We start from the raw sequence: 72089 nt of genomic DNA, 5'->3' as shown, positions 1-72089 counted from the left end.
AGTGCCACACAACAGACTTGTGAGAAAAATTCTAGCTCATGGAGTAAAAGGGAAAGTAGGCACCTGGATAAGAAATTGGCTGAGTGACAGGACACAGAGAGTGGTGGTAAATTGTTGTTTCTCAGGTTGGAAGAAGGTGTGTAGTGGAGTTCTCCAGGGATCAGTTTTGGGACCCTTGCTCTTCATGATATATATTAATGACCTAGACTGTGGTGTACAGGTATGATTTCAAAATTTGTTGATGCGAAGATTGGGAGCATTGTCAACCGTGATGATGATAGTCTTGAACTTCATAAAGACACAGGCATATTGGCAAATTGGGCAGACAAATGGCAGATGAAGTTCAATGCAGAAAAGTGTGAGGTGATTCATTTTGGCAGGAGGAATGTGGGGAGATGTATAAAATAAAGAGAGAAACTCTAAAGGAGGTACAGGAACAAAGGGACCGGGACCTCGGTGTATATGTAAATAAGTCATTGAAGGTGGCAGGACACGTTGAGAGAGCAGTTAATAAAGCATATGGTATCCAAGGTTTTATTAATAGGGGCACTGAGTACAAGAGTAAGGAGGTCATGTTGAACTTGTATAAGACATTAGTTAGGCCTCATCTGGGGCACTGAGTCCAGTTCTGAGTGCCATGTGAAGGCATTGGAGAGAGTACAGAGGAGATTCACAAGAATGATTCCAGGGATAAACTGTAGCTATGAGGATAGATTGGAGATGTTGGGTCTGTTTTCCTTGGAGAAAAGAAAGCTGAGGGGAGACTTGATAGAGGTATTCAAGATCATGAGGGGCATGGACAGGGTCAATAGTAAGAAACTGTTCCCTCTCAAGAGTACATCAAGAACTAGAGGGCACAGATTCAAAATAATGGGCAAAAGGATATTTATAATAGAAGCGATGTGAGGAAAAAAAATGTTCAGGGGTCTGGAAGGGAACTTCTGAAAGGGTGGTGGAGGCAGGTTCAACCGAGGTATTCAAAAGGGAATAGGATTGCTATCTGAAAAGAAAGAATGTTCAAGGTTACACGGATAAGGCAGGGGAGTGGGATTAGGTAGATTGCTCCTTTAGCGAGCCAGCGCACTCTCAATGGGCCAAATGGCCTCCTTGTGCACTGTAAAGATTTTGTGATTCTGTGAATTTTGCTCAGCTGAGTGTGGCTGGGTTGCTATTGCATTGACCTTGGCATGCAATGAGCTATGGAAGGTGAAAATCAACTGTAGTTTCTATTCTGATCATTTTTCGGTGACCCCCGTGCTGAAAAGTACCTTTCTGGGGATGATGGATGAGGACAATGTCGTGCTGCTTTGTAGTGGCCATTATTGCCAAGGCTCAATCATGAAGAATGCCCCCTTGAGCAAGGCACTGGAGAGCTGCCAGTGCTTGAGGAATTCTACACCAGTATAAGACAGCACACTCAGGAAAGGAAGGGAGAATAATGAAAAAAATAAAAGGACCATTCACTAAAAGTATCTAAAGGCTATTATCAATTGGTTAGTTATGCCTCAGGATGCAGGATGAATCTGTTATTTTAGCTGTTTCTATTTGGTAAAATATTTAACATATTGTTTGTGCCTTACCTTCATTTTAGAATGACATTGGAACACCTGAAAGACATTGTAATTCTGTTCCAAGAAACATGGCAATAATACGATCAGGCCTAACAGGGTTGTTATGTGATGAGAGATCAATATAGTGATTACAAGTTGGATCAGGCACAAAATCAATGTTTCCATAATGCACAAGGCAATGGATAAATGGATGTTATGAAGAAGTGATACACAACTTAATTAATCATTCACTCCTTAGTTATTAAACTGATTTTGAACATTCTAGAACTGCATTCTGAAACCTAGGCCTGGATTTTCATCAAGTTGGAATGACTGGAGGTGGGCGGATCCTGAGTCCAGGATTCCGGAACCCATTCCAGGGCTGTCTAATTTTTGGAAGTCCTTTAAAGGGTGAAGGCTGTTTCCTGCCAAAAGCCCCTATCTTGCACTCTCAACCTGTCCGGCTCCATTGCGGAGATAGGCATGTCCTACTCTTCCGCAATTTTCATGGAGTTGGACAGGGTTTTAAAGAGTCATGAGGGGCCGTGAAACCTAGTCTGCATGAGTGGACCCTTTAAAAGGTGAGTTTAAATGTCCTCCTCATGTGCCCTATGCCAAGCTCTGCTCTTCCACCAAACCCCGATGGCTCCTCATGCCCCCTATGCTAAGCTCTGCCCTTCCACCTACACCTTATGGCCCGTCATGCCCCCGATGTCAAGTTATGGCATTTCCACCCACACAAACCCACTATGCACTGTATAGAGCCAATGAACCTTATAGAAGGATGTGTTAAAAAAAAAGCTTTAAAGGGAGTAATTCATTCATAACTTTCTAATACCTGAAAAATAGACATTTCACTTAGAAGGCAATAAAAGTGTCAATCATCCAGACCCTTTAAAGTATCAATAACAAAAACCACAAACCTGTGAAACCACTTAACGTCAAATAAACAAACATTGTGAAATTGACAGCAGAGATCAGAGAGCCTGAGCTGTCAATCAAGTGATGTTTTCTCTAGGGTGCAGGTGTTTCAACAAGCACAATGGATGCCTGGGCTCTCAGCATGTCCTAGGGGGCTTGATGGACCTTGGGGGTGGTTGGAAGGGCAGAGCTTGGCATAGCGAGCATGAGGGGCCATGGGGGTAGGTGGGGGGACATGAGGTGGCATGGATGGGGCATGGGGAGTGTTTGGAGGATGAGGGGGTGTGAGACGTGAGGGCTGAAGGGCCTTTGTGTTTTTATTCTAACAGGGACTAAGTCCCACTACACCGAGACGGACCTTTTAAACAGCCTCCACCGCACCTGGCAGCCTCTGTAGCTGCCTCCAAACTTTTTTCCCAGTGGCCCATTCTAGCCTGTACCCACCTGCTGGCAATGAATATCCCGCATTTGCCATCCCAAGGATGGCAGGCCGAGCCAGGAATTTTCCCAACTCCAGTTACCTGCCTTGAGGATGAAAAGCCAGACCTTAGTCTTTACTTTGATGGAGAACAGATTAGAGCTGAAAGTCTTGGAGATGATTGGTCTTTCCAGCTATTACTGCTAGTTCAAATACCTAAATTACTTGGGGTTTAATAAGCATTAATAGTGGGAGCCCAGAGCAGTACATAGTTTCCCAACGTTTATTACGTTATTCTACATTGCTGGCTTAGGGTCTGTGACTTCCATTGTGTTGGAATGGCTGTCCAGTTAAGCTACCAGTCAATGGCAATACCAAAGAAGTTGATGGCTTGCATCTCAGCAATATTTGTGCCCTTGAAGATCAGGGAGAGGCAATTAATCTTTGTGTTGAAAATGTACATCATCTGGTGTTTATATGGTGTGGATATTATCTGCTACTTGACAACCCAAGGCTGGATGTTGTCCAACTCCTGTTATAGGTTGGCATCAGCTGTCTGTTGATAGATAAGTTGTGAACGGAGTTGAACACAGAGGAATCATTTGTGCAACAGCTCATCAAAAAAAGAAAGGGGGTGGGGTGGGGGAGGTGGTTGTGGGGCACAGCAGGAGGAGGCAGGATTGGGGGATAGAGGGACGGTGGCCAATCCTTGCCGGCAGAGGTGCAGTGGGGCCTGGAAGAGATCTTGTGCTCCTCCTGGCTCTGCAGAAAGGTTTTATAACAAACACTATTGTTGGTGACCACATTGTAAGCAACAGGCTGATAGTCCTTACAATTGGGCCACTTTGAATTTGTTTTACAATGCAGCATGGTTCAATTTCTACACCTATGGCTCACATAGAAATGAATGGCAGACATTTTATCTTGTAAGTAATTATAGCTTAGAAAGTACCATTTGTGACATTATTGATCAAAAGATTAAAACCTGTGTATGACCTTCCTCTATTATTTCTTAACAAATCTTAACCCTGTTTATTTTAACTGGGTTATAAAGCCAGCCTGAAAGATAACAAGACGGGTTCTATAAAGGACGAATGGCACCAGCTTACCACCCAGGTGATGAAGACAATATCCTACACTGATCTCGGTTAGCTGAAAAAGCTGTCCAAGGCCTGGAAACAAAGTGCCATCCCGTTCTGTCACCAACTCCACTGAATGCCCAAGTTAAAAGATGTTGCATAATGGGGGCACTGTTTAAATTCTTACAAATATCATGGCCTTCATTCAAATGTTTTTATTTTATCTTTATTCTCTACACTCACAGTGAATTACTTCAGGTGTAATGTCATGACCCAAACACTATATCTTTTTAACAAAATAAAATATTCAGTAGAACAGGTAATTTAAAAAGAGAGGAGCAGCGACATGTGTCAGTCAAAGTAACATTTTTTCTCATCTATATTATTTAAAACTACACTTAGTTTATCAAAGTAGTAAATACACTTTTGCTGAGCAAAAACAATTTTAGGCCCAGGTTTTCACCAAGTCAGGACAACTCGGAGGACCTTTAAAAATTATAGGTGGGAACTGATTCCGGGATTCCCACCCCATTCCTGTTAACAGCAATATTCTCTGGCACACGAGGGAGCCTTGATGTCCAAATGGGTACAGTCAATGACCCCCTGCACCAATCCAGCCATAGCTCTGAAGCCAATTGCCTTCGCAGCCTGGTTGGCCTGTTCGGTTGTGAACTTCATATAATGGCCAGCCCAACTATACATGGCATCCATGATTTCCTTTATATAGCAATTGGGCCACTGACTGAGATATACCACACAAATCTCCACATGATTCCCAGAACGAGCCATGGACAAAAACATTGACTGTCAGCATCACCTATGAGGCTACAGATATTGTGTGTCTGCCACTTCCTATTGGCATCAAGTCCCACTCCAGCATACCTCATCCACCATCACCTCCCTAGAGGGATGCAGTCTTCATAGACGTGTTGTTCAGACATCTCCATGAAACTGGGCCTCTGATGTTACTCCCATTGAGCTGAGTAGTGCCTTCTGCGGCCACGAGGCTGGCCTTTTGCCCCCATGTGCCTTCCTCATCCACCTCCAATGGCTTTCTCAGACCACTGGAGCTTCCCTGGTCATTGCACTTCATGTAGCTGCCTCACCATCTCTGTGCCACTCTCCTCCGGGGAGTCAAAGAGTGAAAACATTGACTCCAAGCCAGATGAAGCCTCCACAGTGATGTGCCTCTCAAGAACCTTATCCTGTCTCTAGTGGTTGCTGTGGACCTGCGAGACACCTGTCCACTAGCAGCATTAACATGGGCATGCCTCCAAACTTGATAACTTCACTGCTTTGACACAGTCTGCAGCCAGCTTCACAGTATAGTTGCCAGTTTCCTTCACAGCTCAGATATCTCATCTCCTTTGAATAGGCGAGACTCTGAACCTCCATGCGTCCCATACGCCCTTGGTGAAATCAGAAAAATATAAGATAATACCTAACAATTGGCTGTTTAACAACCTTAATTATCTGACATCTAGTGAAATTGGTCAAAGGCGAGAAGATGTCGTGGAGATGACCCAATGTAGCCCCGAGCTGTTTTACTGGCTAGCCCAGTCTCCATTTCCATCTCCAAGGGCTGAATTTTAAGTCCTGCAGGTGCACCCGACTCGATCAGGCGTAAAATAGTGAGTGATGATGTTGGGCGAGCGTCCCAAAGTCATCGCGCGCGTGAGCGATATTGTGGTCGGCGGGCGCACCCAAAAGTCGGCAGCACGCCCGCCGACAATTAAGAGGCCTATTAAGGCCATTAAAGTATTAATTAACAGCAATTTTTCACTGCCGTCCAACCTTACAGCTGACAGGTGGGCGAATGGGCCAGGTGGCCTTTGCGTTTTTCAGGAAACCTCATCCAAGGGCGGGATGAGATCTCCATTATTAAATTTTAAAAATTGAAAATGTTTGGGCAGAATGTCCATAATATGTATGTTTAGGTGAGTGAGTCCGATGTGTGGACATTTTTTTCTACATTTTGTAACCTTTATTTTTGGTTTTGAGCTTCTTCAGCTGCCCTCATGGAGCTTTCATGTCGCATTCCCCCGCGCCTGCGCTGACTTCAGCACTTGCCCTCCCCCCGTTCCCGCCCCGGGCGGCGCTGGCCCATTAATTGGCCAGCCAGCATGAAATCGCAGCCGGGGGCCAATCACAAGCGGCAGCCCGTTTCCCAGCCGCTCCCAGGCCCGCCTACCCAAAAATCCTGCCCAATGTTTCAGGGGACAATCTGTCAATATATTGGTCCCTATCTTCCTATTCTGTTTTGAGTAAATCCAATTTTCTACCTGTTTATACTTCAGCCATGAAGTTTTAAGAACTGAATGTACTTTATAGCAGTGGAGTGCAAAAAAAATTGTATCACCGGACTTTTGCAAAACATATATTTTTCACAATCAAGTGGGAAAGGGAATGTGTTGCAAAAACAAAAATACCTGGAAAAACTCAGCAGGTCTGGCAGCATCTGCGGAGAAGAGCACAGTTAACGGTTCGAGTCCGTATGACTCTTCAACAGAACTAAGGAAAAATGGAAAAGAGGTGAAATATAAGCTGCTTTAAGTCGGGGGTGGGGGGACAGGTAGAGCTAGATAGAGGGCTCCACCTATCACTGGCCCTCTATCCAGCTCTACCTGTCCCACCCCCCCCCCACTTAAACCAGCTTATATTTCACATCTTATCCATTTTTCCTTAGTTCTGTTGAAGAGTCATACGGACTCGAAACATTAACTGTGTTCCTCTCCGCAGATGCTGTCAGACCTGCTGAGTTTTTCCAGGTATTTTTATTTTTGTTTCGGATTTCCAGCATCCGCAGTTTTTTTGGGAAGCCAGCAAGAGGGAGAAACCTACTTGACCCCGTCCTCAACAACCTACCTAGGGTCACAGATGCATCTGTCCATGACAGTATTGATAGGAATGACCACCACACAGCCCTTGTGGAGATGCCTTCACATTAAGGATACTCTCCAGCGTATTGTGTGGCACCAGCATCGTGCTAAATGGGATTGATTTCGAACAGATCAAGCAACTCAAAACTGGGCATCCATGAGATGCTGTGACCAATCAGTAGCAGCAGAATTGCATGCAACCACAATCTACAAACTAATGGCCCGGCATAACCCCCACTCTACCACTACCATCAAGCCAGGAGATCAACTCTGCTTCAATGAAGAGTGTAGGAGGGCATGCCAGGAGCAGCACCAGGCATACCTAGAGATGGGGTGCCAACCTGGTGAAGCTACAACACAGGACTACTTGTGCCAAACAGCATAAGCGGCAAGTGATAGACAGAACTAAGCAATCCCACAACCAACGAATCAGATCTAAGCTCTGCAATTCTGTCACATCCAGATAAATGGTGGTGGACAATTAAGCAACTCACTGGAGGAGGAGGCTCCACAAATACGCTCATCATCAATGATGGGGGATCCCAGAACATCAGTGCAAAAGAGAAGTCTGAAGCATTTGCAACCATCCTCAGTCAAAAGTGCCAAGTGATTGATCCATCTCGACCTCCTCTGGAGGTCCCCAGCATCACAGATGCCAGTCTTCGGCCAATTTGATTCACTCCAAGTGATATCAAGAAACGGCTGAAGGAACTGGACACTGCAAAGGCTATGGGCCCTGACAATATTCCGGCAATAGCACTGAAGACTTGTGCTCCAGAACTTGCAGTGCCCCTAGTCAAGCTGTTCCAGTACAGCTACAACACTGGCATCCACCTGGCAATGTGGAAAATTTCCCAGGTATGTTCTGTACACATAAAGCAGAACAAATTCAACCTGCCCAATTACCACTCCATCAGTCTACTCTAGATCATCAGCAGAGTGATGGAAGGGGTCATCGACAGTGCTATCAAGCAGACCTTATGCAGAAATAACCTGCTCACTGACGCTCTGTTTGGGTCCCACCAGACCTATTCAGTCCCTGACCACATTACAGCCTTGGACCAAACTGGACAAAAGAGCTGAACTCAATAGGTGAGGTGAGACTAACTGCCCTTGACATCAAGGCAGCATTTGATTCAGTGTAGCATCAAGGAGCCCTAGCAAAACTGGAGTCAATGGGAATCATGGCGAAACTCTCCAATGGTTGGAGTCATACCTAGCACAAAGGAAGATGATTGTGGTTGTTGGAGGTCAATCATCTGCTCCAGGACATCACTGCAGGAGTCCTTCAGGGCTGTGTCCTAGGCCCAACCATCTTCAGCTGCTTCATAAATGACTTCCCACTATCATAAGCTCAGGATTGGTGATGTTCGCTGATGTTTGCACCATGTTCAGCACCATTCATAACTTCTCAGATACTGAAATAGTCCATGTCCATATGCAGCAAGACCTGGACAACATTCAAGCTTGGGCTAATAAGTGGAAAGTTACATTCATGCCATACAAGTGCCAGGCAATGACCATCTCCAAAAAGAGAGAACCTAACCATCTCTCCTTGACATTCAACAGTATTACCATCACTGAATCCCCCACTATCAACATCCAGAGGGTTACCATTGACCAGAAAACAAACCAGACCAGCCATGTAAATACTGTGACTACAAGAGCAGGTCAGAGGCTAAGAATCCTGCGGCAAGTAACTCCCCTCGTGACTCCCCAAAGCCTGTCCACCATCTACAAGGCACAAGTCAGGAGTGCGATGGAATAACCTCCATTTGTCTGGATGAGAGCAGCTCCAACAACACTCAAGGACAAAGCTGCCTGCTTGATTGGCCTCCCATCCGCCAGCTTCAACATTCACTCCTCCCACCACCGAGGCACAGTGGCAGCAGTGTGTACCATCTACAAGATGCACTGCAGCAATTCACCAAGGCTCCCTCAGCAGCACCTTCCAAACCCACGACTGCTACCATCTAGAAGGACAAGGGCAGCAGGTACTTGGGAACAGCACCACCTAGAAGTTCCCCTCCAAGCCAATCACCATCCTGACTTGGAAATATATTGTTGTTCCTTCACTGTCGCTGGGTCAAAATCCTGGAACCCTCACTCTAACAGCACTGTGAATGCACCTACACCACATGGACTGCAGCAGTACAAGAAGGCAGCTCACCACCACCTTCTCGAGGGCACTTAGGGGTGGGAAATAAATGCTGGCCTAGCCAGAAATGCCCATATTCCGTGAAACAAATGATAATAAGAGTAGGTCTTAAGTTCATTTTTGTTAAGTTGATTAATGGTTTAATAAATTGAAGCATAGCAGAGCATCTCAGTCCCATCAAATACACAATCTATGCCATGTGGGGACTCCAGGGGTCTTCTAGTGCCATCGCTTCATCATGCAGGAAGTGTTGTCAGCTGGTGGAACTTGAGCTCCACATTTCGGATCTTGAGCAGCAGCTGGTGTCAGTGCAATGCATCTATGCTTTCTTTAATCAAGCAGTGATACTCTGTCAGGGCAGGGTTGTAGAGATGAAAATAGCAGCAATAAAATCACCGTTCTTCATGATTTTCTGCCATGAACAAAAGAGTGTCACAAATAAAGTCTAGCTTCCCTGGCTCCATCTACCCCAGCCACACCAGCTCCACCATTCCTCTTCCCCAGCTCCTCTACCCACACCCACCCCCCATCAGTTCCACCCACCTTCTTTCCCCCCTTCCAAATCAGCTCACCAGGCTCCACTTCACACCTCCCCTCCCCTCCTCCATCTCAGCAGTATTGGAAACAGACTGTGTTATCACACCTCATCAAGTGCTGTTTCTGATATTGGCGGGACTGAGAATGGGAAGGTTGGGGGTGGGGGGGGCGGAGTGGTGAGGGTGGGGGCAGCAGATAGAGGAGCCGGGTGACCTTGATACCTGAGCAACAGATGCTGGCCATTGGGATGTTTAGGGAAAGTCAAAGGCCAGAGAGAATTGTCAAAAAACTTTCCCATGCCTGTCCCTCTCTCTCTCTCTTCCTCTCTCTCAGGATCTGTCTCCCTCTCTCCCTCTCCCTGAGTCCCTTTCCCCTTCTCACTTAGCCACGGTATTTAAAACTTTTTAAAACTGTTATTACAGCTTTCGATATATTAAAGGTTTATAACAGTTTTTAAAAGTGTCATAACTGTTTTAAAATATTTAAAATTATAGTTCAAAGAAGGCTAACCTTAGGGGATATTTCTTTAGCCGTGATGTCACTAGTGGGGAGGGCATGATTTCACCAGCAATGTGCAGCACTGGAAACCCTCACGCTTTGTCCCAATGCTAGGCCCTGCTGCAGTAAGAAGAGAAAGATCCCAGTGCGGGTTACAAACCAGCGATGTATAGTGCAATTCCTTCTGATTGATTACAATGGTTTTGGCGTTATTCTAGTTGTTTTATTCATGCATGACAGGTTACACATAACTAGTGGACCATTACCATTGGACCATTACTCTTTTATTTCTCTCCTGCTCTCACTTTATTTCTTTTATTAATTGCTGATTGGCTAATATCTTAACTACCACCATAAGCCATGTTAATAATCCCTGTGTTATCAATTTCTTCATGAGGTCTTTATATCTCTTAATTTCTGGCTTCCTATATAAATTATAAAATCATTTTCTCTGTTTTGATTACTGAAGTCAAATATCATTGCTATGTTCGTATGATATACATGGAATGCTCTTAGCAACTATATTTCCCATTCAATTATCTAACGCCTTTCTAAATTACTTTTTCATTTTAATTACCTATTTGCACATTATTTCAAAACAAAATAAAACCAAAATCAAAAATAAATTGCCCCTTAATGGTTTGTGGCCCTGAGCTGGGCTCCTCCCAACTTGACCTCCTGTCTCTTGATAATGTGATGGAAGAATGAGTGTGAGTGAGTGAGTGAACCTGGAGACTGAGAGTAAACCAGACAGACACACACACACACACACACACACCCTCTTCATCCTCCTACCTCCCCCCAAAAACTTATCCACACACCGAGCCAGGGGAGGAGGGAAAACCAGGCTGAAAGGCAACCCACTTCTGACCTCCATTTTTGCATGAATTCCACTAAGGCCAGCTCAGAGGGTGCACCATCAGAGGCAAACACAAGATCGATGTTAGATAAACCCAACTTGGTAGCTCAGCCCCAGCAGCTTCCTCTTCCCTGTTGGCCTGGACTTGGGGCCTGGTCTGTCTCTCTCTGTCTAGCTCTGCTTTTTAAGCAAAAATGTAAAAGAGGTTTTATTAGTTAGCCCTGTTGACTGGCATTTAAAATGGTCATTCTTATTGATTGCTTATTTTTTTAAAATTATCAATTTACTGCTTTGATATTGATTATTTTTGATCAGCAAGTTGTTTATGGTTTCTTCATAATTTAACTTTTTTTTTAAAATACATGTTTGATGTTTTGCCAAGCCAGATCTCAGGCAGTTGCTTCTTGCTGAAGGGGATTGAGAGGCTCACAGGAAGTCTGATTACTTTTTGGAGGGCTGGCAGTAGAAGAAACAGGAAGTGTTGGAAATGCCCAGAACATCTGGTGGCATCCGTGCAAGGAGAAACTGGGGTCAGTGACCCTTCATAAGAGCCAATGCAGGTTGTGGACCTGAAGCCACAGATGCTGCCTGGCCTGGTGATTATTTCCAGCAATTTCTGTTTACGAGCAGAATATTGCCATTGGCGAGCAGGGGTGGGCCCGACATGCTGAAGCATAAAATGACATGCGATCAAGTCGAGAGTGCGTCCCGACGTCATTGCGCATCATTTCGATCTTTCGTTCGGCGGACACGCGCCGGAGGCAGCTGCACACCCATCGAACCAGCAACAGCCTATTAAGGGCATTAAAAAAGTACTTAAAGTTGTTACGAATGCTACCCGTCCAACCTTAATGTTGACGGGCAGGCGAAGAGCCCAAGCAGCCTTCACGTTTTTCAGGAAACCTCATCCACGGGCAGGATGAGGTTTCCTGAAGGTTTTATAAAATAATTAAATAAATTTTCCAAACTTCACAAACATGTCCCAGCTCACGTGACACTATCACATGAGGGGACATGTTGAAATAAATTTTTACTTAATTTGTTGAAAACTTTCATAATCCATTCAATCTCCCTGAGGCAGCTCCGTGCCTCAGGGAGATTGCTGCACCCTTCCGCCCGCATGTGCGAAAGAGCACAGGCTCTGACTCTCCCTCCTCCCCCAGCCCGCACAGGCAGCACTGAGTGCTACCGGCCGCGTGTTACACTTGGCGCGCCTTAATTGGCCCGCCCGCGTAAAATGGCGGGACGCAGCTGATCAAGGGCAATGATCAGCTCTGCTCCCGCTCCCGCCCAGCCCACCTGCCATAGGAAAGATTCTCCCCTATATTTCAGATATCAAGCAGCTGCCGTACTTTGCTCTCTTATTTACGCTCCATGCTCGGCATTTGTAAGTGTGGTTAGTTTCAATTTAAAATGAGAAAATATTTATCATTCAATGCAAAGTGCAATTTTTCTGTTAACAAAACCCACTCGTGGATAGAAATGGCACATTATTGCAGGTGAATTAGTTGGTGATAATTTGCTGGAAGGTTTTGCCATTTTTAAACTTGGAAGTTAAACTAGGAGTCAAGCACAAATAGAATTAGTTCAAGATATTCTCATTTGAGCATGAGGTTGATGTTTGTAGTGATTGTGAGGTTCAAGTCTTTTGGATGTTGCCGTCTGGATATTGCATAGGGCCAGGTTCAAAGAAGCAGAGCTGCTTGAATAATATTAACAACTAACTTGTGTGTAATTGTCTGACAAAGCCATGGTTGTAAAGTGTATCATACTGAAACCTGAGCTTTTGATGGGCTCCATATATAGAGGATAATAGAGTATAAAGACCAAGAAGTTTTGCTAAATCAATATGAAGCAGTTCAACCCCATTGTGATTATGGTTCCCAATTCTGGGCACCCGAAGGATATGAGGGGCAGGGTCAAATGGGGTTGGGGAGGGCATAAGGGACCCTGGAACAGGAGAATCCCTCTCCCTGGTCCTGCTCACCATCATTTTCCAATCCTCTCAAGATACAGGGCACATGCCAAATGACAAGAGCACTATTAATGTTGTACCATTGTTTAAAAAGCGAGGACGGTACTGCCTGAGTAATTATAAGCCAGTCAGCCTACATTCAGTGGTTGGTAAGTTATTGGAAACATTCTGAAGTGCTGTATAAATTGTCATTTAGAAAGGCATGGATTAACCACAGTCAGTCAGCATAGATTTGTTAAGGTAAGATTGTGTCGAACTAACTTAACTGAATTCTTGAGGAGGAAACAGGAAGCGCCGATGAGGATAATGTATTTTATGTAATCTACATTTTCACAAGGCTTTTGACCAGGTCCCACATGGCAGGCTGGTCAGAAACTGCAAAGCTCATAGGACCCAAGCAACAATGTCTCTAATTTTTTGTTTGGAATGTGGGTGAATTGTTTAAATGCGAAGCCCATTTAAATCTTATTATGCAGACACACACTGCTGTAACATAAAGGGGCCAACTTGTGCGGGGACTTTTGAGTTCCTCATTAAATTCCACGAACACAAGCCTTGGACATGTGGTTAATGTGCATTACTCTACATCAGTGTTTAAGGGTGCTGGATATTAATTTTTCTCAACAGTAAATGAAATGAATTACCGGACGCATCACTGTCTCTAGCTTTGTGGATCTTTTAATACATAAAGGACAATCTAATAGTTACCTACCAAACATAAAGTTATTGAGCAATTCAAGTTATTGAGACTTTCTCCATAAAAAATAGGAGCTAACACCAGTTGGTTACTGCCTTCATGTATGTGGAGGCTGCAGTACTATTCTGACATGGGATCATCTACTTTCATCAATAGAAGTTCCAACTAATCCCTTACAGTAGACCATTCCTGTAGTTGGCCAGTGGTGAGGGCCTGTGACAGCAGCAATAATTACAAATCCGGGATTTTCCAGCCCCACCATGGCGGGTCCCGCCACGGGGATGCGGTGGCCCAGCGACAAGTCCATTGACTTTTGGCGGGGCCGGACGATGTCGGTGGCAGATGGGGCCAGAAAATCCTGCGCTAAGTCTCAAGTATGATCTGACAACTGATGGAATATGTAGTCCATGTAAAATTCATGACCTATTTAACCAAGTTATTACAGTTCCTGGTAACCAAATCTAAAACTGGCATTTCAGAGCCATCACCCTAATGTAAACACCGATCACGTGTGGTAGTGGTGATGAAAACAAAGAATGAGCAGAAAAAACTAAGATGGTAGCCACTGTTCCAATCAGCATCTTTGCATGCAAGAATACTTGTGTGAATATGATAGCAAGATCCAGGAATCAAGTTCCCCAGCTGGGAGAATGAGCAGAATGACAAAGTAGGGACAGCAAGATCAGTCTGATATGATTGTTTGTTTGTCTCATACCTTCACACACGAATATTTATGCTGAGTCTATTAGAAGGGAAGAGCACAAAACATTCTTTCAATGTTAGGCAACAGCTAATTTGCAAATTTTATTCATAGCTAGTCAACACTGCATTCTTTAACTGTAAGCATGAATTACCGAAACACTGAGCTACTTCCTTGCTCTCAGTTCATAATGATCTACAGCTGACTGATACAGTTACCCATATTGTGGCAGAATATTGTTAAAATGTTTTAAAGCTGGTTTTGATTTCTTACACCTAAATTCGATGGTATTAAACAACCTAACAAATGACTCAGAAAGTAGCGCTTGCCATTTTTCACATATACCCTGCATGCTCATACAGTTGAGGATACAAGTCAATGATCCCATGTCAAAATAGTACTGCAGGCTCCATATATGTGAAGGCAATAATGTAATTGGCGTCAGCTTCTATTTTTTTCCCTTAGGAGAACAGTGAATAAGTTTTGGAAGGATTATCAGGCTGATTATCAATCTGTTGAACTATGTCACAAATGTCTATTCCGGGGAGCTGTACTTGAATCCTGAGTTTCTGGCTCAGAGACAGGGGTGCTACCTGTTGAGACACGAGACCTCCCTATCCCAGAGTGATATCTGACTCACTACTTATACTGCTTCTGATTCATTTCTCATGTTGTTAATTGCAATAGAGGTTAAGTGTAAGAAAGCAAAAGGCAGCAGCTTTAAAATATTTTAATAAGGTTGTATAAATATCCTATAACAATATAAATAAAAAGCAACAGAGAGTAGTTAATTCCTGAAAGGTTGGGCAGTATCTTCTGCTCCCACCAGCAGTGGGAATTGTGGTGGGCGGGGGCACTGAAATTGGTGTGAACCAAAAAATCAGGCCCGACCCGCTCGAGCATAAAATGACACATGTTGATGTCGGGTGAGCGTCCCGACGTCAATGCGCCATCACACAATATTTCGGTCGGCGGGTGCGCGCTGGAGTTGGCAGCACGCCCGCTGACAACTGAAAGGCCTGTTAAGGCCATTAAAGTATCAATTGACTGACATTTTTCGCTGCCCATCCAACCTTATGGTTGGCGGGCAGGCGAAAAGACCAAGCGGCCGGCCTTTGCACTTTTAGGAAACCTCACCCATGGGCGGAATGAAGTTCCCTCAAAGCAAATAAAAATAAACTAAAAATTTTAAAATTGAATTAATAAAATGTCCCTGCTCATGTGACAGAGTCACATGAGGGGACATGTTTTATAAAATTTTTAATTAATTTATTTTTTATTCTTCATATGCCTGAGGCAGCTCTGTGCCTCAGGGAGATTATCAAGCGCGCACTGACGCGCATGCGCGAAGTTCACGCTCACCCCGCTCGCCCTCCTCCCCTTGCCCGCACAGGCAGCGCTGAGCGCTGCCACTCATGTTTCACACTGGGCGGGCCTTAATTGCCCCAACAAGGGCAAGATTCTACCCTCAGTTTCCCGATGGCAAGAAAACATGTTGGAATTTTGTTCTCCCAGCTTTCAAGGCAGGTTAAAGGCAGGTCAAGCTTCGAGGCTGCAGGGAACCCTGCCTTGGTTATTGCTCTAATATGAATGAGAAAAAGAAGTGCTTGTCGTCAGTTGGCACACGTCCAGGAGGAGCAGAGGCATGAGCTGCAAGAGGGAGTGGGGCTCCAGGATGTCCAAGATGGTCCCAAAGAGGGGCAAATGTAACGAAGACCAGTGGCCCAACCACAATATATTGAAGGCACTGCTCATATATGAAAATGAGTGAAAGGCATCTTCACTTCTCTAGGGATGTGGCAGCTCTTATTTGCTAGTTTCTGCATGAAGAACTGAGGCTGCAAGGACTTGGAGGGAATGCCATGCCAGTGGCATTGAATGTCACCACCGCACTGAACTTCTTTGCCATTGGGCTCTTCCAGGTGTCCACTGGGGCCTTTGTGGCAGCTCCCAATCGGCAACACAAAAATGCATACAGCAGGTCATGGATGCCCCATGAGCTGGAGCTCATCATTATGTCCAGTTCCACATGGATGCTGACAGCCAGGCTACCAGAGCAGTGGGATTCGCAACAATATCTGGTTTCCCACAAGTGCCGATGCCATCGCCTGCACACATGTAGCTTTAAGAGCTACCTGGCAGATTCCACCTGCTGGTCATGTGTGACATCCCTGTGCATTTTAACCCTTACTCCTCCTGTTGCCCTTATGAGAGTGTGAGTTTGCAGTGAGTAGTTGGTACATTTATCCTGGTGGAGTGCAGCAGATCATTCTTTCTTTTCCTGCACTGCAGGCCAGTCGTTTTTTTTGGATCCCAAGGGCGCGAACCACCCCAGCGACCTCCTCGCAGGCTGCTATGGTAAGGTGGGAGGGCCTCCTGCTCCCATCCCTTGGAAACAGCACCTCCCACCTTTCCTGGATGTCCTGGAGGGGGCTTTCCAGGGAGGTATCGCTGAACCGTGGGGATGAAGGCTGCTTTCTTCTCTTTGACATCTTTGCTCACTCAGGTCTGGAGCTCCTGCACTGCATTGAGTGCATGGCTGTCCAGGAGCCATTTATATATGGTGCCTGGATCCTCAACACCATGAGGTAACGGCGGGTGGGCAACTTCCTGCCTGCCCCACCACAAGATCTACTGTGCTACTTGCAGATGCATAACTAATAAGCTGAACGACGGAAGATCATGCGTACTCAGCCTTGCCACCCAGCAGGAATCACTCCGACTTCCCTGCCTACCACCGGACTTAGACTTCAGAGTGAAAGATTCCACCCATGAATTCTGTTTCCCTTTCCACATATGTTGGCAGAACTGCTGAGTATTTCTTTTTTCTGCTTAATTTCAGATTTCCATTGTCCACAGCATTGTGTTTTTGTAGTAGGAAATTCTTGTTGGTCTGGTTTTACAATAAGTACTGCTGTTCTCGTAAGTGGGTGTGAACTGAAGAAACTGGGACAACAATAACAAAGGAACTGAAATGATTGTGCATTTCACTGATGAATACATTTGATGCGTTGATTTGAAGCTACCTTCACTGAGCAAGAGACATTTCTATCCTATGAATGAATTGCTAAGAAAACAACACAATTGTCATTTTTCTCCATGACACAGCATTGGACAATCAAGTCCAAAAGATAAGAGGGGTTGGAAGCCTGCAGCTGCAGGTCACTGGACCTCCATGGTAATTTCATCAGGGAGCCACCCAGCTAAGATTCGGTAGAGGCATGTTTGGTCTCTCTATGCATACTTCCCTGATGCAGAGTGGAAGTGTAGTCCACCTGGGGGTCCAGGACAAGGTCAGGGCTGGGCCCTCACAACACTAGAGGCACATAAACCTTGCATCTTCGCTATCAAGGATGCTTGTGGATATGATAGCAAGATCCGGAAATTATGGTTCCCAGCCTAGGAAGATCAGCAAAATAATGCTGTAAGGCTTGCAAGATTAGCCCAGGACAATACCTGACTCGCTGCATCACCATGCAGAGCCCTTAAGAGAAATAACAGGCATCACTTTCTGAGTCATTTGTCATGTTGTCTATTAGCATCGAGTTTAGGTAATAAATCAAAATGTAACAGCTTTAAAACATTTTTAACAATATTCTAAGAATATCCTGTTACAATATGGATAATTATATTCGTCAATTGTAGACTGCTATTAACTGAGAACAAAGAAGTAGCTCAATGTTCGGGTAATTCACGCTGACAGTTAATGTATGCACTATTGGCTACCTAAAAATAAAACATGCAAACTAGCTGTCGCCTAACATTGAAAGAAGAACGTTTTTGTGCACTTTCCTTTCAGTAGTTTCACCCTAAATGTTCTTGTCAACATGGTCACCCTGAGAAGGGATTTCTCTCTCTGCTTGCCTGTTCTAGCAGCATCAGTTATAGGATGCATCACAGGGCAGTCCAATAATAGACAGGAGATGCTATGACCAGGATTGGCCTGGGAGCATGATCAATCCACAGCATCCAAGGAAGCTTTACCTTTGTCATTAGAGGATTAATAGTCAGTCTTCTGCCTACAATGAATTCAAATACAATGATAATATTATGTTAGAACAAGTTGATCGTTGTATCAGAGCAACCAGTGATATTAAATTCAAATCCTTCAAACCAAAACATGTTTGTATGTAAATTTTAAAATGAGCAAAGACATGCCTGTGCCTGGCAGGCAACAACCTCGCCCTTCCATAGTCTTAATTTAAGAAAGTATTTATTTCCTTATATCGGTATATTCTAAACCAGTGCTTCCCAAAATATTTTCCAGTATGATCTCATTTGAACAATTGAAAATTAACATGATCCCAGATGCCAACAAAAACAAAACAACAAAAAAGCAGCATATTCAGTATATAAAGAAAGTTCAAGCATTATAGATCATCATAAAATGATTATCTGTGTTTTCAAAGTACTTCGGAAAAATGTTAATATTTGATGTACTCATGTTGATTTCAACCAAGCTCTCAATATTCCCTGGTGACTCAGTGAAACTCAGTGAATCCACCCACCCCACCCCATCCCACCATACATACACCCACTCACATTGTAATCAGCACCTCTGTGCCTCACCCAACACATGTACACACACAGACGCGCACACACACAGACTCGCACACACACTTTGTAATCAGCACCTCCCCACCCCACCCAACACACAGACACACACACACACACACAAACATGCACACACACACACACTGTAATCAGCACCTCTCCACCCTGTCCCAACACACACATGCACACACACTAATCAGCGCCTCTCCATCTCACCTCAACACATACACACACACGCGCGTGCGCACGCATACACACACACACACACACTGTAATCAACCCCTCTCTCCCATCCCCACACACACTCTAACTAATCCATCACCAGCTTCCCCACCACCCCACACACAGATTTTAATAAACCCCTCCACTCTGTTACCTTACCAGGACATTTCCATTCCTTATGGCCCTGCCTTCTCTTTCATAATACACCATATCACCAGAATTAAAGTCGATCTCAGACTGTCTTATACAATGCCTTAGAGCTCTCTGAATTTTCTAAGAGACCTCAGACTTGATGAAAGTCCTCCCTGCATGTGAAGCATTCCAATGTGCGGAAAATATGGAGCTAATTGTAATTCCCTCTCGGGCAGGGGGCTATTGCTCAGCACAGAAGGTAATTTGGCATTCCTCACTGAGGCCAATTTATAAGGCCAATATATAACCCTCCAACCATCTGAAGCAGATTCTTTGCATGAACCGCCCATGCCAGTGCAGTTATCAATTTGCAGTTTGGTTGTTCGGCTAAGGTTTTACGTAGTGTTTCATCTATCACAGTGCGATTTCTTTCATAGAGCCCATTGTTGAAAGGATTTTCAGCTGTGGTATTCATGACCACAATGTTCATGTTTCACACATGTCCCTAAACTCATCATTAGCAAATTCCTCTCCATTATCAGTCAGAAACTTAGCCGATACCCAAAGTCCAGTCCCTATCCTTTTCTCCACGACTTTATCTACAATCGCCCTTTTGTCCTTGCCACGTGTTACTGTAGAAAGACTAAATTTGGTCACCATGTCTATAAAGTTTAAAATGAAAATTTTGCTGTCTTTGTCCCATAACTTTAGATTCATGACAACTACTTCATTAAAGTCATGTGTCAATGGAAGGCTTATAATAGGACGTGGTGGTGTCTGCTGATACTTTTTACATATTTTGCATTTTGCACTAATCTCTTCGATGAGCCTTGTATACTCCTCACCAACCACATCTGCAATCTTTCAGAGGATTTTTAATTCAGAGTGAGCAAATTGTCTGTGCAGCTTTAAGACCATTTTTTTCTTCCTGATTCTTGTCACCCGCTGCCATTAATACTTCCCTAACATTCTGATCAGAAACATCTGGTTTTAAGGGGAAACAATGCCATGACTAGATAAACTTCAGATCCACCTACTTTCTAAAAAACATGCTTAATCATGCTCCATGTCAATTTAATTTGTGCCTTACTCATGGAAAGCCTACTTAACAGCAACGGTAGAGACTTCATCAGTACTAACGAAATGCCTTAATCCTGCTATTTTGCATGGAATTACCACTCTTTTCAGTGACCTCAATCTGTCATTATACTCGAGCCTAAAACAAGTAGAACCTTTCATACTCCCTGACCTTACCTCAATCTTTACTACTGAGTTAATCTAGGTAACATTTTAAACAATCTGTTCTACACACTGTTGAGGTATCAAACACCACACAGAAAAATGAACCCATGATAAATACACTCATCACTGGACTAAAGGTTCTTGTGACTAGTACACTTCCTTCAGACTGATCATTATCATCTTCAGTATCCAAATTCTGTGTGTCATGCATTACTTCAAGAAACCTGCTGTTCTGCTTTTGGCAGTTCTTCACATAATGATATTTTGAGTCACACCTGTAGTACCTGTTGCCTGGTCCCCAGCATTTCTGCAGTTCATTCGCCTGCTCCAATCCTGTCTTTTGCACTGGCATCCAGATCTGAGAGCAGTTCTTTCATCCTTATTCCTATTGTCTGTAACTCTGCCTTTGTACTGTGGGCCTGTGTCCAGCATCTGGAAGATCTCAAAATGTCGGAATCACTGAGTCCCATTGACTCACAGGCTCCACACTGTCTCCACACCCTAGTGAAAGGAGATGGCTGCACAGTGGGAGACAGAAGCTGCATAACAGATGAAAGAATTTTAATTGATAGCAGCAGAAAATGGAAAGGCTGCTACCTACCCAACTCCATTGTGTACTGAATTCGTGGAACCAGATGTCTCTGATTACCGTGAACCTCCTGATGTCTCAGCCACTCTCCTGATGCTGTGGCAGTTCCAGTGCTCCCCTGCCACTTGAGTTTGCTTGAGTTTCAGCAGTGCACCCACTGGTCACTTAGTGACGGCTGCCTGCCACTCTTGCAGTGGGCCATACGGTCCTGAGCTCCCACTTCCGGGATCCCCCACCATCCATAATTGGACATTGAATGCAGAGGGGACCTGTTAATTGGCCATCTCCTGTAAAATTAGACCAGAGGTCACGCTACTGACAAGGGTGGGTTGCAGAACTGGAAATGATACCAACGTCAGGTTCCCAACACCCAAGGGGAAACTCAGCCTATAAATTTTATATAAAAATGTTTACATGGGATCCGTGGAATATTTTACAACATGGGATGGAGCCTCGGTAGCAAAAATGTTGAGAACTGTTGCGGTACCATGTGAAGAAATGACAATTAAACAAAGAGACTGTATCAATTTAATAACATTTGAATTGAGCTCCCGGTAAAATACATCTATTTATTCATAGAATACCACTGTCCAATTGTACAAAAATCACAGGGTTATTTTTGCCAGTATAGCATATCATAATAAAGTAGAAATGTGCTGAAACAACAGAAGCCTTATTATAAACAGCATTATAAATGTCATTGATGTTACTACTGTATTATAAATAAAGTCATCATTTAAATTTATTGCATAACTTGTACTGACTGTTCTTTAAACAGTGTTTCAGGAATTGAAAGAATATTACAAATATGCATCTGAATTTTTAAAAATTACGGGCCTGAATTTTATGGTTGAAATGATGGTGAAAGTATCAATATTTGCCATCATTACCCTGTAAAACTGACAGCAACTTCTGGTAGTCAAACATACGCAGCTAAACATAGAAATCCAGAAGTTGCAATCAATGATTACACACTTACCCACAAGGTGTGCTGTTGTACCATTCCTCAAAACAATTAGAAATCACTGAATTGACATGAACTTCCACTTCTTGTGGACTATTACTTTAAAAATCCTTGAAAAAGTTCTTGTTGAATGAGGGATAACTGGGTTTTTAATGTCATATTAAGTCATAATTATTAATGAACAGCCTCTCTGGTCCTGAAAAACTCCCTCTCTGACCCTGAAGAACGAATTTTATATCTGTAGAATGTCAAATTTCACCATTCTGTAATCAATATTCTGTATATTCTTTAAGAAATTCTTTTCTTTTTCGGGTTGTTTATAATATTTCAGCTTCTACCCTAATCCTTATTTCACTATCTATAAAATTATAAAAAGTAAATGATATAACCTGTTTGTTACTCCCTAGTATGCTGTCAGTGAGAATTCTTCAGTGGGATTGGCTGGGTAGCCTGCTTGATGACATCACTATTGCTGGACACCAGAGATCCCCAGTAGCTGCTGGCAGAATTAAATTAATGTGGAAAAGGTGAAATTCATAGCACAGAACTTGCTAGATCTTTCTGGGCAGTTTTCTTAAAGTTCAGTGGTGACCCACTTCATGCGGGTCACAAAATCTGGGCCAATAAATCAATATGACAAAAACCAGCAGGGGATAATTATTAACAAACCAAAGATTATTTGACTTTACAGATTAGGGATAGTGGCCTAGAATTTGGATTGCACTGCATTTGTTTCATGCCCATCCCCCCCCAATCAGACACACAACTGGCGGTAGTAAGTTCTCAAGAATTTTCTGTGGTCCCCATAACCACTTCAACCAGTGGATGCAGTTCAACTGCCAACCCCACAGCTTGCCTGTTTTCTGACACAAAGATGAATTTCAAAGTCCATTTTATGGCACTGCAATCTTGATTTATTTATATGCCAAATATATAAATGTGATTTCTTCCCAATAATTAAATACAGAAAATCTTACAAGCAAAAAACGTCATTAATCATAAAGTAATGTGACACCGGTGTGTAATCTAACAAGGAAACAGAGGGGGGTCAGTTTGTTCTTGTATCTATTTGTAGGTATGCGTTGCAATATACATTCAAAATATGCTTTGTTATCAGAGGAATTATAAAATCAGTTACAAAGGGCGCACAAAGATTATAATATAAAAATATTAGGCAAAAATTTATCTTCTTTCTACTACGATCTGAACTCCTGATTGCTCCAGGTTCAGCTTCTTTATCGCCATCTGTCCGTTTGTTGTGAACTGGTTCTGCTCTAACCTATACCAGAAAGAAATATTATGAAATACTGTACAAATTGGAAATAAGATAGCTAATCTACATCTACTCTTTATTGCCACATTCTACATCTCCTTATCTTTCTATCTGAAATACTTCTAACCAGCACAAGTGTTGATTAGGCCATTCAGCTCCTCAAACCTGTGCCACTATTCAATTAGATCATTGGCTGACCTGCATCATAACTCCATTTACGCAGATTGGTTCCTTTACTACCCCTGCCAAGCAATTGATTAGAAAAGGGAATAGGCTCCACTTGGCAGTAACAGGAAGATGCCCGCTAAAGGCCCTTTGCAATCGGTCCAGGTTTTTGGGTGAAGGAAAACAGCAACTGCTGCTGCCCACTGCAAAAGAGGAAATGGCCTTATGAAGGCCTCTGGAACAGATTGAGCCAAGAACTTTACAGTACATACTGTTGGAACCAGTTCTACTGTTGGGCAAGGAAAGATTTGCTGGAGTCGACATTCGAGTTTGTGTGAAGGGCGATGGTCATGTAGCTCAAATCTATGCTATCTGTTAATCCATTTTTAAAGCATTGGTGGCATACTACCAGAAATATGTTGATGAAGCCTCCAGGAAAGAGATCAAGGACATCCTCATACAGTACATCAGGACCTTGCTGGTTGCTGATCCACGCTGTTGTGAGGCCAAGAAATTTGGTGGACCCGATGCCCAAGCACGTTACCAGAAATCTTACCGTTAACACTTTTATTTGATTGTGGTAAGTAAATGTGTAATTGTCACATATTGAGAAAAAAAAGACTGGAGAACAGCCAATATTGTTCTTATATTTAAAAGGGAGATAGAACAAAACTAGAGAAGTCTTGACCAATTTGCAGAAAATCACTGGTAGGAGGGGTAATGGAAGCTTTACTCAAAGATCCAATAGAAAAATATAGAAATCGAAAATATAAGAGTTGTTAGCATGGATTTCAAAATATGTTTTGACTGACCTTATTGAATTTGGTGAAGAAGTAACAGGAAGAATAGACAAGTTTAATGTAGTGGCTGTTTGAATTATTTGAATATTTGAATCTGAATTTTCAAAAGATCTTTGATAAGGTACCACATTGTAAACTCATGACTAAGGTCAGAGAAAATGGAGTTACAGAACAAGTGGCAGAATGGATAGCAACCTGGCTACAACAGAAATACTGGGCGGAATTTTCCACTCCCATCAGCGGTGGGAATCGTGGCGGGCAGTGACACTAAATTTGACGTAATGGGAAAAGCCAGTGATACCGGTAAGAAATTAGTTTGGAATTCTGTTCTCCCAACTTTGATGGCAGTTCAAGGTGGGTTGAATTTCCCACTGATCTATGTTGGGATCTATTATTGCATCTCATGAATGCTCATTAAAAGGCCAACTCACCAGAATTATGCTCCCCCTCCAAATTAAGTGCCCTCCCAAAGGATAATTAGAAATGCCTGTTTCCCAACTCCCAATGGCATGCACCTGGCAAGCTTCACTTCTTCCATGACTTTGAGGCCTGTAGATGTTGCTTTCTCCTTCTTTGGGGACCTCCACTTATATTGAGTGACGCGAGAAAACACTATGTCAAGACTGGACAAGGGAGGCAGGTGAAGGGTGGAGGAGGCAGGGCAGTAGGGTGGAGCAAAGGCTAGATAAGGGAGGCAGGCTTATGGGGGAAGGGTGGGGAATGTGTCCAGGGAAGGGGTGCATGTCTTAGAGGGTGGGGTCGATGGGGTTGACGGTGCGATCCTTGGGGGAGAACTCAGGGTACTGGTGATAGGAGGGAACAGTCACAGTCAATGGGGGGATTGGGATGCGGTGGGGTAGCAGGTCCAGGGTGAGAGTCTGGCAGGTAAGGTTTCATCAGATGGGTCACAGACGGGGTCAAGATAGGTGGTTCAGATAAGGGGAGGGGGCAGGGTCAGGGTGGGCACAGGGATAGTAACGAGTATCAGCTCTAAGAGGAGGAAAGGCATGTGGAGGTGGAGCATGATAGGGTCCAGGGTAAAGTGGGGAGGTTCAAGGGTGGCAGAGGGGAGAGGAATGGTGACTTTGGGTGGGTCTATGGTGATGGGAGGAATTTGGTGGGTGACGGAGGAGGGTAGAATGTGGTAGAATGAGTTTGAAAGGTGATGTGCACCATTTTTCAAATCTGACCTAGACCACGCAGTTAGTCAGTCAATGAGATCCCTCAAGGTGGGAGGAGCATCTTTTCGCATGGGTGGAGTTCAAGATCAACACAAGTGGCCGACTAAAGGGACACCCTAATAATTATGATGCAACTGGATATCAAAGATATTCAGTTGTGTTCTCCTCTCCATGGTGAAGCCCACAGGTTTGTTCCCAACTCTTGGGCCTCATAACTTCAACGTCCCAGCAAGGAATGGAGCTGCCATTCATTCTGTGTCATTTTCCATCTGCTGTAGTCAGAGGCAGGGATGAAAGGAAGGAGGGAGGTGGATGCCTCCAAGGGGAACGGCTGGTGGAAGGCAGCCACCTCGCGACTCCAAACCTCCATCCCCCGGGGTGAATGGTCATGACTGACAAGGGATCATTCGGTTAGGTTTTCTATGCTGCCAAGGCAATGGTCTGTCTATAGAGTTTCTAGAGTAGTGGAGGCAAGCAGAAAAGAATTTGAGTGAGGCTTCTTGCACATGGCTCTCATCACCCTGATCAAAGAGCAATGTCTCCAAGCGCATTCATGTATGAACAGGAGGAACACCCATCTCTGGTTCTCCAGGATGCCCAACAGCTGGAAGGGGTATGGGGTTGCCATGTCTAGACGGAGGCCAGGTGAAGGGCTTAACACTTCCCTGCTGGTTTTGAGACGGAGGGGAATCTGTAAAGGACTTGCTCGCTTTATGTGTCACTTCAATTAATTCATACAATCACTGAGGTGTCAATGATGCAGGCTGGCAAATCTGCCTTGGTAATGGCTTTCATCCAGATGAAAAGAAGGGTGCATCGCAGATTGGCAAGAGCCACGAGGAGCCAAGGGCCTGAGCAACAAGAGGCAGCAGGGCCTCAAGAGGCTGGCGTACGTGGACCACTGCAATGGCAAGCATTGGCCTGACCATGGATGTATCACCGGCCGTGCTCTTATCTAGAGATGAGCAAGAGGCAATGCCAGAGGTGCACTTGTATGTCCCGCGATGTAGTTGCTCACACCTGCCAGATTCTCCAGTACAAGCTGTAGCTGCAAGGACTCTGTATGAGTAATGCGGAGCTCCTGGCCTGCATTGAGTGAATGCCTGTCCAGGTGCCATTTAAATGAGGTAACAGAGGAGTGAGCACCTTCCTGCCCTCCCCACCACACGATTCAGCAAACTCCTCGCGAATACATAATTAATGAGTTGACAAGTGGAAGATTGTGCGTGTTCACCCACCCCCGCTGCCCAGAGGGAATCATGCCAACTTTCCTGCCTGCCACCAAACTTAGGGTGGAATCATTCCAGATTTCCATTAAGTGCGGTAACAGGAATAAAAAAAGTTGTCTTACCCACCGTCTGCAATGGCGAGTTTTCGCGCAACATCGTCCCTCCCAGTGCATCCTGCCTCATTAATAATGCATTCATTGGAAACACACTGGATCGCTGGCAGGGCAGCATCTGATTCATTCGTCCCGCTGTCACCTCAGGCCTTCAGTAATCCAGGCGCCATATTTAAAGGATGTCCCTGCACAGAGCTAGCACTCTCTAAGGGATCGGGAGCTGTGGAAAAGCCATGGCTGTTAAAGGGAGGAAAGACGCTGCTCCTAAATTTAACGACGCCTCCCTCAGGCACCAACTGGAAGCAGTGGAGACCTGCCATGAAGTCATTTACCCCTGCTTTGGGTGAATTCCAGACAAATCCAGCATGGGAGGCGGTGGCAGTGGTGGTCAGCACCAACACCCGGCAAAAGAGGCCAGCCACCCAGTGCAGAGAGAGGATGAATGATCTCCTCTGTTGCACAAAGGTAAGTCACTCTTCTCATCATTCTCAACTCGTACACTCACAAGCCCATCACACATCCACAGGGCCCTCACTCACTGTCAGTTCAAGCGCCATCACCATTCACGCTCTCTCACACACCTTCATCTGCCCTGCTCATCCCATCCATGATACAAATCACCACCCACACATGCCCGACATTCTTCTCATCTGGCATGGTATGCGTCCTGCTTACACTCTCTCCATGTGTATTCATGCAGGACAAGCTAGCACACAACAAGAGGGAGAGGAATTCCTAACATCAAGGTCCTCACAGACTTAAAATACAGTCATCCAGCTGGCCAACAACTACCTGGACTGTTCCTGTGTTGACGGTTGGTCAGCGGTGCTCAACTATGTGAAGATCCAGCAGTGCAACATCCATCAGACAACCATACTGTGAGTCAGTTCCCCTGTTCCGCAGTCCCCTGCCATGCACAAATTATCTTTCCTTGCTTTCACAGGCCCTTGACTCAAGCCCCAACGACACCTCAGAAGAAGAGCCTGATGACACCCTAATTGCAAACCCGTCACAACACTCACACACACCCTCCACCAGCACAGAGACACATGCCCCCGAGGGACTTAATTATAGACTAGCCTGGGGATCACAATCTGGTGAGCACATCACACTGTCTGATCCACATCAGGCAGAGTCAGGGACTTCCCAGGTTTCCGGAACTTGGAGGACTGCTGGAGGCCAGAAATCTGCTGAGTCCAAGTCAGATGATGAGCCTCTGGACTCAGTCATGTCACAGTTGCTGGAGCTGCAAAGGCAAGCTCAGGAACATCAGTAAGGGATGTCCGCTGCACTCCTCAGATTGCAAGGCACGATGGAGGGGTCTGTCCACCTTCAGGCTGAGGTGATAGCATCAGTATGCCAACGCAGGATGGCGGTCACCATGGAGACTTTGGTCCAGGACATGGCTCCTGCGCTGCCGCGCGGGGTGAACTCCATCGCTGATGCCATAGTTGGCCTCCAACAGTCTCAACGCAAGAGGGGTGCAGGGCAGCTCGATCTCACTCCAGCTACCTCTTCTCCTCAAAGAGTCACCCAGGAGCCGTCAGGCACCCATAGGGAGGAGAATCAGAAGCTCGACACCCCAGCGCCATCCATCCAGGTGACTCTGGGAATATCCAGCCGATCCAAATCCCCTCTTCCTGTGACCCCCGCAGTTCCAGCTCCATAGGCTGAGGAGGGCGCCGCTGGCCCACAGCAGGACATCCAAAGCAGGCCAAGCCCTCCAGATCTCAGCCCTCCAGAGGACGCCCACCAAGGTCATCAAGACAGGTCGTAGCAGTCAGCAGGCTGCCTCCACCTCCGCTGTGGATGTCCGGGATGCACCAAGACATAGCGGCAGGATTAGGAAAGCTAAGGAGATGTAATTGCACAGCCTGGGCATGGATGTTAATCACTTGTACATACTGTTTATTATTGTCAATAAACTCCCAAGGATGTCTCCTTGCCTATGGCTCCTTGTTATGATGAGTGGTGTTTGTGTCACTCAGATATGAAACCTCGGTTCCTGCGCAAAATAAAGGCAGGTGTCTCAGTCCAGGGCCTCTTCCCTGTGCTCGGTGCAGCCTTCAGACCAAAGTGATGGTCCGGCCTCACACTCACTGAACACATTAGTGATGCCTGCACCTCAATGGTGCTTGTCATTGTTGCCAGAATGTTGTGGGCAGGCATCACAGAGTTCCATCATTCTCTCTGTGTGCTCTCAGCACTTTTAAGGTGGGTTATGAGAATGCCTGCACCTGAGCTGAGAGCACAGCATGCAGTCCAATGGGCAAAGCTGCAGCCAATTGGTTGGGTGGAGTGGGGCAGAGGTGGGTGGGGTCTCAGGCAGCCATGCAGCGCACTAATCTCTGGCCATCCAAATGGGGGCCAGCACTCTACAGGAAGCATTAAGGGGCCTTCAGACTCAACCAAGACAGGTTCTTCGTACACCCATGCTAACCACATGTCTCTCTCTTTCATCCTACAGGAGTAGTACATCAGGAGCATGGAGCCTGGTGAACTAGCTGTATGCCTGATGGCTTACAGAGAGCAAAGACAACAGAGGCAAGAGTGACTGAGGCTCCTGGCTGCGCAGAGGCAGGAGCAACATGCTCTGGGAGAAGGGGCGGCTGGGGCTCCTGCACATGTCGCCGAAGAGCCACAGCAAGTCGTCGCTGGTCAGACCCTAGTGACAGCCAGGGCCTATTGACGCCGCCTTTCATTCCTGCAGATGACTGAGAACCAGTGTTGCCGAAGACTGGTCACTCACATCTGCCAGCTAATGCAGGATTTGGCGCCACGGGGACATGGAGGGCATCCACTGCCAGTGACCGTGACAGTGTCAGCGGCACTCAATTTCTATGCCAGTGGCTCTGTTCAGGGTTCCACAGAGACCTCTATGGGATCTCACAAGCCTCCACCCACAAACGCATCCATGAGGTCACAGATGGCATCTTTGTGAGGGCACACAACTTTGTGCATTTCACCCGGGACCGGGAGAGCCAGGATACAAGAGCAATTGGATTCGTCCAAATCTCGGGTTTCCCACAAGTGCAGGGTGCCATTGGCTGCACTCACATGGCGCTCAGATCTCCATCACTGCACACGGTGGACTTCATCAACTGCAAAGGGTTCCATTCGCTGAATGTGCAGCTGGTGTGCGACCACCAGAAACATATCCTGCAGGTGTGCGCACAGTTCCCAGGGAGTGTGCACGACACCTACATCCTCAGTCGGTCACAGATCCCTGACATCTTCCAGGGTCCACAGAAACTGCAGGGATGGCTCCTCAGGGACAAGGGCTATCCGCAGAGGCCATGGCTGATAAGGCCCATGCGGCGGCCTCAGACTGCAGCAGAGCGACGGTATAACGAGGCTCATGCAGCAGCTTTCAACTTGATGGAGCAGGCCATCGGGATGCTGAAGATCAGGTTGCGGTGCCTGGACTGGTCTGGTGGAGCCCTGCAATATAGTCCACAGAGGGTGTCACGCATCATCGTTGTCAGCTGCGCCCTTTACAACCTGGCGCTGCAACAAGGAGAGGAGCTGGCTGAGGAGGAGATGGAGGAGTTGGAGGTCTCCTCCGATGAGGAGGACGCCAATAGGGTTGAGGGTCAGGCGACCGCCGAAGGCGACAATAACTGGGATGAGGCCCTCGTACTGGCTAGACGAGGCACGCTCGGGAGGCCGTCATAGCTGCTAGATTTGTGGAGGATGATGACGACATGCAGCGAGGTGACCCCATAGATCCTCACATTGCATCTGTGAACATTTGACTCCAGTCTGGCTTACAGCAGCATGAATACCCTCTGTGAGAATGCTCCTGTCACGGAGACGCAGCAGAGGCCCTGATAGTCGCTCGATCACAGGCAGATGACGACAACATGCAATGAGGACACTCCAAGAATCTTCACATAGCCTCTGAGAATGACTGACTCCTGTCTGGCTGAAGGCAGCTCGCTTGCGCTCTGTGATCAGGGTCATATCATAGAGATGCAGCCATGAAACTTTAGAAGCATCTGATTCTTTGTCCACCTTCAGCACCTGGGCCCTTCAGGAGCACAGCATCACTGGTCACAGATGCTGAAGAGATAGAGGCCAGCCCCACCCAAAGGTGCCGAGAGCACACAGAGAGAATAAGAGAACTCTGTGGCACCTGCCCACTACATTCTAGCAGCAATGACGAGCACTGTTGAGGTGCAGGCATCAGTAATGTTTCCAGGGAGTGTGAGGCCGGACAATCACTCTGCTCTGAAGGCTGCACAAAGCACAGGGAAAAGGCTTTGGACTGAGACACCTGCCTCTATCTCGTGCAGAAAGGTTTCACATCTGAGTGACAAGAACACTGCTCATCAGGACAAGGAGCCACAGGCAGGGAGACATTCTTGGGAGTTTATTGACAATAGTGAACAGTATGTACAAGTGACTAACACCAGTGTCCAGGCTGTGCAACTACATCTTCTTAAATTTCCTAACCCTGCCACTACATCTTGGGGCTCCCCGGACATCCACAGCGAAGGTGGAGGCAGCCTGCTGATTGCTATGCCATGTCTGTTACGACCTTGTAGGGCGTTGTCTGGAGGGCCGAGACCTGGAGGGCCCCGACCTTCTTTCAGGGACCTGCTGTGTGGCAGTGGCACCCTCCTTGGCCTAAGGAGCTGCAGCTGCTGAGGTCACAGGAAGAGGGAATTCGGATGGGCCAGACACTCCCGGAGTCATCTTGATGGATGGCCCCGGGGTGTACACCTGCTGATACTCCTCCTTATGGGTGCCCGAGGAGAAGGAGTGGCACTGCTGGACCCTCACTTGGTAGACCACCGCTGCCCTCACCGTCAGCACAGGACTGGTCCAGACCATCGCCGGCCAGCTGGATGGCTCTGTTTTCAAAGTCTGTGAGGACTTTGATTTCAGGCATTCCTCCACCAGTCTGCGACCTCCCTCTCTTGTTGTGTGTCAGCTTGTCCTGCATGAATAGAGATGGAGAGAGTGTAAGTGGGATGTCTGCCAGGCCAGATGATAAGTATGCCTGGCCTGTGTGGGTGTTGAGTGGTCCCATGGACGGGATGAGGACAATGACGGTGAGTGTGAGAGAGTGAATGGTGATGTCCCTTGAACTGGCAGTAAGGGCCCTGTGGATGTGTGATGGGTTTGTGAGTGTGCGAGTTGAGAGTGATGAGAAGATTGACTTACCTTGGCGGAATGGGTGAGATCATTTATCCTCTTGTGGCACTGGATGGCTGTCCTCTTTTGAAGGGCGTTGACGCTGACCACCACTGCCACTGCCTCCCAAGCCTCGTTGGTCACGCTGCTGCCCATCCTGCAGCCAGAGCGGGGACAGGGGGCATCCCGGCGGGCCTCCACAACATCCAAAAGGCATTCCAATGACGCGTCGCTAAACCTGTGAGCTGCAGTTTTCTAACCTTTCATGAACATCTTCCCTGCAGCAGTCGTGGGCTGGAAGCGCTGAGATGTGTGCGTGCGGCTGGACTTAAAAATGGCGGCCGGTATGATGAAGCAGCAGGGCAATGGCAGGTGGGCGAATGAGAGCCCGCCCACCATGGAAACAGCGTGTTTCCTGGGAATGCTTAAATAATGTGGCGGGTTTGGGATGATACAGTGTGACAACCCGCCATCACAGCCGGCATAAGACATCGTATTACCCGTTCACTACCGCACTTAGTGCAAATCTGGGGTGATTCTGCTCAATGAAGCGGTTCAATAGAGAAGATTCAAAAACTAGGGCCATAATGTAAGATAATCCCTCCTGAAATAGAGAATTTAGGAGAAACTTCTTTACCTAAACAGTGATGAGAATTTGGAACACACGACCACATAGAGTAGCTGAAGCAAATGGCAGAGATGCTTTTAAATGGTATCTAAAGAAGCACATGAGAAAGAAGAGGAGTATGCTGATAGAATAATATGAAGAGGAGTTAGAGGAGGCTATTGTGGAACATAAACACTGGCATGGATCAGTTGGACCAAATGGTGTTTCTCTGTTGTAGACTTGACAAACAGAAGTCTATCAATTTTAGTTTTGACATTTTAAATTGGTTTAACCTCAACAGCTTTTTGGGAGAGAGCATTCTAGATTTTCAATACTCTTTGTGAAGAAGTGCTTTCTGACATTAACTCTGAATGGCCTAGTGCTAATGTGAAGGTTATGCTCCCTCTTCCGGATTCTCCCATAAGAGGAAATAGGTTTGCCCTATCTATCTTAGCAACTCCTTTAATCATCCCTCTATGCATGTTAAGGTTACACCTACCCCATTAAATATAGACAAAAAGAATTCACAGCATTTAATAAAGTCAGATTTTATTTGAGCTAAAAATGGTGAATGGAAAGCAAAATTCCAGAGAACCTTCCAGTCATTCAAATGCTATCGTGTTTGGTAAAGAAGGTTTTGCTGTTTGTCATGCTTCCCACATGACAAACAAACATTTGCATGTATTGTAGATAGTTCACAGCTTCTTACCTTTAGATCATGAGAAGTTTTTTTATTCATTCATGGGATGTGGGCGTCACTGGCTGGGCCAGCATTTATTGCCCATCCTTAGTTGTCCTTGAGAAGGTGGTGGTGAGCGGCCTTCTTGAACCGTTGCAGTCCATGTGGTGTAGGTACACCCACAGTGCTGTTAGGAAGGGAGTTCCAGGATTTTAGCCCAGCCACAGTGAAGAAACGGAGATATATTTCCAAATCAGGATGGCAAGCGGCTTGGAGGGGAACTTCTAGGTAGCGGTATTCCCATGTGTCTGTTGCCCTTGTCCTTCTAAATTGTAGTGGTCGTGGATTTAGAAGGTGCTGCCTAAGGAGCCTTGGTAAGTTTCTGCAGTGCATCTTGTCGATGGTACACACTGCTGCTACCGTGCTTCAGTGGTGGAGGGAGTGAATGTTTGTGGATGGGGTGCCAGTCAAGCGGGCTGCTTTGTCCTGATTGGTGTCAAGCTTCTTGAATGTTGTTGGAGCTGCACTCATCCAGGTAAGTGGGGAGTATTCCATCACACTCCTGACTTGTGCCTTGTAGATGGTGGACAGGCTTTGGGGAGTCAGGAGGTGAGTTACTCACCACAGGATTCCTAGCCTCTGACCTTGTCTTGCAGCCACGAGAGTGCAATCAATCTTTGGTTAGAAGCTGGGAATTTTCTAGGAGCTGCTCCTACTTCATCGCTGTACCTTTGGTAGATATGTTAGGTTTCCATTGCATTTATGGCAAAGTTATGGTTTCAGAATGCAAGTAGCTCCAAGGAACATCCCATTCTTTGCATGGAACTGGATTTCAGTGGACAACCGGTTTAACCGGCTACTGGATCACTGTCATTCCACAAACTCATTGCTCAGATCATCAGCTGAATTTTTGGCCCTTGCAAGAGCTAGGATCGGAGGTGGATGGGAGCTAAAATTAGTACCGCCAGCCTATGAACCCATTCCCTGGCTCCATTCTGTCCCTGGACCATTTTTGTGGAGGCAAGCAGCAGGAAGCCATTCAGGCTTATTCAGAGCCTAATAGAAGCCAATTAAAGTTCCAGTCAGCCTCCGGGTTCCCACAGGCAGCAGGGGGCAGTATAGCAGGATCCATGAGGCAGGCCAGGGGACTAGACTCCAGACAGGCCTAAAAGCCTTTCCTACCTTCCTCGGTGCAAGGAGAGCCACAAGCCCCCTGTAGACCCTGCCCACTGTCCTTAATTGTTTCCGCCCAGGAGCAGACTTGGGGCAGGAAACAGCCTGAACCTCTGTTTCCTGCCCCAGGAGGAAATCCAGCCCTATGTATTAGAAAGTCTTCTTTTATATATTCATTAAAACTCATCAAAAAACACTGAATTTCCTTTATTATTTAAAGGGAAATTGCATTCTGCAAAAAAAAAGGCTGAATACTTAATAAATATGTGTGAAATTACTTTGTCCACTATTTTAGCCTTGATGCTACCCGGGTTGCAAAGAACACATTGTGTTTGTATTGTAATAGTGCATAACAGAATTTCACTCCACACATTCTTTTCTTTTGCTTTTCTTCTGTAGCATCGGTAACTCAAACCACGTGACAGTATTAGTGCAGACATACTGCACACGCAATTTAAATGAATAAGAAATTTACGATAAACTCACCTTATAACTTGCAGATTGCTACAGGTCAGAATGAAGCTGCAGAAGTTCTTTATGGAGCTGTCTGTAAATGAGTTCTCACTTAAGTCAAGATGTGTTATTCTCTGTGTTGTGCTGAGTGCAGTTACAAGTTTCTTACAGCATGCATCAGTGAGAGATGTTTGCTTTAACCTAGAGAAATCAGAAATAGAAAATGGGCTAGTATTAGGGTTATTATTAGGAGAGGTTTTGGAGCACTGGTGATGGAATCTGGGGGTTTCTTCCTCCCATTTTTGCCTCATCTCTTAATATCTACACTTCATGCCAATTAGCAGAATCTAGACAAGTACATGATGAGCATTTAGGCTCTGGTTTCTGATTGATTCAGTTATCACAGCAAATTCATTCAGTATTACAACATAGCCCCAAAGCATGCAGGTTTATAGCTCCTGAAAATGCCAATTGCAGTCCACTGCCACCACTTCAGTGTAGCAGTATTCCAGGATTACCTACTTGTATTCTTCTCCCTGTCAGAATTCCCAGAGTTGGAATATTTGCATAAATGGGTGGGCATCTACATTAGTATCGGCACAACCGGAATATCTGCCAGGTGGAAAGGGAGGGAATTTGCTTTTTATTTATTCGTGGGATGTGGGCGTCGCTGGCTGGGTCAGCATTTATTGCCTATCCCTAATTGCCCTTGAAAAAGTGGTGGTGAGCTGCCTTCTTGAAGCGCTGCAATCCATGCGGTGTGGGTACACCCACAGTGCTGTTAAGGAGGGAGTTCCAGGAATATTGCAATATTAATCACTATGCAGCCCGAATGCTGAGAATTCCAACCAAAGAGGCTTTTATGGTACAGCACAGATCACACAGCCCATTCAGCCCATTTTACCCATGCCAGCTTTTCAAAAGGGCTATCAAAATAGGCCCTCTGCACTATTCTTTCCCCATAGCCCTGAATATTTTTCCTCTTCAAGCATACATCCAATTCTCTTCTGTAAGTTACGACTGAATCTGCTTCCACCATCCTTTCAATGCTTTCAGGATTATGACAATTTGTTGCTGAAAAAAGATCTAATTTCTCCTCTAGTTCTTTTGCCAATTACTTTAAATCTGTGACCTCAGGTTACTGACTATCCTTCCAGTCGGAACAATTTTTCTTTGTTTATTTTGTCAAAACCCTTCAGAATTTTGATACTTCTATTAAATCTCCTACAACCTTCTCTACTCTAAGGAGAACAATCCTAGCTTCTCTAGTCTCTCCACATAACTGAAGAGCCTAATCTTTGGTAGTCTCCATGGATTGCTACCTTGACGTGGTGGAGAGGCTTGACGTGCGCACCAATGATCCCTTGAGCGATGCCATCAGGAGTTCCTTGCTCCAGGAGGTCCAAAAAGTCATTAACAGCAGAACAGGTGAAGACAGACTGTGTGTCTCACCGGTTGCAAAAGCAAAAGAAGGCTGCAGCAGCAAGGTGGTTCCAGTCATCGTGGCTCAACATATCACTGAAATCCAACCTCCAAACTGGCAAAGTCGTGTGGACAATGACAGTACTACCCCAAGGTCCCCATGTTAAACAAAGTCACGTGCACACTTCTACCAGGGTCCATTTGCCAAGTCCTGGGTGATGGAGAATTGGCGACGGGGACAGGGCTGTGAAACTGGGAGTCCCAAAGCAAGAATCTGCACACAGGCAACAGGTGCATGAAGATCGTTGGCTACCTTTGTTGGGACAGAGACGTCTTTGGACAGCAGCATCCACAATTGAGGAATCCTCTTCAGGATACCCTCTGCTCACCCCAAGTGAGGAAGGGGCTAGAAAAGGTGCCCTAACAATAGACCATCCCACTCTCTCCTGCCAAGAGGACCATATCCTGCGGGATCACTATCTTTGTGGTCAAAGAAAGAAGACTTTAAATTTCGCAGTCGGAATGTTAGAACACTCATGGGTAATCTCACGAGTGACCACGCAAAAAGAAGAACTGCAATTGTATCACATGAGCTATCAAGACTCAAAATTGACATCGCCTCCCTAAAGACTGACAATGACCCTCATGTCCATGGTTTTGCCATCTGGAATAGGATCTTGGATGCACTGCCAGTACTCCCCAACTGCATAAATGAAAGGTTCGCCTACAGCTCAGCCACAATTGATGTGCCACTTTCATCAGCGCTTATGTTCTGACCTTTCACTCTGATGATTATTTTAATAAAAAGTTCTATTCTGACCTTGGTGAAGTCCTCACTGCCATCCCAAAAGAAGAAAAGGCTATCCTTCTGAAGGACTTTAATGCCATGTTTGGCCGTGACTCCTATGTCTGGAGAGAAACCATTGGGAAAACGACGTGGGAAAAACCAATGCAAATGGTGTCCTCCTGCTGACAAAGTGAATTCAGCACGTCCTCGTTGTTACAAATACCCTCTCCTGCCAGAAGGACAAATATAAACCCACAGGGAGGCAGCCTCATCAAAGCATTGGCACCTCTGGATCATGTCATTTTTCGAGTCAAAGTTACAAGTAATATCTGCATCACTCAATCCATGTGGGGGACTGATTCCTGCTGGACAGATCATTGACTTGTTCGATCAGTGATGAATATCCGCCCAGCACCAAGACACTGCAAGAATCAAAAGTCTAAGAGGAAGAAGATCAATGTTTCAGCCCTAAAGCAGTCCAACCGAAGAGAAGAATTTGAAGCACATCTCACATCCAATCAGAACAATGGTCTCAAATAAAGTTAGCTGTACTAGACTCCTATGTTCAGCCCATTGGGTTCGAGCATCGTTGTCACCAAGACTGGTTCGATGAAAACAATGCTGAAATATGTGATTCTCTAGAACCAAAACGAGCAGCCTTCATTGCCTGGCAGACAACCCAAGGTCACAAATTCAAGAAAAGTGTCAAGAACACCAGGAGCTCTTCATTGCATTCATTGACCTGATCAAAGCATTTGACTCAATAAATTGTGAGATTCCGTGATTGTGCTCCAGAGATTTGGATGTTCATCACAATCCTGCAACTGCTGCATGATGATATGACTGCAAATCTTAAGTGGGAGATCTTAAACAGTCCCCTTCAAAATCTGGATTGGTTTCAAGCAAGTTTGTGTGAATAGCCCCCATACTATTTACAATCTATCTGACAGTGGCTATTCACCTCATCAATGGTCAACTGACCTTTGGTGTGAGTATTAAACACTACCTGCATGGAATACACTTTAACCTCAGTTGCCTGCTTGCCAAAGCTAAAATGACCACCAGAGACATACATGATCTACAGTTTGAGGATGACTGCAGTGTCGTTTCCCACTCTGCACCAGATTTGCAAGCCACTCTCAATGTCTTTGTTTCTGCATGCAAGAGACTCAGCCTGTCTTTGAATGTTCCCAAAACAAAACTCATATCAACCCAGACTTGGTCAGTCAAATATTCCACCTCCCATATATGTTGAAGGAGAGACTCTTACTCTTATTAGTCTTATAATGCAGTGAGACCTGGACTGTGTCTCAGCGACATGTTAGAGCACCAGAGAAATTCCATTAGCAACGCCTCCATCATATCTTCCGGATTCAATGCTAATGTCCTTTTTCAAGCCAGCTTCACAAGCATTCAGACAAAACTTTTGCAAACTCAACTACGATGGACTGGACACTGTCTGGATGGCCTTAAAGCATCTCCCCTACCAGGTCCTCTTTTCTCAACTCTCAAATGGCCAGCATTCCGGTGAGGACAAAGAAAACTCTTCAAAGGCATTCTGAGGCTCTCCTTCAACTGCAGCAGCATTGACATTAGTGGAAGAGCTTGCTACCAATTGTTCAAAATGGCAACAACTTGTCCAAAAAGCTGCATTGTGCTTTGAGTCCAAATGCCATAATAATGAGACAGAGCGGTGGCAAAGAAGGAAAGAAAAGGAAACAAATCCTGCACTCCAGATCCCGCTATCTCGTGGGATGTGCTACCCCATGCACCCAAAGATCTGTGGGTCGAGAATTAACCTGTTCATTCACATGAAGACCCATAGCAGAAACTCATGACCCTGAGTAGACTTCATCCTTGAATTGAGGGACAGCCAACAAATCCTTGGTACCAGCCAACAAATCCTTGGTACCATTCTAGTAAATCTCCTCTGCACCCTCTCTACAATCTTGACATCCTTTCAACTGCAGAGAATTGATCCTTTTCCAAGAAGAAACCAATTTCAAATTTCCACCAGCATGCAGGTCACAAATTCTTCCTGTTATTACACCCCTGGATTATTCTATCATAGGATTAGATAAAATATGAGGACAATCCCAAAAGTAAGGCATTCAGACAACTACTAAGAGTAACCAAAACCACTGTCAAGAAAGAATTTCTGAGACAGAGTCAAAATTTGTAACATTGCTCATTAAATTCCTCTACTATTTTAATAGAAACATTAACTCATTCATTTTAAATTGAATAATACCTTTACTAAAATAATACCAGAAAGGGCAATTCCATGAAAGTGCATTAAGTGTACATGAGCTATTATCCAACAGTTTCATTTCAAAACCCATGCATCGTTTTAGAATAGATTGTAAAACTGGATTTAGATATTTAACTCTGGCACCCCACTGTGGCCTATTTAAAGGCTGCAGGATGTGACTGGAGATGAATCTCAGTGTAACTTCTTTCCTGGCAGGGCCTTGCATACAACAACAACAGCTGAAACTCACCAAGGCTCCTTAGAAGCACCTTCCAAAGCCACGACCACTATCATCTAGAAGGACAAGGGCAACAGGCACATGGGAACACCACCACCTGGAAGTTCCCCTCCAAGCCATTCACCACCCTGAATTGGAAATATATCACCGTCCCTTCACCGTCGGTGGGTCAAAATCCTGAAACTCCCTCCATAACAGCACTGCAGCTGTACCTACATGTAGTAATTGTAAGTTAAACCATTTCTTGCTGTTATGGGGATCATGTGACTGTACAGATGAATCAGCTGCAAGTGTGGGAATCTTAGGGGTGGGGTTTTTAGCCTTGGTCTTGGTACAAGCAGGTAGCCTCCTCTGAAGCCTGTAAATAAACTTTACTGCTTCTTACAAGAAATCAGCCCAGCGTTCCAAGTTTATTACACTACACCACAGGGACTTCAGTGGTTCAAGAAGACAGCTCACCACCACCTTCTCAAGGGCAATTAGGGATGGGCAATAAATGCTGACCTAGTCAGCGAAGCCCACATCCCTTGAATGAATTTTTAAAAAGCAACAGTTTATGTTTATATAGCACTTTTAGTGTAATTAAACATCGCAACTTGCTTCACAGAGGAATTATAAAGAAGAATTTGACACTGAGTCACGTAAGGAGATATTAGGGCAGATGACAAAAAAAGAGGTAGTGGGTTTTAAGGCGTATTACTGGACTACTAATCCAGAGGCCCAGGCTAATGCTCTGGGGACATGGGTTTGAAGCCCATCATGGCATCTGGTGAAGTGATAAAAATCAGGGATGCTCAAGAAGCTGGAAAAAGAGGATGGCTGTAGGGGTGGACTCAAGGGTCGGGGCATAAGTGTTGATGATAATGACATATTGGTTGGTCATAGCTGACCTGTGAATAAAGTGTCATGAGTCTTTTATTTCTACAACTGGGAAGCTCTGGTAATGCATCCAAGACCCTATTCCCGATGGCAAAACCAATTCCATGGGTATGAGGGTCACTGCCTTTCCTTTCCAGTACAAGGTGTTTCTTCCTTTAACCACCGCTTCCCAGGGGAGGCATCACCCCGGGCAGTGATGTCAATTTGAAGTCTTGATAGCTCACATGATAGAATTGCAGTTCTTCTTTCTGGACGGTCACTCTTGAGATTATCCATGAGTGTGCTGACATTCCAAATTGCAAAATTTAAAGCTTTCTTTAACCACAAAGGTGGTGATCCTGCAGAGTGTGGTTCACCAACCAGGAAAGAGTGGCACACCCTATTTTTTGGACATATTTTTGAAATGCTTCCTCAATTGAGGTGAGCCGGGGGGGTATCCTGAAGCAAACGGCACAGTCACAGATGCTGCTGCCCAAAGACACCTCTGTCCCAATAAGGGTATCCAGTGACCTTCATGCATCTGGTATCTGTGTGTGGATTTTTTTTTATTCATTCAAGGGATGTGGGCTTCGCTGGCTGGGCCAGCATTTATTGCCCATCCCTGATTGCCCTTGAGAAGGTGGTGGTGAGCTGCCTTCTTGAACTGCTGCAGTTCATGTGGTGTAGGTACACCCACAGTGCTGTTAGGGAGGGAGTTCCAGGGTTTTGACCCAGTGACAGTGAAGGAACGGCGATATATTTCCAAGTCCGGATGGTGAGTGACTTGGAGGGGAATTTCCAGGTGGTGGTGTTTCCGTGTATCTGCTGCCCTTGTCCTTCTAGATGGCAATGGTCATGAGTTTGGAAGGTGCTGTCTAAGGAGGCTTGGTGAGTTCCTGCAGTGCATCTTGTAGATGCTACACACTGATGCCACTGTGCTTCGGTGGTGGAGGGAGTGAATGTTTGTGGAAGGGGTGCTCAAGTGGGTTGCTTTGTCCGGATGATGTCAAGCTTCTTGAGTATTGTGGGAGCTGCACTTATCCAGGCAAGTGGAAAGTATTCCATCACACTCCTGACTTGTGCCTTGTAGATGGTGGCCAGGCTTTGGGGAGTCAGGAGGTGAATTACTCACCGCAGGATTCCTAGCCTCTGACGTATTCTTGTAGTCCCAGTATCTATATGGCTAGTCTAGTTCAGTTTCTGGTCAATGGTAGCCCCTAGGATTTTGATAGTGGGGGATTGAGCGATGGTAATGCCTTTGAATGTCAAGGAGCGATGTTTAGATTCTCTGTTATTGGAAATGGTCATTGCCTGGCACTTGTGTGGCATGGATGTTACTTGCCATTTGTCAGCCCAAGCCTGGATATTGTCCAGGTCTTGCTGCATTTGGACATTCTTGATTAGGAATCCCAGGTTCACAGCCCTGTCCCTGTCATCAATTCTCCATCACCACAGGACTTGGCAAATGGACCCTGGTAGAAAAGTACATGTGCCTTTGTTTAACATGGGGACCTTGGGGTGTTGTCATTGTCCACATGACCTTGACAGATTGGTGTTCATATATCAGTGACATATCGAACCACAACAGCCTGGACCACTTTGCTGCTGCAACTTTATGTCGCCTTTGCAACTGGTGAAATGTCTCCCGTTGCCTATTCTGCTATTAAGGACTTTTTGGACCACACTTTGTCTGGCACCTTTCTCCAACCTTACCATTATGGGTGGCCCTACCAGGAGCAAGGAGTTCCCAATAGCTTCACTCAAGGGATCGTCAGAATGCACAAGCCTCTCCACCAAGTCAAGGTGGTGATGAAGATGTTAAGGAAAAGTTCAGTTCTGACCTTGATGAAATCCTCATGGCCATCCCAAAAGAAGAAAAGAACATCCTTTTGGGACTCTAATATCAGAGTTGGTCATGACTCCCATGTCTTGAGTGCAATCATTGGGAAAACCTAAGTGGAAAAAGCCAACAAAATGGCGTCCTCCTGCTGACAAAGTGTGCCCAGCATGGCCTCATTATAAAAAAGCCTCTTCTGCCAGAAGAACAAATACAAAACCATATGTATGCATCCTCATCAAAGCATTGGCACCTCCTGGTTTATGTCATTGTTCATGTCAAAGAGCTAAGTGATGTCTGTATCATTCAATGCATTTGAGGGACTGATTCCTATTGGGCAAATCATCAACTTGTTCGATCGGTGATGAACATCCACTCAGCTTTGCAAGACCCAAAAGTCCAAAAAGAAAAACAGTCTGACGAAAGAGATGGATTCCAAGTGGAGCTCATGACTGACCTGGAAAATCTTCACACATCCATCTCAATTTCAGAACAGTGGGATCAAATAAAGTCAGCTGTACTAGACTCCTGTATCTGGACCCTTGGATTCCAGCATTGTCGTCACCAGGTCTGATTCAGTGAAAACAATGCTGACGTATGTGACCTCCTGGAACCAAAATGAACAGCCTTCATTGCCTGGCCGAACAACCCAAGGTCACAACTCAAGAAGGCCACATTGAAACAGCTCAAGGTTGACACCCAAAGACAATACAGAAGATAAAGGACATTTTTAAAATTAATTCACAGGATATAGGCTTCGCTGGCTGAGCGATATAAACAGCAATATAATTCCAGGTCCAGATAGTGAGTGTCTTGGATGGGAACTTCCAGGTGGTGGTGTTCCCAACTATCTGCTGCCCTTATCCTTCTAGATGGTAGTGGTTGCGAGTTTGGAAGGTGCTGTCTAAGGAGGCCTTGATGAATTCCTGCAGGCATCTTGTAGATGGAACACACTGCTGCTACTGTGTGTCAGTGGTGGGAGGAGTGAATGTTTGTGGATGGGGTGCCAATCAAGCGGGCTGCTTTGTCCTGGATGGTGCCAAGCTTCTTGTGTTGTGGGAGCTGCACTCATCCAGGAAAGTGGGGAGTATTCCATCACACTCCTGACTTCTGCCTTGTAGATGGTGGACAGGCTTTGGGAAGTCAGAAGGTGAGTTATTCATTGCAGGATTCCAAGCCTCTGATCTGCTCTTGTAGCCACAGTATTTATATAGTTAGTCCAGTTCAGGTTCTGGTCAATGGTAACCCCCAGGATGTTGACAGTGGGGGATTCAGCAATGCTAATGCCATTGAACATCAAGGGGTGATGGTTAGGTTCTCTCTTGTTGGAGATGATCATTGCCTGGCACTTGTGTGGCGTGAATATTACTTGCCACTTGTCAGCCCAAGCCTGGATATTGTCCAGGTCTTGCAGCATTTGGACATGGACTGCTTCAGCATCTGAGGAGTCACGAATGGTGCTGAACATTGTGCAATCATCACCGATCATCCCCACTCTGACCTTATGATGGAAGGAAGCTCATTGATGAAGCAGCTGAAGGTAGTTGGACCGAGGACATTATCCTGAGGAACTCCTGCAGTGATGTCCTGGAGCTGAGATAACTGACCTCCAACAACCACAACCATCTTCTTTTGTGCTAAGTATGAATCCGACCAGTGGAGAGTTTTCCCCCTGATACCCATTGACTCCAGTTTTGCTAGGGGTCCTTGATGTCACACTCGGTCAAATACAGCCTTGATGTCAAGAGAAGTCACTCTCACCTCACCTCAGGAGTTCAGCTCTTTTGTCCACATTTGAACCAAGGCTGTAATGAGGTCAGGAGCTGAGTGGCCCTGGCAGAACCCAAACTGGGCGTCAGTGAGAACTGTTGATGACCCCTCCCATTACTTTACTGATGATCGAAAGTAGACTGATGGGACGGTAATTGGCCAGGTTGGATTTGTCCTCTTTTTTGTGTACAGGACATACCTGGGCAATTTCCCACATAGTCGGGTAGATGCCAGTGTTGTAGCTGTACTGGAACAGCTTGGCTAGAGGTGCAACAAGTTCTGGGGCATAAGTCTTCAGTACTATTGCCGGAATGTTGTCAGGGCCCATAGGCTTTGCAGTATCCAGTGCCTTCAGCCGTTTCTTGATATCACGTGGAGTGAATCAAAGTGGCTGAAGACTGGCATCTGTATTGCTGGGGACCTCTGGAGGAGGCCAAGATGGGTCATCCACATGTCGTGGGAGGAGGAAGCCTGAGCGGTCCAACAATATGTTGACTGTCTTGACATACGAAGATTTTTTGAAGACACCAGGGCCATCTATAGACCAAGGTCAAATGGACAAAATTCCCTTTGCTCTGAGGACGGTGCATCTCTTAATGATGATCATGCAATCCATCAACCATGAATCCAAAGTGGCAGCTGATATTCTCCATGCTATCCTTACGTACCTGCGGTAGAATTCATGGGGGAATCACCATCAATGGGAGGGTTGCAACAAGCAATCTAATGCATGATAAACAAAGCCTGTGGCCCTGATGGTATTCCAGCTGAGGTCTTCAAAAGCTGGTGGGCTTTTGCTCACATCAAGACTCCATGCACACATTCTACGCATTTGCGAGGAAAACGAGCTCCCCCGCTACCTCCCAGACTTCAGGAATGTGACAATTGTAACTATCTTTAGGAAGAGATAAATCATTCTGTGGAAACTATTGAGGTATTTCCCTCTTGTCATAGAGTTCATAGAGTGTGTTCGGGCTGTTTTCTAGAACAATATTTTCTGGAACCCACCAGCGACCAGACTATTTTGGTTCTAATAACGTGTAATGAGACAGGATTAATTAAAGACCTCATGGTGAAAGATCCTCTAGGTAAGACTGATGTAACAAGATAGAATTTCATATTCAGTTTGAGAGTGAGAAATGTGGGTCCATAACTAGTATCTTCAACATAAATGAGGGCAATTACAAGGGGATGAAGACAGAATTGGCCAAAGTAGATTGGGTAAGTAGGTTAAAATGTAATATGGTAAAGAAGCAGTGGCAGGCATTTAAGGGAATATTTCATAACTCACAACAAAAGATATATTCCATTGAGGAAGAAAGACTCTACCAGAAGAATGCACCATCCTTGGCTAACTAAGGAAGTTAAGGGTGGTATCAATTTGAAAGAAAAGGTGTACAATGCTGTGATGATTAGTGGCAGCCCAGAAGATTGGGAAAGTTTTTAAAGCAGCAAAGGTTGACTAAAAAAATAAAGAGGGAGAAATTGGAGTATGAATGAAAACTAGCAAGAAATACAAAAACAGACAGTAAAAGCTTCTCCAGTTATGGAAAAAAGTAGCTAAAGTGAACATAGGTCATTAGAGGGTGAGAATGGAAAATTAATAATGGGAAGCAAGGAAATGGCAGAGGTTCTGAACAAGTATTTTGTCAGGGGCTGTTCACGGTTGGCAGTCCATTTCCCAGGCCAACTGATCGCACGCGCATGCCAAAGGTAAAATTCAGGCCATAGACTTTCATTGACCTGGAGAGGTCAAACACTTTGTTGTCAAACATTCACTGCTGTAGTTTATAGAAGGCTGAACTGGTGCAGCTGATCCAGTGTTGGGTCTGCTCATCAATGGTGGCCTTTTTAGAGAGGTGGCCAAGGTGTGGGAAGTGCTCAACATATTCACGTTGGCTAGCAAATTAATGGCCAGCCAGCGTGAAACACATGGTGAAAAGCTCAGTGCTGTCAGGGTGGGGGTGGGAAGAGGCCGGGTGATTATGTCACCGCGGGCGTGGGTGAGCCCTGTGAGAGAGCTCCCTGAAGACAGACAACTGCAGGGAGCTACAGACCTTCAAATGAACAAATAACGGTTTAAGAAGCTGCAAAAAAATTCCCACGCATCACAATCAAGCACCTGAAAATATACCTCATAAAAATGCTGTCCACAGGTTTTTGTTTCATTAATTTTTATTTCATAACGGAGACCTCACCCGCCCTTGGATGAGATTTGATGAAAAATGTAAATGCCGCCTGGCTGATTCGCCCATCCGCCAACTGTGAGGTTGGACAGGCCATGAAAAATGGGAAGCAATTATGCTGTTAATGGGCTTAATTGCCTGCTTAATTATCGACGGGCGCACTTCCAACTTTTGCACGCGCCCGCTGAGTGAAATACCGCGCGAGTGCGCGATGACATCAGGACGCTCACCCGACGTCTTCTCGCGTGATTTTACACCCGATCCAGCCAGGCAGGTGCCCGCCCATGGACGTAAAATTATGCCCTAAGTGTACAAAGCGGCTTTTGTCACCACATTTCTGTACTGCAGTTAGACCTGGACTGTGTATCAGCAACATATAAGAGCACAAGAGAAATTCCATCAGCAATGCCCCCACCACATCCTCTGGATTCAACAAACACTTGTCTTCTTCTTGAAGGCAGCTACACAAGCAATCAGGAAAAACTCCAGCAAAGACAATTTCGAAGAACTGAGCACTTTGTCCAAATGTCCAGAAACCATCTTCCCTGCCAACTCCTGTTTTCTCAGATCTCAAATGGCCAACGTTCCAGGGAGGACAAAGGAAATACTTCCTTGAAGTGCGGCAGCATTGCGTCAATGACTTGCTACCAATCATTTGAAGTGTTGATAGTTTGTCCATCAAGCTGCATCACACTTTGAGTCGCAACATCTTATTGATCAGGCAAAGCAACGGCAGAGAAGGAAAGCAGAGGAAGAAAATCCTGCACTCTGGATCCCACTACACCATGGGACACTCTGCCTCATGTGCCCAAAGATCTGTAGATCGAGAATAGGCCTGTTAAGCCACATGAAGAGCCATGGCAGAAATTTGAGACCCTAGACATCATTCTCAAATCGAGGGACAGCCAACAATGAGGGCTGGAGAATATTACAAAGATAGGGAGGAATTTGAAAACAATGATGAAAATTTTAAAATCTAGGCATTGTTTAACTGGGAGCGAGTGTAGGTTAGCAAGCTGGGTGATAGGTGATCAGGATTTGGTGCAAATTCTGGACATAGGCCAGATGACCTAAAGTTTGTGGAGGGTAGTATTTGGTAGGCCAGGCAGGAGTAAAGTCTGGAGGTAACAAAGGCATGGGGGAGGGTTTCAGCAGCAGGTGAGCTGAGGCAGGGGCAAAGATGGGAAATGTTATGGAGGTAAAAGTGAGTGGTCTTAGTGATGGTGCAGATAGATGTTTGAAAGCTCATCTCAGGACCAAATATGACACCAAGGTTGCAAACAGCCTGGTTCAGCCTCAGACAGTTGCCACGAAGAGGGATGGAATTGATGGAGAGAGACCGGAGAGCAGGTGATTAATTAGGCTCCACAGCAATTTACAGCCACACTTGACTATATTTTAAAGCATTCAAGGAAAAGTAATGATTTGTAAATTGTTAAATTTGTACAAAGAGCGAACTAATCTCATTTGGTTTAACATTTAACTATCTTATATACTTTATTTAATCCTCATCCTTTTCAGAAGAGCAGTTAGTGATGTTGGGGGCAAATACATTTTTTTTTGGTGCAGTCACACTGTAACTTCAGTAGGAGCACAGTGGATGGGCTACAACTAGGCCAGGATCCAAATATGGCAGGTCCCTAAAGTCAGAGTTGCCAATGGCTTTGGTGGCACAGCCTCCACCTGACACAGACAAAACTACTGACATGAAAGGCAGAGCCTGGCAGTTCCTTGGAGAAGCAGACATAACAATGAGGCTCACCTGCAATTTTCCTATTCCCTGAATAGGAAAAAAATAGATAATTTTGAAAATTATCCCCTTGTAAAGAGGGTAGCATATGGCAATAGCAGAGTATTTCTAAGTGGGTTTAACACTACCTGGGCATCAGGGCCCAGACTAGTGAGGGCATGTGAGTGCGTGTGTTGTGCCATTCTGCCTATATAAGATGAAGTGACCTGCCACTGGCCCTGCATACCCTGGTCGCCAACATGTGTTATCCCAGTGTAATTGTCAGGTCGCAAGGAACTTTAGGGCCATTTTGTTTTCATAAATGAAATTGGATCCATGTTTCTTGTAGATCTGGGGAATTATTTTAACCCCAAATGCCCAGTGGAAACCAGTTAGATATGTGGATAAAATTGTCCAGGTTATTTATCCGCTCTGGAGATGCCTGCTGAACTGGGTAGGGAGCAGGGAGACCTGTACAAAGCTGGTTCAGTCCTTTTTTATAGATGCATATCAGTTTCCAAAGAATGCATTGGGACCTGATGACAATTTTAACTCAGTGTCATGAGCAGAAATCCACAGTGAGTTTCCACCCATGATTCATCAAAGAGGAGTTGGGCCAGACGAGACCCTTAAAGGTAAATTTTTTAAAAGCTTTCTTTGGTTTTCTTTGCAGAGCCAGGTTTCCCTTGCTGCAAAGTCACGCTCCTTTATCGATCGTGAAACCTGCACAGCTCAACCCTAACCAATGACCTTTCCAAGTACCTGATCTCAGCAGGTTGTCACTGGATAATGTGATTCTCCAACCAACTTCCCGGCCAGAACAAATGGGAAGCAGCGAGCGGGATTTAACTGAGGCCCGGGATTTGAAATACCCCGGTGTCACTTCTGGAGCAGCAGGTGAGTGTCTAACTCACGCCATTACTCACCTTACAATGGCTGTCCTGGAGTTAAAGTTAGGCCACATGTGAATAACTGAATTATTTCAGAAGAAGACACAAGAAAGAGACTCGAGGAATACCACTCGGAATCAATCCAAATCACTCTGACAAAGAACTAGAAAAGTTGCCAAAATGATTTTCTACTGCTAACCAATGCTAGAAAATATCTTGCAAAACTATTGTCCCTTCGGTAACAGAGCAATAATAAAACCCTCCTATTGAATCCATAAAATCCAGTACTTTTGTAATACAAAGAATTCAATAAAATAGAACAAATTAAACAATGTGTAACATTCATCGCAGTTCCAAATTTAAACTCATTGGCTTAATAAGAATAAAATATCTTATAAATGATGTTTGAACGTCAGACCTCTAAGACATGCACGTACCCTAGAGTTTCCAGTTTGCAGGATGGTTCCTTCAGTGCAGTAGACAGTGAACATACTCCTGCATCACCCAGTTTATTCATGCTCAGGTCTAGCGTTCTCAGTGTCTGGTTTGTGACAAGCACAGTGGCAAGTTTCTCACAACAAGTAGGTGTTAGCTTTGTATCGGTCAGCCTACAAAAATAAATGTTAGCATGAATGCAAACATTAGAAACCTTCACACTTTTAATATCAACCATTGATTCATTAATATTTATCTGCAAAACAAGCCATTTTTTTGTCCCCTGCCATAAACTCGACTCCCTCACCACTGACTTCAAGCCTCTGCCTGGGCACATTTAGGCAGAATTCGACCATGAAATGAAATAGACATACAGGATCCTGGACTTTATAAATCGAAGCTTAGAGTACAAAAACTAGGAAGTTTGATGAACCTTTATAAAACATTGATTCAGCTTCAGCGGGAGTATTGTGTCCAGTTCTGGGCACCACAATTTGGGACGGATGTAAAGATTTTACAGAGGGTGCAGAAAAGATTAACAAGAGTGGTTCTGGCGATGATGGGCTTCAGTTGTGTGAATAGCTTACAGATGTTGAGGTTGCTCTTCTTAGAGAAGAAAAAGTTGAAAAATGAATTAATGAGATGTTCAAAACTATGAGGGGTCTGAACAGATAGCAAAACTTCCCATTGGTGAAGGGTCATGAACCCAAGAATACTATTAAAGGTGACCTGTGAAAGAAGGAAAAACTTTTATATGCAGCCAGTGTCTAGGATCTTGGATGCACTGCCTGAGAATGTGATGGAGGCATGTTCAGCTGTGGCTTTCAAAAAGGAGTTACATAAGCACCTGAAGTGAAATAAAACATTGCAGTAACCAAGGGGAAAGGGCAGGGGAGTGCAAATAGTTAGATTGATTTTGGCTCAACAGGCCAAAAAGACTCCTTCTCTAACTATTCTGTACAAAACCTAGGTATTAATTTCCCCAGAGCTGTGTTGCAAACTGAACGTCCTATCCATCACCTCTTTACTTCCACCAGTGCATTTGCTCATCTTTAATACAACCTCAGCCATCTTGCTGCTGAAACCATATCCATGTTTTTGTCACCTCAACACTTGCTCACTCACTGCTTTCCTTTTTGAGCTTCCATCCCCCCAATCCCCATGTCCAAAGTACATCTGCCAATATCCTATTCACACTAAGTCCTGGTTGCTCATCACTCTCATCCTCACTGATCTGCCCTGCAACTTACTAAATTTAAACTTCTTAAGCTCATTTCAAATTCCCACGCTTATAACATCAATGCTCCTTCAAATGCTGTGAAGTAAAACATATAACCACACTAGTATGTAAAGCTATGCTTTATAAATCTTTGCTTACAGCAATGATTCTAGTGAGCAGCTTGTGTCCATCAATGCCATAGCTAATACATTTATTCCAGAGTCTTGAATAACATTGGAACTTAGATCCAGATGGGTCAGAGTGCGATTGATTCTGATGGCAGAGGCAATTTCTTCATAGTTTTTCTGTGTCAGACAATTCTTAGCCAACCTTCAGAAAATAAAAAGAACAGCTTTATAGATGCACTTGCAAGAAAGTTAAAACGAGAGCTCTCCATACTAAGATGGAAGGCTTCAGAATTTTGATGGTGTTGGAATTTTTTTGGTAGGACCTGTAGAAACTATTTGATCCACAATATTTGTTTGTGTTTGTGAAGCTGATCAAAGTGGCATTGATTTGATAATGTTATTATGTAAAAGCATGTTACTGGCATCCATACTGAGATCTATGGTTATAGATACGGAAGCAGAAGAAAGAAGTTACAGAACGTTTAGCGACATTTTTTGCATATTGAACCACAAACATGAAGCTAAAGAATGTTGATCAATACTCATGGAGGATGAAATTCGTCATAGATTAGGTGAAAAAGAAAATTAGGTAGAGTTGATTTGGCTGTCAGTTCATTTGCCCCCTGTTTTGCTTTACCATGCAAAACCAATTTCATCCATTGAGTGGGGGGGCTGCAGCTGAAAATTCTGATAGGTGGGGAAAGCTGCACTGGTATTAATCATCAAAGAAATAATCAGAAAAATGGTTTCTTTGGGAAGGTTGCCAGTTCTCCATACTGATTGTGCACCACACAATTACCCAGTTCACATTTCTCATGGATGTTAGTAATATTACAGAGTGATTTAATCTTTCATGGGATGTGAATGTCGCTAGCAAGGCCAGCATTTCTTGCCCATCCCTAATTAGCCTTGAACTGAGTAGCTTGCTAGGCCATTTCAGAGTCAGCCACATTGCTGTGGGTCTGTAGTCACATGCAGGCAAGACTAGGTGAAGATGGCAGATTTCCTTCCCTAAGGACATTAGTGAACAAATGGGTTATTATGACAATTAATGATGGCTTTTATGGTCACCATTACTGAGGCTAGCATTCAATTCCAGATTTATTAATTGAATCTAAATTCCATCAGCTGCCATGGTGGGATTGAGTCCATGTCCCCAGAGATTAGCTTGGGCCTCTGGATTAATAGCACAGTGACATTAGCACCACGCCACTGTCTCCCATTATCGTGGCATAAAAATGTGGTCGTTGCTATGAAACCTTTCATTTTCCAAATTTCAGGGTATTATCCTTCCCTGCATTGAGATTTCCTATTGAAGCCTGTGTAGACCTTTGCTGCCTTATTTGCCATTCTTCTTCCACCAGATCAGGGAGTCTAAAGCCTAAGCACAATCATGTTCTCATGTTCAGCAATTAAAATCAATCAAATCCTGTGAAACAATACTTGACGTCCACAAACTCATCTGCAAAAGTATCTCTCAAAATAGTCATTTGGTAGCACTGAACTTGAGTATTGCTGAAAAAAGAGACATGTTGGAGCTTTCAGGACACTTCGCAAGAATACCAATATAAGGGGAAAACAACAATTTATACTGTATAAGAGAGTGCTGAATGGTTGGCAAGTGCATTCTGATTGGTAGAGGTGTTGCCATGCAGAATTTCACAAATGTTGTCCAATCATAAAATCACATCTAACGTTGAACACTGTGTTTTGAGTTTTGCGAGAACGGGCTGGTTGGGTATGGTCTATACCTTGCCTGTTGCGATGAGTGCAAGACAAAAGTTTTGACATGACTCTTTTTTTCAGAAATATCTCACAAACGTACACTTGCCAAAACATCCAAAACTTTGGCCTAAAAGCATCCTACAGGTCTAAAAAAGGCTCTTTAAATGACATTTGTGAAGGCTCTTTGACAACTATTTCCATCATGGTTTCCTGGGCAGCTTCAGGCACACACAGGCACTTATTTTACAAAGGGATCCTCATGCAGGCACAGGACTGTTGCTAACATATTTAAAGAATGCCTGCATTTATTCCAGGTAGTGATCAGGGACACCCTGAAGCACCCAACCCAAAATGGCATCAGGTGCATTTCTGTGTTGTTCCAATGTGTGACATTACACAACAAAATTTGACTTTGTGGCACTCATTAGAACATGGATAACATATGAAACAAACACTAATCTCCACTCCAAACATATTGTCCTGCACAAGTTTTTGATAATTTGCTTGCTTGAAAGGAAAACAAAATTGACCAAAAATGGTTCTTAAGCAGGTTTCATAGATACATAGTTAAAATAAAGGTTGCCTTTAACATCTAGAAATGACAGCATTGGAGCATGTTATAAGAATGTTTTAACGTGACACTCTAAACAAAGATGCAGTGTCTTCATTATTCTTCTTTATTTGAAAATAAATGTGCAATTGTTACAAAGATATACATGAAGATAAACACTGGCATAGACTTAATGGGGCTTTAGCGCTATCTAAGCAACAAACCTCCCATTTAAACAGTTTAGTGGGAATAAGTGGAGTTGTGTTTTGTGGATAAACAATATATATTTCCAACTTACTCTAAACCTTTTAATGTGCAACGAGGATCTTTTAGCACATCACTGAGTATTTCCATTCCAGTTTCCTCCAGGTAAGAGCCCATCATCCCAAAATCAAGTGTAGAAGTATTATTCAGCCTAAACACAAGAGAAAACATAACATATTAATTTTAATTAATTTTAATTAATGTTGATTAATACAAAATATTAATTACTGAAAGTTTTTTTCCTTGTACTCATGACATAGGTAACGTATTCCAATGTACCAAAGTAGAAATATAACAATGCTGAGCAAACAATACCGCCTAGAAATTCTGTTGTGTCCATTTTTGGGAACATGGGGAGCACAGGAAACAATCACTATATCTGAACGGTGAGATCTGAGGTGCACCTGGCATTGGGCCTCAGGCCTCATTACCATTAAGTCACAGCGCTATGGACAAGAACAGGTAAAGCAGGATTGAAGATCGAGCTGCTGCAATGCCTCATTGAGTGATAAAGTAGGGGGCAACTAGGGCACATGCAACATTGCCTGTAGCTGCTTCTTGTCTTTTATTTCTTATTTAAATATTGCCCCTCAGCAACATCATCTGAAGGCAAACCATTAGCTTTCACATGTATGGAGACAATGCATAGCTCTACCTCACCACCATCTCTCTTGACTCCTCCACTGTTGCTAAATTATCAGTCTGCTTATCTGATATCCAATACTGGGAGTGCAGGAATTTCCTTCAATTAAATAATGAGAAGACTGAAGCCATTGTTTTTGATTCCCATTCAAAACTCCTTCCCCTAGCTACCGACTCCATCATTCTCCCTGGCAACAGTTTGAGATTAAGCCAATCTGCTTGCAACCTGGGTGTCACATTTGATCCTGAGATGAGCTTCTGACCTTATATTCATGCCATGGCTAAGACCACCGACTTCTATCTCCGTAGCATTGCCTGACTTTGGCCCGTCTCAGCTCACCTGCTGCTGAAACCCTCATTCATGCCTTTGTACCCTCTAGACTCCCAAAGCATGCCCAACTAGTCTCCCACATTCTACCCTTCATAAATCTGAGGTCATCTAAAGCTCTGTTGTCCATATCTTAACTCACAGCAAGTCCCATTCCCCAAGACCCTTGTGGTCGTCGACCTACATTGGCTCCCGATTAAGCAATATCTTCACTTTAAATTCATCCTTATTTTCAAGTCACTCCATCACCTCCCTACCTCTGTAACCTCCTCCAGTCCCACAACCCTCTAAGATATTTGCACTGTTCCAATTCTGGCCTCGTGTGCATTCCCAGTTATAATTGCTCCACCACTAGTGACCGTGCCTTCATTTGCCTAGGCACCAAGCTCTGCAATACCCTCCCTATGCATTTTCGTCAATCTACCTCACTTTCCTCCTTTGAGGCACTCCATAAAATCCACCTCTTTGACCAAGTTTTTGATCATCTGACTTAATATCTCCTTATGTAGCTCAATGTCATATTTTGTTTTATAATGGCCATAATAATATAATATAATATAATGGAATACCCTCCCTACATATTTCCGCTCTCTCGCTGGCCCTCCTGCTGCTGTGGAGCCGCTGGTGCCCAGTCCTCCCTCCCTCTGCATCACTCCTCCTCATGGGGGCCATGAAGGCAGGGTGGATCAGTTCCATGCCAATTGGTCTCTCTCTACCTATTGTGTGCCATCCTTACAGTCAAACTTCCTCAGAAGGTTCCCCTTGCCACTGCTCCTCTGTGTCCCTTTTAGAATGTCCCCCCCCGACTGTTGCTAGCACCCGTAGAGGTCCCACCCATTGGTGATGCACCCTTAGAGGCGCCCACCCACAGTTCGACAACCCTCTCCATTTCCCACTTTCCTCCTTTGAGCATGCAAAGTCTTTTAGCATAAAAGTAAAGTACTGCACATGCTGGAAATCTGAAATAAAAACAGATGACATTTTGTCATTTGTCTCTCCTGTCCTCTACCCTGTCTCAGACCTTCCATTTTGTTTTAGCTTCCCCTCCCTGCTTTCAACAGCATAAAACCCATCACATTTCTACTTTCCTTCAGTTCTGAAGAGCCCTATTTGACTCGAGACGTTAATTCTGTGTCTCTCTCCATAGATGCTGCCAGAACTGCTGAGTATTTCCAGCACTTTCTGATTTTAAGCCTGGCAAAGGCAAAACTCGCCTCCTTGCCACCACCTTTAACCAGTCAGGGCCCTGAAGGCCCGCAATTCCCATGCGCTGCTCATTAAATACAAACTGTGCTGTAAAATTCCAGCCAATTGCATTTAAATTCAGATTAATTATCGTTTAAGCAAGCTCAATTAATTGACATCCTGCTGCCTTGCAGTGAGAAGTTCACCCTCCAACTTTCCAACCACTCATAAAATTTGTACATCTGACTTTGTGCGCCTGCTCCTGCTCCTAATTTGTATGTTCGTGTGTTCCAGGTGAAAGCTTCCTGCCTGCACTTGTCAGCCCTGCCCTTCTGCCCCCCATACCCCCCCAGCCCACCTCCAGCCTCCCACCCTGCTCTTAAAGCCCCAGTAAATTTCTGGCCAGGCTGACGTGCCAATGTATAAGAGGTGAACTGGTTTATTAATGTATCTATATATATAGTTGGTTGAATGAGAAAATAATACCAGGATACTACAGAGTAATAATTGAATATATATGATCATTCACAATAATGACATACCCTAGTTTTTGTAATTTGCAGCATGGATCTTTCAGTGCAGTAGACAGTGTTCTCAGGCCTGCTTCACCCATTCTATTACTGCTCACATTTAGCTCTCTCAAAGTTTGGTTTATGATGAGCACAGAGACAATTTCCTCCCAACTTTCAATAGAGAGATTATTGTTGCTCAAGCTAAAGAGATCAAAGAATAGTTAATATGATTGAAAATGAAATTATGCAAATTACTTCATTTATAGTCGTTCATGTCACATTGTTAATAATTCTGATGTTCATATAATAATCACATGGCTCCTAAACTGGATAAAAATCAAATACTTAGATTGTCTCAGGCCCACCAAGTCTGCCTGAAAATAGTGTGACCCAGATTTTGCGCTCAGCAAATCGAATGGCAGTAGGTTTTATTTACACTTACAATTGCCAATAGACTTTCTACAGACTTTTGCACTGAAGTTGAGATTGCTAGGAATCAAAAAGAGCACAACACCCTCTATAGCGGATCTGGAACTTGTGTGAACAGGGAGAGCAACAGCATGTCTCATTAATCATTCGATTTGAATAATCCATATTGAGGCATGCAGAATCTCAACCAGGGAATGTAAACAGGAATAGTAAAATCAATATAATATCACGCATGGAAAGCGAAGAAAGAGAGGGAAAGGATGGTGGGATGAAGAGTGACATGGGCAGCAGAGTTTTGGATGACCTAAAGCTTACAGAGGTTAGAATGTGGGAGATCAGCCAGGGGTGTATTGGAATTGTCAGGTCTAAAGGTAACAAAGGCATGAATTAGGTTTTCAGCTCCCCTTGGAGGAGGATCGTGTACTCAACCATGTCAAAGGCTGTAGAAAAGTCGAGAAGGGTGAGGAGGAAAGTTTACCTTTGTCACAGTAACGTAGGATGCCATTTGTGACATTGATAAGAGCTGTTTCAGTACTGTGGCAGGGTAGAAGCCTGACTGGAGGGATTCAAACATCGAGTTCAAGGAAAGATGGACACGGATTTGGGAGGAAACAGCAGCTCAGTCAAAGCTCTGCAGTCCTGCCACATTCAGGCATGAATAGTGATGGACAATGAACAACTAACTGGGGGAGGGGGCTCCACAAATATCCCCATCCTCAATGATGGAGAGCCCAGCACATCAGTGAAAAAGAAAAGTCTGAAGCATTTGCAGCCATCTTCAGTCAGAAGTGCCAAGTGGATGATCCATCTCAGCCTCCTCTTGAGGTCCACAGCATCACATATGGCAGTCTTCAGCTAATCCAATTCACCCCACCTGATATCAAGAAACAACTGAAGGCACTGGATACTGCAAAGTCTAAGTCTATAGTGACAACGTCCCAGTAGTAATACTGAAGACATGTGCTCCAGAACTAACAGCACCCCTAGCCAAGCTGTTCCAGTACAGCTACAACACTGGCATCTACCTGACAATGTGGAAAATTGACCAGGTATGTCCTGTCCACAAAAAATAGGACAAATTTAACCAGGCCAATTACCATCCCATCAGTCTATTCTTGATCATCAGCAAAGTGATGGAAGATATTGTCAACTGTGCTATCAAGTGGCACTTACACAGCAATAACCTGCTCACTGATGCTCAGTTTGGGTCCTGCCAGAGCCATTCAGCTCCTGATGCCATTACGGCCTTGGCCCACACATGGACAAAAGAGCTGAACTCAAGAGGTAAGATGAGAGGTGACAGTCTTTGACACCAAGGCAACATTTAACTAAGTGTGGCAAGGACCCCTAGTGAAACTGGAGTCAATGGGGCGAAATTGTCCGCTAGTTGGAGTCATACCTAGCACAAGGGAAGATGGTTGTGGTTGTTGGAGTTCAATCATCTCAGTCTCAAGACATCACTGCAGGAGTTCCTCAGGGTAGTGTCCTAGGCCCAACTATCTTCAGCTGCTTCATCAATGACCTTCCTTCCATCGTAAAGTCAGAAGTGGGGATGTTCGCTGATGATTGCACAATGTTCAATACCATTCATGACTCCTCAGATACTGAAGCAGTCCGTGTCTAAATGCAGCAAGACCTGGACAATACTCAGGCTTGGGCTGATAAGTAGCAAGTAGCATTCGTGTCACTCAAGTGCCAAGCAATGATCATCTCCAACAAAAGAGAATCTAACCAGCTCCCTTGATATTCAAAGGCATTACCATTGCTGAATCCCCTACCATCTACATCCTGGGGGTTAACATTGACCAGGAACTGAACTGGACTAGTCATACATATATACTGTGGCTACAAAAGCAGGCCAGAGGATGGGAATTCTTCAGCGAGTAACTCACTCCCAGACTCCCCAAATCCTGTCCACCATTTTCAAGGCACAAGTCAGGAGTGTGATGGAATACTCTCCACTTGCCTGGATAAGCGCAGCTCCAACAAAACACAAGATGTTTGAGATCATCCAGGATAAACATCCCATCTACCACCTTAAACATTCACTCGCTCCATTACCAACACACAGTGGCAGCAGTGTGTACCATATACAAGATGCACTTCAGCAATTCACCAAGGCTACTGCAACAGCACCTTCCAAACCTACGACCTCTACAACCTAGAAGGACAAGGGCAGCAAGTTCCCCTCCAAGTCACACACCATCCTGAGTTGGAACCCAATCGCTGTTCTTTCACTGTCACTGGGTGAAAATCCTGGAATTTCCTTCCTAACAGCACTATGGGTGTACCAACACCACATGAACTGCAACGGTTCAAGAAGATGGCTCACCACCACCTTCTCAAGGGCAATTAGGGATGGGCAACAAATGCTGACCTAGCCAGCGACCCCCATATCCTGTGAAACAATAAATAAAAGGGTTCAAGATCTTTAGGGAGGAAAGGGATATTGGACATTGAATGGTAGTTTTCAAAGACGATGAGGTCGAAGGCTGATTTTTTTAAAAGAAGGTTGATGACAGCGGATTCAAGGGGAGAGAGGGATAACACCTGAAGAGAGAGAACCGTTAACAATATTGGCTAACATATAGACCAGGAGGTAAAGTTGGGTGGTCATCAGTTTCGTGGGAAGAGGGTTAAGGTAGGAGGAGGTGGGTCTCATGGACAAAATGAGCTCAGAAAGAGCATGAGAGGAAACAGAACAGAAACTAGGGGGGGAATTTTCTCCTGTCGTGTGGGCCGGCGGGAGTGGGCGCGGGCGGGCGCGCAGCCGATCACCGCCTGCGATCAGCTGCGTGCCACCATTTTACTTGGACGGGACAATTAAGGCCTGCCCAGTGTGACGCACACCCAGGGGAGGAGGGAGATTCGGGGCCTGTGTGGGGCTACCTCAGGGAGATTATTTTCATTATGAAAACTTGAAAAAAAGAATAGAAAAAATTATGTGATAGTGTCACATGAGCTGGGACATGTCAATGAATTTTAATAAAAAATTTTATTTGATTTATAAGCCCTTCATGATATCTGATCCCGCCCGTGGGTGAAGTTTCATAAGAAATGCGAAGGCCACCTGGGCTCTTTGCCTGCCCGCTAACCTTAAGGTTGGACGGGCAGCCCAGACAATTAGTTTAATTAGTTGTTAAATGGCCTTAATAGGCCATTTGACAGTTCAGCGGGCGCGCAGCTGACTCCGGTGCGCACCCGCCGAACTGAACATCTGAATGACGCGCAGTTAGCCCACCCCCGCACACTGACCAGGAGATTCGGGCCTAGAGAAAGATGCGAGTTCAGGGCGAAGGCAATGGGTAGCTCTAGAGGAAGTTTGGCCAGGTCAGCTAATGGAAGGGAGGGACATGACAGTGACATTGGATTGAATTGTCTCATTCTTAGTGACAAAGATGAGCATTTATTCTTGGAGCTAACGGTGTAGGGGAGGGGGATTTAATAAGACAGATTGCAGTAGAGAAATAAGTCTGGGGTTATCTCTGCATTCCAAGATGATGCGTAATGGTGAGCAGTTTAGCAGATGACATCAGGACCCACTAGTGTTTTAATTGGTCCAGCCGGATCTGGCAGTCGATAGCTAAATCATTTTCTTTCAAGTCTGTATCCTTTGGACCTAAAGGAATGGAGATGAAAGCTGTACTGGGGGAACAGCCAGGTTGAGAGACACTTGGAGATCCCCTTGACTTGGCATCAGATTCGAACTGATGTCAGGAAGGAGGAATTCCACGCCACAGAGATCACTAGGGGAAAAACTTTCCCCCCATCGGGAGGGTTGTCCGGGTGGGGGCAGGCGCAAACCCAATCGGCGGCCGCACTGCCATTTTACGTGGGCGGGCCAATTAAGGCCTGCCCAGCGTGAAGATCGCCCGGAAGCGCTGAGCGCTCCCTATGCGGGCGGGGGTGACGGGGGGGGTGGAGTGGGGGGTGTTATTCCCTGAGTCGGAGCCTGCTCTCAAGAGCAGAAATCTCCCTGAGGGACCTCTGTCCCTCAGGGAGATCAGTTTGATATTTAAAAACTGAAATAAAGTAATTAAAAACTTTTAAAACATGGCCCCTCATGTGATACTGTCACATGAGCTGGGACATGCCAAAGAATTATTTTAAAACTTTCCATTGAATTTTAAAACACTTCATGAAACCTCATCCCGCCCGTGGATGAGGTTTCATGAAAAATACAAAGGCCGCCTGAGCTCTTCGCCTGCCGCCAACCTTAAAGTTGGACGGGCAGCTCATTTAATTGCTTAAATTAGTTTTTAACAGGCCTTAATAGGCCTTTGACAGTTCGGCAGGCACGCAGCCAACTCGGCCCGACCTCACCGCGTGACATTTACGGGTCGGCGAGCGGGCCCCACCTCCGCCCTAGATCTTTGTGGGCAGCTTTCTTTGGGGTCATTGGAGAGCTACACTGCTCCACCACTGAATGTGAAATCCAGCTCAATCCTACTTGCTGAAGTTTGCATAGCTATGATGTAACTGCCATGTTATTAGGGCAAACCATATAAAAATTAAGGCATAGACCCGAGTCAAATCCAGAAATGTTCTAGCCTGTATTGTGCATTTAATCGTTAGGGGAGTTTTGATTAATGTCAGGCAGGCAATTGGAGAGGATGGCAAAAGCTATGAGGTCAATGGAGCAGGCTGAGAGGCAGAACTAGGCTGCGGTATGGTCAAGTAGAACCAAGGGAGCACAGAACTATGTAGGCTGTCTTTGATGAAGAGACGTTGGAGGAGAGTTGAACACTCATTCTTGTTAAAGACTGAGAATGTACAGTGAGCCACTCTCATAAAGATGTTGTTGGTGATTTTGACAAGCACAGTCTCAGCGTTGTGGGCATCAGGAAGTCTGATCTCAAACAGGGCATGCTAAGAGATGTGGAATAACAATGGCAAGGCACAGTTCAAAATTTTAGGAGGAAAGGCAAAGTTTGGGATAGGATGCTACTTGGGGTGGCTAAGTGAGTTTAGACCAGATTTTTTAAGGAGAGGAGCAAAGATACTGGTATTAAATGATGTATGAATGGAGTCAGGAGTCAGGGACAGGTTGGTTTAGCTCATGGGACAGAAAAGAAGAACTTGGACTGGCAAAGGTTTGAACAAAGGGATTGGACAAAAGGATGTTATGGTACAGAGCTCCGTCAGTGCCAGTAACAATCTCATATTATTTCTATCTGTAAAAATATTTGAAAATATGTAAAAATGTACATGTAAAAATATTTCACTTACTCCAGCTTCTGTATTCTGCATTGAGGATCCTTCAGAGCATTGCACAATAAACATATGCCTTTGTCTCTGAGACTGTTATTACTCAGGTTCAGAGTTGATAACATTCTACTGTTGATCAGAATGAAGGCTAGTGCCTCACAGCACCTATGCGTCAGATCATTTTTTTCCAACCTATACAGTTCAGAAAGGACAAACGTTCCTAAAGTTATATATCCTATATATAGACTAGAAATTACTTTCAGTTTTGCCATTTGGAAGTTCACTGGGCCATTGAAAGTATTAGGAGAATCATTTCCTGTTTATTAACCTCTAAAATAGTTGTTATTTGCTGCAAGTGTAAATGACATGCTGCAATGTCTGTCCAGTGGATTGATCACTGGAACATTTTTATTTGTTTGTAATGGGGGGCGGGGGTTGGGGGGGGTGATACTGGGCCTCATTTAATTGGTTACTGAACACAAGAACACAACAGATTGATTGATTTGTTAATTGTCCCTAGTAGTTTAGAAACAGTTTTGGACATAACAGTAATTTCATCAAAACAAACCTCATCATTTAACATTCTTAGGCTACATGCCTGAAAATTAAGCATTTACAAACAAACTTATTTTCTATTTCATAACTTGCTTTCCACTTTCAAGCTCATTGCCTGAGTAACACAACCGACATATTTTAACTCCAATAAATGGCTCATTTAATACATGGCTACGAGTTGGATAATGGGCAAGTTGTATAAGGTATTAAGCACAGGGTTTTTACTACTTACTCCAGCTTTTGCAATTTACAGTCTGGACTTTTCATAATTCGAGACAATATATTGACTCCAGAATCTCCCAACTTCGATCCAATCATCCTACATGGAAATACATTGCAAATAAATTTGGAACTAAAATGCAACATTTATTGATACTATATAAGATATATATGTCTCAAGCACAGTGTTGTCCAATACACTCGCAACATTTTTAGAACCGCAAAATACTGCATTGTGTTAAAGTTGCAGAGGTGAATATGAGTATTGGTGTGACTCACTAGATAGACCATTATTTGTCGTCCGTCCCTAATTGAGTAAGGAAGAATCATCACTTTGCTGTCAGACGGGAGCCAAATATTGCTCAGACCATGACTACATTTATCAGCATATAGTCCAGTTATTGGGTTTCTAATAACCTGGAAGCTGAAGAACTACTTGCTCAACAAAGCAAGAAAAATAGTCTGTTTATTAACTTCTCTGTTTCTGTTCCCTCTGGGTGCCTGTAAATGATAATACATTCAAATCTATGGGACTGCTCTGTGGAGTGTTGTGAAAACAGATCCAGCTTTTGGAAGGATAAATTGCTCTCAAAATTGTATTGGGAAATCTAGTGATACAGGGGATGGTAAATGAAGAACTTGGTTTTGTTTAGCTGGTAGCTGACAGTCTTCACAAACAGTTCAGGTGCATGAGCAACGAACAGGGATGAATGGCTTCCAATAAGGGTGGAAATGTGCAACTTTATGCAAGCTAGGGTGGTGCAGCAAGATCCAAATGTGTTCCACCTTGATCTTAATAGATTTGTTGAAATGAGCTATTGAAAGGAATAGGATGCTATTGGAGTAAATAATGGAATGCTGTGTCAGGAAATGGCAGGCAACAGAGCATAAGAAAGGCAAGAGTCAGAGCACAGGAGCCAATAAGTAGAGATGTGTTGATGCTTTTCCCTCCCCGAGGTCCAAATATATCAATTATGATAAAATAGAGATGGATTACTTTTGAAGATTTTTTTTTCTTGGAAATAGGCTGGAGCACACTGTCAGAAACAGAGCACTTCAGTTAACAGATTGTCACCACCCTTTGAAAGCGTATACAGCAGGCTTGCTTTTAAGGAACAGTTGGATTGCAAAATCCATTTGGAGCTGTTCTCCTGGATCTGACAGTGAGTGTATCAGCCTTGATTGCTGATGGTTTAAAATTTCAAACCTATTTTCAAAAGTTTGCACATTTGTTTTAATAATATTGCACATATTTTGCATAATGTGGCAAATATGATGACCTGATCACAAGTTTGATGAGCATTGAAATCCTATTGGATAACACTGCTCTATCAGAAAAAGAATAGTTGTTTGATTCTGTAAAGAAGGATTATTATTTCAAACAGTAGCTTGGTAGTAAAAAGCTTAAATATAACTGAAAAGAGAGACAATGGCTGGGATTTTCCGGCCCCATCGCGGGTGGGACCCGCCGTGGGCAAGGCAGCGCCCCAGCCAGAAGTCCATTGACTTGTGGCAGGACCGGGAGATCGTAGCGGGGGGGGTGGTGTGGAAAATCCAGCCCAATAGCTTGTTTCAAGAGATCTATTGATGAAAAGAGAACTTCAGCAACATGTCTCTCTTTTCAGCAAGATTATTACTTCCATGAACACATGCTACGTTAATAATAATAATATAGAACCTATAATAGTGCTCCTGAGAATTATATTCTCAATCAATAATTTGATTCTGATTTTGCTGCATGTCTGGTCAGGCTCCACAGATTGTGATTCATACTTCATGGTGAATAACTTGATAACTCTCAGAAGTTGCTTTGTCACTCATGAATTGTGGTAAATGCCACAAAAAGGACATAAAATTTTATGCCACTGTTTCTAAATACATATTTAAACACACATTAGACATTCCAAGTAGAAAATACACCAAGCAGAAAAATGTGCAGAGACTAAATAAATAATAGAAACGTTAAAATAAAGGAGGCTTTTGAGGACAGGGGGAAAGACAGCAAGGAAGAGAGGTTTTGAAAGAGAATTCTAGAGTGCACAAGCATAATGAGTGACTGGCCTGGAGTCTCCAGGAATTGAAGATCAATCAGTGTGCAACCCTGGAGAAAAATCATCAGGACATTAAAAAAAGATTGCTTCTTTTTGTCATTTTTTTTTGAACGTTTCTCTTGACCAGGTATAAAAATATTGAAAAAGGAGAGAAAAGGCTGTTTGACTGACAAGCAAGCATCACCCATTTGGGTAATGAATCTTTTTGCTATGCAATTGGCGTAGGAAGGCAGTGAGTCACAAGGATGGATGTAAAAACAAAAAATGTTGGAAAACCTCAGCAGATCTGGCAGCATCTGTGGAGAAAGAAACAGAGTTAACTTTTCGAGTCCGTAAGACTTCTTCAGAGCAGGGTGGATGTTTTGGCCAACAAATGGCTGGAGTGAAGGGAGACAAGTCATGTGTTGAAACCTCCAGGAATGCATTTAATTACAGTTGGCAGCCCTATTCACAGACCTTGACCATAGAATCATAGAATTGTTACAGCACAGAAGGCCATTTGGCCCATCGTGTCTGTGCTGGTTCTGCTAAAGAACAATTCACGTACTGCCATTCCCCTGTCCTCTCACCACATCCTTGCACATTCCTCCTTTCAGATATTTAGAAAATTTAGAAAATGTAGAAAAACTTACGGCACCAGAAGGAGGCCACTCTGCCCATCATGTCTGCGCCAATGGGCACTCCTGGTCCACCATTCCTGTGAGTTCATTCAAATATTTGTGGCACTGCATCCAAGGCTTTGCGGCTTGACTCGTGGCATCGATGGCCACCGTCATACAGCCCCATTGTTTTCTAAGCATTTGTCTGCAGAGCCTCCCTGTGTAGGCCTCCAGTGCAAGGTCCGAGAAGCTTGGAGCCCACTCTCTCCCTTGTTGTGCCATTGTTCAGTCTTTTTCCATGTCAGAGTAACTTGTACAAGAAGTTTCACTACCTACTCCAGCCACAATGCACCTCTGCTGGTGCGGGGTAACTTTAACTCGTGCTAGCCTCTCACAATTTTGGGCCCCCTACTGAGGAGTGCAGCCATCAACAGTGCAGTTAGCACTGGCTGCACACTACACTCATGGTAATGGGGAGGCAGTACAAAGTTAGCATGCTGCCTGCATCACATTGAATGAGCACAAATTATTCGTGCATCACGAACCCTGCGCCTATTTTTGGCAACTGTTCAATTTTTCCCCCTACAAGTAACCAAATAAGTTCACTCTTTTAATTATAAATTACTGCTTTATAAATGACTTGTTGAATTAGGGGAAGCAGAAGTTCTTACTTTAAACTTGTAAAACGATGTAGAGCTGGCACCAGTCTCTGGAGTCCAACTGAAGATATTTTGTGATGGGATAAATCTAATGTCTCCATATCCCCACCCGACATTTGCAAGGCAAATGCCAACGCCGAGTATTCTGCTGGTGTAAGTGTCCGAGAAGTGACAGCACCAACAGCCATGATCTTTCTGGTCTCCTCCACGAGCGAATTATCATCTAATTCACTCAAACACTGTAGAAGAGTAATGCATTTTTCTGGAGGAATATCTTCCTGCAATTGCTTTTTCAAAATTTGAATAATCTTCGTTATATCATCAGAATTTATTTCACAACTTGTTATCAGTCCTTTCAAGCTTTGCTGATGCTTTTTTGTCCCCAAGCCGCAAAGGAATCTGAGAAATAAGTCCATGTGACCGCAGGAACTTTTGATTGTTTCTTTACAGGCCTGTTTACAGACTTGGAGATAGCTGGACTTTTCATGTCTCCGTAATATCTTTGCACTAGACGCGGTCTTTAAAGGATTATGTTTGCTGTTGTTAAAGGAAAGAAAAACATACAAAGCAGCAAAGTATTCCTGCAGTGTCCCATCAACAAAACAGAAGGCTTTCTTCAAAGTATTTGCATTTCCCACAATAAGCTCTTTGCAAAGTCCACTCTCAACCAGGGAAGCATCAACATTGTACATTTCTAAATCTTTCTCATAGAATATCAGTGTCTGGGCTCTCAGCAGGTCAAAAGCCAGTTTCCCCAAACTGATGATAGCTTTTTGCTTTGATTGCAACAATGCAACAACAGACTGCTTCATGCCTCTTAAATACTCCAGTTTTTGCTGTTGGTGGGAAAGGATTTGCACTAAGAACTTTGTGTAGACAGGTGTAATTGCCACTGGCATGTAATCACCAAGCCCGTAGTGCTGAAATGATTTAAGTGCATCCTCCAAAATGGTTGATAAAACACAGCAGAAAATTGGCATGTAGCATAGAGGGGATAAGCTCCTTTCTTTGTTCATAACTGTTATCATTTTTTCTGCCAGCTGCCTATTTTTATACTTCTTGTGAAAATATTCTTTCTTTTGCTGCTCACGGAATCCTTGTATTTCAGCCACTCTGTCAATATAACAGAGGGGTATTTGCCCCATGGCTGCTGGGCGGGAAGTTATCCAAACTGAAGCTGAAGGGTGAATGTTGCCTCTGATGAGATTTGTGACTAATGATCCAAGTGATGTGGGTTCATTCTCATCGTAGCAGGCTAATTGGTTTTTAAAATCTAGACCTTGAATACTTTCATCTAGTCCATCAAATATATACAAGGATTTGACTGACACGCTTATCAAAATCTCTTCGCAGTACTGCATGTGTGGGTAGTAATGCTGGAGAAGTTGCACCAGGCTTATTGACTTTTTTGGCAGCTTATTGAGCTTACAGAAGGGGAACATGAATATGAAATCAAATTCTGACAGTATGGAACCAGCAGCCCAGTCATGAATTAATTTTTCTACACAAACTGTTTTTCCAATCCCAGCTATTCCTTTTGTTATGATGGTTCTGCGAACTGTTCCCTCTCCAGCCGCAGGTGCTAAAATCTCTGTGTAGCTGAGGGAGTGTCCTGACGATGTAACATTCTGACCTGTGTCCACACGTTGTGAGCCTCCATGCTGCAAAGCGTTTTCATTGCTTTCAACAATCCATAGATCTGCAAACTTGTTGGATGCGGAGTCTGCATTTTCTGTTATGTACACACAGCTTTCTTTCAAAACCTTGATATGGGTTTTTCGGAGATCATAGAAAACATCCTCTATAATGGAAATAGGAAGCAAAATGTATAATTTCAGGTAAATAATCATTCTTGCTTATATGCCTCAAAGTGGCTTCTTGAACATCAAACTGTAAACTCCAGGGTACAGCGTCTTATCCAATCATAAGTCTTATAAATAATCAGCCATTTGAAATGACAATAGGGGCCCACAGTTGCATTCCATTGTGCTGCTGTTGCCGGTGTTACGGAATTCCTAAGGAAAGGAAATGGCACCACTCATGCTTCAAGATGCTTACAGTATGGCCCATGTGGTGCCCCATGCTGGGAAGGGCACTAACACGGTCATGCATGCACCAGAAGCAGCAGGACTAGTGATATCACAGCATCAAACAGCCATTCTGGCAGCGTGGTTTGTGCATGTCCAAACAACTCTGTGTTGATCACTCCAAGGTGATCAGGAGTTCAGCAGCACAGGGACAGCCCAACAGCACTATGAGCAGGATTTTCCAGTCATCAGGCGGGAGCGGCAGGGGGGCCCAGGAGCAGCTGCGAAACAGCCCGGTGCCTGCGATCAGCCCCCAACCATGGCTTCACACTGGCTGACCAACTAACAACCAGCCAGCATGAAAGGCGCGCTGAGGAGCTCAGTGCTGCCAGGGTGGATGCAGGAGGAGGGCGAGCGCAAAGCCTGCCCATGCGCGGGGGTGTGTGCACTGAAAGCTCCCAGAAACCATGGAGCTGCGTCAGGGAGCTGAAGAATGTGCAGAAACCGGAATAAAGATTTTAAAAATGAGAGAAACATGTCCCCACATATGACTTAGTCACATGAACAGGGACATATTAAAAATGATGTCTAAAAATGTTTACTTTTTTTAAAATTACTGTTGGAAACCTCATCCCGCCCATGGATGAGGTTTCATAAAAAATCCAAATGCCGCCTGGCCAATTCACCCAGCTGCCGACCGTAAGGTAGGACGGCCAGTGAACAATTGCTGTAATTGGCCTCTTAATTGTTGGCGGGTGGGCTGCTGACTCTCGCACCTGCCCGCCGACCGAAATATGGCGTGAGTGCGCGATGACATCAGGACCCTCGCCCAAAGTCATCGCACGCTATTTTATGCTCAATCGGGTCAGGCGCGTGCCCGCCTGCGGGATGTAAAGTCCTGCCCTATGTAATGGACCAGGCACCAACTTATAGGTGAGTTGCTTTGTTTAGGCTGAGTTTGCGGAAATACTGTGCTGTACTTTTGGAGGCCTTTTGGAGAGCTACTGCTTAAAATCAGGGAGGACACTGGATTTGGAGACAGGTATGGGGGCTGTGGTTGCAGTGCCTCTTAACCTGCAACATGGCCATCAGATGGTACAGAGGTCGCAGAGAAGGGAAGCAGAGGGAGGAGGAGGTCTCTCCACAGAAGGCCCTGCCCATGATGGATTTTTTGGAAGCACTTCTACCTATATCTCACCCAGGAGCAGTGCCTGAAGCAACATCACACCAGGGGGAGGACCACCCTGCAAGTGACTGTAAAGGCCACAGGAGCATCGAACTTTTATGTGTCCAGGTCCTTCCAGGAAATAGGGGGTGGTATCTCCAAATACTCCAGTACATCATCCTTAGGAGCATCTGGGAAGTCACTGAGGCTATCTACTCCAGAAGAGGGGAGTACATCATCTTCTCCAACAGCAGGGACAATTAGAACAAAAGGACATGTTGCTTTGCCAGAATAGCAGAATTTCAGATGGGGCAGGTCACCTCCTACAGTATACATCAGCACAGTTTCTGATGTTTGTGGTGGTCTGCTGTGTCCTCCATAACATTGTTCGCAGGAGGGCACAGCAATTACACGAGGAATCTGGAGGCTACCTCAGGAGGAGGAGGGGGAAGAGGAAAAGACAGGAAGGATGCCTCCTCAACGGCCTATGATCCTGACGTGCTATCAGGGAGTGCATTCTTAGACCCCATTTTCAATAAAACTGCTTTCCCTAACCACCATGGACTCGCAACTCTATCTATCCCAGATGCCTCATCACGTCCCTTGGCCACTATTCAACAATAAATGCCTCCCACATAAAACCTCCTCATTAACACCTTTAGCCAAAACATCCAATTGTTCAAGCAGAAATGAGAAATGAACTATTCACCCTTGTGCAATCCACCTGTCTTTGCTTGTCTGTGCAGTCAGAGGTTGGGACATGGCTGGTGAAAGCCTGCTGACTTTCACTGGGGGATTCTGCAGATGGCCTTGAGCAGCTTTAAGTCTTGAAGGCCCGGCTTTGACTGCACCACCTCGGCATAAGCCTCAGCAGCCTGGGCTGACTGGCTGACAGGCAACAGCAAGGGTCCTGGCAGAGTAGCAGTGGTGAGAGGAAAGATACTGTCATTCTGAGACAGGGCAGCTGGTTAGTGCTCCATGGAGCTGCTGCCACTCCCAGAGGGCAACACCTCTGCAATCCTGGTAATCTGCTGGAGGACAGATTGTTGGACTGCTGTGAGCACTGAGATCTGCAGCCACTATAGTCTGAGCCTACATGGCAGCAAGCATGGATCTCATGACCTCTGTCTGAGCTTCCACTGCAGCACTGAGCCATTGGGTGGTTTCCATCTATACTACAGTGGAAGCATTAACAGCAGCCACCAGATGTTGCAGCATGGTTGGGTCTGCTAGTGCTATCATGCAGTTGGCCACTACTTCCATGGTGGAAAGGATAGGCTCAAAGCTCTACGCAATGCCCTGTGCTACATTGGAGCCACACTCCTCCGGGCTTCTTGACAGTACCAACCTGGCAGGCTTGCTAATGCACCAAGCATCTTGGTTGCATTGTCATCCATATTCTCCTGTGTGCTACTATATCGCAGTCCTCATGTGAGCCCCCTTTAGCAGGACATTTCCACAACCTCACCTGCTGGTGAAATGGCACATAAACTACCCTTTCCTGTTAGCCTGGCTGTAGCCCGCTCATGCCCAGTGACTCACCGCTTGCAGATCCCGACTCTGTATGAGTGTCTAAGGAACACGCAATGCCAGTATCTAAGATGGAGGCTGCAAGTATCAGATCTAGTGACAGAGTTTCCTCATCACTGGTGTGGACTTGCTCTCCCTCTTCCTCTTGGATGTGCTGTGCCTGGCCGGGCTGTAGTTCTTGGGAATCTGAAAGTATAAAAGCAGAAAGGGAAGATTGGGGTGAGAGGGGGGGGACATAGGAAGGGGAGTCAGCCATTTAGCCCTTCTAACCTGTTCCACAATTCAAGATATCATGGCTGATCTGAAACTAGTTCCATTTACCATATATTCCTTAATACCTTTGGATAGCAAAAACCTATCAATAGTACCAGGAGAGGTCTAATGACCTCATGCAGCTGGTCAAGGTCAGTGAATGCATCTTCCTAGTATCGTGAAGAAAGCTGTATGGGATTAAAGGTTCCACTTTTACTTTGAGTATTGTTAATCCACCACCACACCAACTTCTCATACTGCTCAGTGTACCCTAATACCATTGATTACCTAGCACCAGTCCCTGGCATTAAGGACACACAGATACTCTACCTCACCCACACAAACCTTGCAATGCTTCCAGACTCACAAATATCTCTTGATGCCTCCACATACCTCCAGCTATTCAGTGCATCACACAAACAGCCACTACTCAAGTACAAACTTTTGTCCTCAGTGATAACGTACTTTTTTTTAAGTCTTGCACCTTTATTGTAATTATTAAGATGATACATTATGGCACCTATCGAAGAGGATGGAAGTGTTTCATTGACAATCCCTGAAGAGTTTATAAACAATCTTCCAGATGACATCCCATCGAATAGCAATGTGACCATGCAGAACTTCATCACTTTAATTTAAAAAAAAAGGTGCAGGAGGAGATTTAAAAATTTACACTTTATCAGCGAGGACAAAAGTAAAACATTTCAATCCATTAATGCAAAGGTCAACACTGGGGATGCTGCAAACCTGAAAAAAGCAGAACATGCTGGAAATACACAACAGATCAGGGAGCTTCTGTGAAGAGAGAAACAGTTCATGGGCTGAATTTTACAAGGGGCATCAGCATCATTGACGTTGGGATAAAAAGCGAGTCCCAAGCCCGCACTTGCTGACAGTGAGACCTGCTCAGAAATTTTACCACAGCTGGCCTCCTAACTGGTCATTTGAAAGGTGCAGCAGACCACTACCATTCTACTATTCTGCATGCTGAAGGGCACCCTCCAACCCCCAACCCCCAGATCTGTCCAGGCCCTAAATCGCTTTTTCAGCATTCCAATTGCTTTCTCAGTTACTACTCTGGCGCTCAGATGGCCTCTGTTTTTGCCTGGCCATCAGTCAGAGGGTCGACCTTGTCTCCAAGGCCCTTCTGCTAACTCTGCTTTGAGCTGTGACCATTTAGATAGCAAGCCCACCTGATTATGGGGCTTTCCCACACGTTGCAGATCACATTCAGGTTTAAGGTAGAAGCTAGTGTCCAATCAAGGATGGTGGGCTGGTTCCTGATACTGCTGGCCTGACCATAGGACTGGCAACTTTCAAGCCTCAGCAGCGCCACCAGGAGAGTGGTCACTGCTGTGGAATACAGGAGAACTTGGGCCGACAGTAGGTAAGTGAAGAAAAGGAATCACAGGACTGAGGGTCAGAGGGGAGGTCGTTGGGGCCACAGGAGCTGCTCTTCCTGCCCACGGTCCTTTCTTTGGCCCCATGGAACCTTACCCACCGACTGCTGCAGGGTGGCCACCTTCATTTAGCTGGTGGCCTCCTCACCCTGGAAGGGGGCTGGGGAGTCACCCCATCATCATCAAAATGCCAACAGCACCGTAAAATGGCCCCCAATTGGGCCTTTAATTACACAAATCAGCTGCCTACTTC

General features: G+C 44.8%; 1 protein-coding gene and 1 pseudogene across 1 annotated transcript; one reads left to right on the top strand and one right to left on the bottom strand.

The window, feature by feature from the left end:
• Positions 1 to 21532: 21532 nt before the first annotated feature.
• Positions 21533 to 67312, bottom strand: LOC144694081 (NACHT, LRR and PYD domains-containing protein 12-like). Its single transcript, XM_078564441.1, has 9 exons — positions 65475 to 67312; positions 62167 to 62253; positions 61401 to 61571; positions 55773 to 55943; positions 53110 to 53226; positions 50568 to 50738; positions 49192 to 49362; positions 34820 to 34987; positions 21533 to 23253 (listed from the first exon to the last, which is right to left on the bottom strand). Exons 1-9 carry the CDS (start codon positions 67310 to 67312, stop codon positions 23157 to 23159), a joined length of 2991 nt encoding a protein of 996 aa, XP_078420567.1. The 3' UTR covers positions 21533 to 23156.
• LOC144694214 (small ribosomal subunit protein uS9 pseudogene) lies at positions 23527 to 24011 on the top strand (annotated as a pseudogene).
• Positions 67313 to 72089: the final 4777 nt, after the last annotated feature.

The sequence above is a fragment of the Cetorhinus maximus genome, chromosome 19, assembly GCF_964194155.1.
Source record: "Cetorhinus maximus chromosome 19, sCetMax3.hap1.1, whole genome shotgun sequence".
Classification (NCBI taxonomy): domain Eukaryota; kingdom Metazoa; phylum Chordata; class Chondrichthyes; order Lamniformes; family Cetorhinidae; genus Cetorhinus; species Cetorhinus maximus.
This window is presented reverse-complemented; position numbering and strand designations above follow the sequence as displayed.

Coding starts and splice junctions, on each gene's coding strand:
- LOC144694081 (XM_078564441.1), bottom strand. CDS start 67,312: ATGATTATTTACCTGAAATTATACATTTTGCTTCCTATTTCCATTATA. Junction 53,227..55,772: donor TGCAAATTACAAAAACTAGG/GTATGTCATTAT, acceptor TCTTGTGTTTAG/GCTGAATAATACTTCTACAC. Junction 23,254..34,819: donor AGCAATCTGCAAGTTATAAG/GTGAGTTTATCG, acceptor TTTCTGGTATAG/GTTAGAGCAGAACCAGTTCA.